Source organism: Erigeron canadensis, chromosome 1 (genome assembly GCF_010389155.1).
Source record: "Erigeron canadensis isolate Cc75 chromosome 1, C_canadensis_v1, whole genome shotgun sequence".
Lineage (NCBI taxonomy): Eukaryota > Viridiplantae > Streptophyta > Magnoliopsida > Asterales > Asteraceae > Erigeron > Erigeron canadensis.
The window spans coordinates 43,456,719-43,520,357 of record NC_057761.1 but is presented as its reverse complement, the minus strand read 5'-3'; the positions used below and the strand labels follow the sequence as shown (position 1 = coordinate 43,520,357).

Sequence of the window (63,639 nt, the reverse complement as noted above, 5' to 3'; positions counted from 1 at the left end):
AATAAAGAGTCCTTAAAATAACTCACCCCTTGTATGTTCATGTAAATTTGATCATGTTTTGTTCGTTGGTATTTTCTTACCTTTCTGATGGACAAACATGAAAACCTTTATTCTCATCAAACAAGAATCTATTCATTTAATGTTCGTGTTTATTTGGTTAAACTTTGACAAATTAACATGAAACAGGTTTCCTTTTGTCTTACGGTTTGTTTGCAAACCGAAACAATGTTATTAGGGGTAAGAGTGTAGTCGACAAATTAGATCGGTACAATTTGGTTCCCTAACTCTTTGGCAAAAATTGGAAAGGAACATCGGCATGCAAAATCGGCCTAATGGAGCCGATTGATTGAAACGTTGGGATGTGAGATCCATTGATTTATGACCTTGTGTTAATAAAGTTACTCCTATTAATTTTGGCTTTTTTTTGACACTTATTTGTATTATCCTCTATTTTATGGCGTTTTTTATACAACTTGACACGTTACAAGTTTTTATTGGCCAATTTGTCAAAATTTGACACTACACTCTTGTCTTCTAATTTTCTTGACCTGGATGCCTACATGACTACGTCCAACAATCATATTTATTTTGGAAAATGTATCTTATATAGAAAAACAGAAAGTCAATCCCTTCGCTGCTTGACGATTTAGTAAAAGTGTAAAACTTCTAATATAAAAGTGCATTGTTTGAAGGTGAATGGAAGACAAAGTAACTTCAGCCATTCAAGGCCAAGGGCTCGTCCCAAGTTGACATAGCTAGACGTACACAAGCAACGGTTCACGGCTCTTGCCATAGTTGAAGTGCAATAGTGCATCTAGCTTGTTAGTTGAAATATCGATTGATAATGTTGCCATTGCATGATGGTGCCCCGACTCCATGAAAACTCGTAGTCCTTGGGCAGAGATATTCACTCTACATCAACAACGCTTATGTTTAAAAAGTTATTGTATACATAAGATGCTTTATTTCGTATCAAAATGCATAAATATAATAAAGTAGTACTCGTAGTTATTTTTAAAGATTTACTGTGAACTTGTGATACGACATACTACTAGAGGAGTACAAAAGCAATAATATTTCGTTGGAAAAAACTCAAAAAGTACACACACTACATACATGATTATATATCACCTGAACATTTTCGTACATGTGTCACAGACATACATAACACATTTCAGAGATAATTATTATATTTATAGGGACTATCAATGCAAATTACACAAAAATAGACCCCTCTACAAAAATTCAGGAAAGAAAAACTAAAGAAATAAAATAACTCAAAAATAGCAAAAATAAAATTAATTTCCCTAAAAATCCGCATCACATGTTCAACCACTCCCCATTCTATCACGCGCTTTCACTCCCCATCATTCCTTTCTTACCCATCCACCGTGAAATACACGCGCGAATAGTCCTAACCCACACTTGAGCGAGCTGCACTTATTAATTTCATGTATTTAATTCCATTATTAATTAATTCAAAACAATATAAATATAAAAAAAATATCCCGTATATAAAATAGAAATCATATTAATCAGACAGCAAAATTTTCGCTGATATCTTTCTTATTTTTTAGTTTTCCCTCTCTTTATTCCTTGGAGGGAAAATTTCTAATTTTTCAGTAGTAATAATTAATTTCAAAATACATATATTTCAGCTAGACTGTATCTATATTTTGTATCTATAGTTTCTTTTTTGACCGTTGTTTTAAATTCCCCCTTTTCTTCTTCACACATTTACTGTGTGTGTGTGTCTGGAGTTTGTAACTGAGCTTCAAGATTCATCAAATTGAAATACAGGTAGCTTATTCTACATTATATATATATATACATATAACTCAAATTTATTATATTTGTATCTATATATGTTTTGCATTTTTGTTTGAGCTGATTTTTATTATTTATTGGAAATTAGGGTTTTTTAGGGTTTGCTTGTTGTTTGTAGTTTTTATGTTAAATATTTTGCAAATTTATCTGCTTCTAGGTTTATAAATATTCTTGATTTATTAATTTGAACATTTCTTTATTGATTGTAAATTTTAGGGTATCTGAAATTAATGGGCCTAAAATTTTAATTTTTAATTACATTTTTTTTTTCATAAATTGAGGCACTTTAGGCAAAGATTCTTGAACTGCAAGATCCCGCCTTTTTGCGGGATTGGGTAATGTTGTTATAGTATTCTTAAACTATAGAAAAAGAAGGTGATTGTATAACTTGTGTATGTATATATTTTGGATTTTTTATACATGGTTTGAAGCTAAGGACCAGCAGAAGCAAAAAAGGTTGGATTTTTTTTAGTTTTGCAAATAATGATTCAGGATTCGTCTAACGGGTTGAATATAGAACTAAGTTTAGTTGAATGTAGTGAATATAGGTTGCATAGAAATCGATTGAGTGGTTAAGTTTGAAGTTTCTTTTACTTGTTACCACGTGAGTGATTGAAACCAGAAATTGGGTAGACCAGTGAAACTTAAATATGTGAATAGAGGCTTCGACTTTTCGAGTATATTATGTACTTTGCTTCATGAAAAGCTCTTATTCTGGTGGTATATCTGCTTTCAGATATCAGGCATGAAAATATTTGAACATGCCCGATCCCATATTTAATTTGCTTCAACCATTTGTTAGTTTTGCGTCCATGCGGGTAGTTTGGAGTTTGTGATGGAACTATATATATATATTATTATGTGGAAAAAAGCGTCTACAACCATGTCATGTTTAGGTGGCCCAAGATTTACCATGCTTTTATCCAATCTGTATAAAGAGGCGTGCTTTAAGTAGATTTTAAGTATGGTGTTGCAAATGCCCTTAAATTAAAATGAATGATGACTGCAATTTATAATAGCGATATGAATGTGCGTATATATTTAGAGGTACTTTGTGTTCTTTGTAACTATCCATAGTGGTTCTGATGTATAACGCGAATGTTCAGCTTATTCATGGCAGCCAATCATGATTACTGATCATATTATTTACGTTTCATCTTTCCATAACGAGTTATGCTGTAGTTTTACTGAATAATAGGTTATAATATCCTCCCATTCTAGATCAGAATTTTAGAACACTCTTTTTTTGTGTTTTTACCTTCAATTTTACAAGATAATAGGTTATCAGTACATCATGTACAACTAATTAAATTTGAAACTTCATGTAGGCAACTTTCTGATGTTCAGATAGTCTGCAGAGATCACAACTTATAAACATATTTCCCAAACTCTTGAAGATAAGCATTTAGATCTGGATCCTATCTAAGTGTGAGATGCAAACAAAGAAAGTAGCTATGGGAAGAAATTCTTCTAAAGCTCCAGGGAATCCTAAAGTTTCAAAAACTAAGAAGCAGGTTCCTGAAGATGATAATAACCAAGAAATCAAAGCATCGCAGATGATTACGTCTTCCGCTAGAAAACAAAACCCTGGTAAGTTGGTTACTTTGGTTATATAAACAAATGGTCTTACATTATCATGCACAGACAACCGACTAACCTTGATTTTAAAGGTGGAAATTTCAGCCTGTTAACTTTTGTACGGGCTGATTTGGGTTATGGTTTATCTCTGACGGAACTGATCACATCAAAAAGTATAGTCAAATAGGGAACATATCAAATGGCTTGAAAGTCACCTAAAATATATTTTTATCTACAACTTCTCTGATTAATTGTTTGACAAAAGTTTTGTGATCATATATAACAATAATTATAATTATAGAAGTTCTGGATGTATGGAAACTCGGAAGGAATTTCAGTTCAACCCGGCCCTACTGAGTGGGCTTTTGCCACCTAAACTTGATTCTTACTCAATGTGTTTGTTCTCCCCTACTGGATTTGCTGTTCATTTCTGATTGTTACAAGCACTAAATTGTCAACAATGGTAATTGGGTATGTATGTGCTGTGGAGAAATATATGCTTACTTCAGATTCTGCCTTCAACAGTCTGAACATGTAGAACTGTTTCAAATAATGTCCGTTGATATAAGCTTGTACTTAATCCATAGGCTTGTTGGTGTCATATATTTAGAGTTTGATTTTTTTTGCATTATATTTATATCTGCATTATTACTTTTCTTTCACTTTGGTGATTGTAAGCTTGAATGTTATGTGTATGTCAATTGTAATCAGCAGCACGCCGTACAAGAAATAGCAAGGAGAATGTTGATGCAACAAATTTAAATGCTAGAAGTGAAATATCAGATGGTGATACCAATGGCACTATATGTTCCGAGGATGATCCTTATATTGCTATCAGCAACATGCCTGTGGAATCTGAGGTGATCATATATTTTTCTATCTTCTGATTAAATATGATATATATTATTGTCGTTATGTTAGAGGTAACAGTTTCAACCTGTTTACATGCAAATGCAGTGTATTTTGTCATATATTCAACTGGTCAAATAAGTTAACCTAAAATATTTAAGTAATAATGGAATGGGTTGGAACTCAAACTTCATCCGCAGTTTGTTCAAATGCATAAAACGTCTTATATTGCTTTATTAAAAGAACGTAAGTTGTTATGATTTTTTAACCCATTTTAACACATTCTAAATTTCTAAAACCATAAAGGACAAAAAGGTGTGGGGGTTGGTCTGACCTAGTATGACCTGTTACCAAACCTGTGAATCTATTTTGATAGTGCCATTGGTTACTTGTTGCTTCCATCTATTCTGACCTAATATCTCTTTAATTTTCATAGGATAATTGACAAACATATACTAGTTTTTAGTAACATATTTAAATGATAAAAAAGCGTTAGACATATAGCACAATAGCACAGCATCAAGTCATGCGTCAAATTATAAAGTTTTAAGTGTTTACCAAACATTACTCTGATAAAAAAAAAAATCTACCCTATGTCCTCTAGAGCTGTATAATACTGAAGCTCTTGTGGTTTGATAAGTGTATTGTTATATGTCGATATATTTGTAATTTTTAGTCTTTATGGAAAGAGTGATTATTATTAGACATTAATGTCAATGACTCAATATCATGGAATGGTGTTTCAATCATGGATTTTAACGAGTGCTTTCATATATGCAGCAGGGATGTAATGTAACTGAGCCATTCGTGAACGGAACCATTTTTTCTCCCACCTTTCATATTTCGAGATCTGCCGAAGGAGAAGTTGCAGATGGAGGTAAACAATTGGATCATTTATTTGATAATAATGATTTGGTTTTAGCTGGTTAATGTCTTAAATCGGTTTATAAAGGGTGGCCAAATGGGTGTGTCAGGTAACTGGTCAAGATGAGTCTAGGTAATACAGGTTGGGTCATGTTGAGCTGTGCAAATTTTGTCTAAGATTTTTAATAAGTTCTTTACATTTAGTTATTCTGTCATTTATAATTACAAATGGGGTTGGTGGCCCATTGGTAAGGTCTTTGACCTTGGGAGGATCCACCTGGGTTCGAGTCTCACTTCTCACATTTGTGAGGGTGGATTAATAAGGGTTTTTCGAGAGTCCTGGTTTCCAGGCATACGTGTAATTTAGGAGTAGAAGTAGAATAGAATGTCGTTCAAAAAAAAAAAAAAGATACTATATTATTATTATTATTATGTATGTATTTTTTTTTCTCAGTTTCCACGTAGCTATTTTGTTGGTTGGAAATAAATCTCATCTTGATTCCATCCATGTGTAAATGTGTCAGAATTTTGACCTCTATTCTATTTGGTCTTCTGGAAAGGTGTCATGCAAGATGATTATCTGTTCAGTGTTGTATGAAAGTGAAATCTGTTTAGTTTTAGCTTTTTGATATGAAATTTTATAATGGTTTTGAAGGTTTGCTCTTGATGAATAGAATTGCATTGACCCATTAAATTAAGTGTGGATTACTTCTTGTCTTGTGTACTATGTTGCTATCCTTAGCTGTGTTGTAGATGTAGGTTACAATCTTTCAAGTGAGGTTTCAGCCATATACCAATGCATGAAAGACTCAAAGTTGGAATGTGTCGACGAAGATGATCATGATCATACATCATCTGATGTTCAAATGGAGGATGATGAATGTGAAGAATATGATGAATTTGATCCTTACTTCTTTATAAAGAATTTGCCAGAGTTAGCGGCCGTGGTTCCAACATTTAGGCCTGTGCTACTACCCAAACAGACACGGAGTTGTCCTCCAACTACTCTAGTTTTAGACTTGGATGGTTAGTTATTTTCTTCACCTGTTTCTAGCTCTGCATTTTTTATTAAATGTTAACTGCAGACAGAGTTATTCAGTTTCATCTCTAATTGGTCAAAAGCGTAAAAGTTGAAAGAAATGGCTTAAAAGGAAATGGGTCACACGGCTTGAAAGTTACCCAAAGAGTATTATGAAAGCATCAAATATTATTACATTTTTAAGAAAATAGATTATTTTAAATAATAAAGGCAGTAAATTTCATAATTTTACAATAGTTTATTATCACACTGTATGGATAAAAAGTGTTTATGCCCGACCTGACCTGCACAAAGTCCTACCTTACACTCAAATCCATTTTTACCTGTTATCTGTCCCAGGTCCCACCCATTTTACCACTTCTAAAGAGTATTTATGTCTTCCGAATAACTACTCTCTGGTTAAGTGGGTCTGGTCTGTTAAGCAATCTATTGGCTTATTACTGGTATAGACAATTCATTTAAGTTGGCTTCTGTTATTTGGCAGAGACTTTGGTGCACTCCACACTCGAACATTGTAATGATGCTGATTTTACATTCACTGTCAACTTTAACCGCGAGGATCACAAGGTGTATGTTCGTTGTCGTCCTTATCTCAAAGAGTTTATGGACAGGGTGGCTGGTCTTTTTGAGATTATTATTTTTACTGCTAGTCAAAGCATATATGCTGAACAGCTTCTGAATGTGCTGGACCCAAAGAGAAAAGTATTTAGGCATCGTGTTTATCGTGAGTCGTGTGTTTTCTTAGAAGGGAATTACCTCAAAGATCTATCAGTTCTAGGCCGTGATTTGGCACGTGTTGTGATGATTGATAACTCTCCACAGGTATAATTTATGTCATCTTCTCTGAGTCCTGCTCTCTAGAGTATGATACCTTATGTTTACACCTTTTATTCCAATTGCACATATAGTTAAGTAAAATGTCTGACTGTAATGCTGAATTTATAAAATAGAGATGCACAAAATTGAGCCAAAAAACCTAGTCCTAACATGTACACAATAGCCTTGTCTTTAGCCCTTGAACACAATCACATAAATTACAAAACCAACTATAATAAAATCAGCTGAATACTTAGGACGGACTTTATGCCCAGGGTAGTTAGTTCAGGTCTAATCTACAGCACACCTCAATAAAAACAGACAAGATTCTTATGGTTAATCAAATGTCCAATGTCTTGTTAAATACCATCTTCTAACACTGTAATGCTTCAGGCATTTGGATTCCAAGTTGACAATGGCATACCAATCGAGAGTTGGTATGATGACCGATCCGATCAAGAACTGCTTTCCATATTGCCATTTTTAGAAAGCCTAATTGGAGTGGAAGATGTCCGTCCGATAATTGCAAAAAAATATAACCTCAAACAGAAAATAGCGGCAGCAGTTTGTCCTGTAGCAGAAATCCTTTGAAAGGTCAAGCAAGTACCGAGAAGAATCGATCTGCTTCAAACATTATGAAGACCTTGAACAAATGTAAGAACAACTAATAATGATGGAGGGTCGTTGTGTAGTTCAGTATTTAAAAGGGGTTATGCCTGTTTTTTTTTTTCTTTAATAACTTTTATTTGTTTTAGCTTTTGCATCTCATGTCAATGAATGACTTGTAGCTTTAGTCTTGTTTGGGATGTGTTGAGTTAATGGCTCAGAATACAATGTATTTAAGTGGATTTCTGAATTTGTTATACTTCTTTAAAAGTCAGCCATGACCCCATGAGAACCAAATAAGTGAATTTTTAATCTTGTCTTTAAAGAATGTATGCTTTAGTGAAATTCAATAATACTTTCTTTTAGGATCCATTGCAATTTGCAAATTGATGAGCTTTTAAACTTCGGAGTTGCAAAGTAGGTATTGTATATATCCTTGTTGAGTCCATTCGAAACTTCAAATGCAAACCGTTGTATGTGATTGTGGCCTCTTTGCGTATGTAAAAAGCTTAATAAATAATTTCGAACAATAATTTCGAACATAGTCTATACTCTCCATTGTGATATTCAATCCGCGGTTAAAAAAAAATAATTTCGAACAATTGGTATTTTTATTTTTTTATACAATATTTTATCTATATCTAAATATAAAGATTCTAACCTCATGTTAAATGTTAAGATTTTTAGGACATACGAAATAATCATTTTATTTTTAATGAATTAATTTACACAAGTTTTAAATGTTCTAAAATATTTCCAATATCCTTTACATCAACCTACACCATTCTTCGTTGCCACTAGCATCAATAATCGGCGACATCATTACCAATCGTCGCCGCCACCAAACCACCGTTACCGTCACTGTTTCCGTATTGCGCTGGTAACGTGCCAGTTCCTCTTAAACAAAATCCAGAAAATTGTTTTCAGCGAAAATCTATCTTTCTATTAGGGGTGAAATTGGGTCGGTTTTGACTCAAAACCGAAACCCAAACCGAATAATTCGGTTTTTCAGATTTTGAAACCAGTTGGTTCGGTTTTTCAATGGTTCGGTTTTTCGGTTTCTCGGTTTGGGTTGGGTCGGTTTCAGTTTTGGGTTGGTTTTTTTCATTTTGGGTTTGGGCTAAAAGTTTCAGGTATAAAACTAAAAAGGCCCATAGGCATAAATAACTCATTTAATATTTTAGCCTGTGGTTCTCTATAAACACATTCAACATTCAGCACAAGGAAACAAAAATAGATAACTAGTTAACCACCATTAATACTTAGGAGATTCAAACATCAACTACAAACATAGATAGTAACCACCATTAAAACTTAAAAGATACAAACATCAACTACATCAAGATTTTAAACTTTAAACATTTGTTCTTATCAAGATCAACCCAAAAGATATTAATATGAAAGGCATGCTTGTTTACACATCAAAAAAAATGCTTTCATATCAATTCAAAGCCAGCTTCTGCCTATGTACATCCAGATCCATCATCTTGATCCTACATGTCTACATGATGAAAAAACACAAATTAAAGATACATTGTAAACAACAAAGTCAGGAAAAAGATTTTTTAAAGAAAGAGAAGAGAAACGGACAGAATGGTAACAAGCTACCAAAATTTCCAAATGCATTTAAAAGAATAAAATTGATATATAAACATGCACCATCTTTCATTTGCCACACAAAGTAAGTTTTTGACCAGGAACCTACAAATTCTAATGATTTATACCCTTTAGATTGGAAGAATAATGAGAAACTTCTCAAACTCGTAAATGAAAGTATTCCTAACTATAGTATCGAGAAGCTGGTTTAACCATTGGCAACTAATGCATGTTATCAAAACATATACTATGTAACAAGATACATGGAACTCCATCAACAAACTAGTGTCATGAGAGATTCAACTAAACTACATAAATAGATAAGTTATCGAGGCTTACCTTACTCCTATTCTTCATCCATGAATAAGTCATTGATGTGTTTTTCTGTTGTAGGAAACTCTTCTACAAAAACGAAAATATAGTACATAATAAACACGAAAAGATAGCAATATAAAGTGAGCGTCATTTTAATATTAATAGATTATTATACTTAAAATGATAAAATTATAGAAGTTCTTACGAAGTTCCAGATTCTCCAAGTTCTCCACCAAATCTTGTAGTTCTTCAGCATTTAGAGGTACATCTTGTAAATCGCCCCTGATGATCTTATTCAGTCTTGTGCACAAATTAAGGCTTGAGCAGTCTTCGGAGTAAGAGAACTCCTGTATTTATCAATGACCCTACCACCAGTGCTAAATGCGGACTCTGATGCAACTGTCGAGATTGGCATTGCCAGTACATGCTTGGCCACTCATGAAAGTATTGGAAACTTGACCGAATTCACTTTCCACCAATTCAAGACATCAAGTTTATCATCCCTTTTTTCTGTTGCATCTTCTAAATAAATCTCCACTTCGGTTTTACCAACCCCTTGTCCATTTTCTTCCAAATACCGTGCATAATCAGCCTCTTCATCTTCATAGCCACTTTCAGACACATTAATGGTAGAAGATGAAGATGCATTGATGTTTTTACCAATCATTCCATCCTCCCTCGCCTTATATTCAGCAAACAAAGCATTTAAAGTATCAGTTGTCTGTTTCATAATCTCCGCAACTTTGGGAGAATCCTTGCCGTGTATCTTTTCCAAAGAATACCCAAGATATAGTTTCTTATTTCGTGGATCTAAAACCAATGAAACATGCAGCAGAAAGTTGATATTATCAATATCATCCCAATACTTCTCAAACTTTTTCTTCATAGACAACGCCATATTTTTCTTTTTCCCATCCTCACTTAAACACATTCTTGCAATGGCCTTATGCATTGTGAAAAGCTCAGTGAAAAACAAATTTGATGTCACATATTTCGACCCTGAAACCCTCTTTGTAACATTATAAATTTTTTTTAAATACTCGATAAAACACCGAGCATTTTCCCAATCCTCTTTCAGAGGAGCTCCAACAACTCTCACTTTTTTTTCTTTTCTTACTTCTGGTAGTATCCTCACTAACATCCTCTTCAATACCACGAAAGTGAGATCTGTAATTGTAATCTACCGAATGAATCCTATTATAAGATATATACAACATATTAGTACTAGATAAATATGATAAAGTACGTAAGTGAAAAATAACATATATTTAATAAGGTACCTGTCAAACGCAGCCTCAAATTTTTCAGCAGTTTCCAACATCAAATATGTGGAATTCCATCTTGTTTCGACATCAAGACATGTTTTATTTCCACAGTCAATTGCTACTTTATCGACACTTTCCTTGAAGCTATCGTACCTTGAACCAGAAGACCTCACATACCTTACGACATTTCGAATCTTGGATATGGATGTGAATTGTTCTTGTAGACCATCTCGCACAACAAGATTGATTACGTGTGCACAACATCTTAGATGCAAGTACTTACAGTCTAAGATAGCATGAGGTCCAGTAAGCATGGTGGCTAAATACCTAATCGCCCCATCATTTGACGAAGCATTATCCACTGTTACCGTAAGAACCGGTTTGATACCCTATTTTTGTAAGCACTTATAAACCACCTTTCCTATAGTCTCACCCTTATGATTTGGTATTTGGCAAAAGTTAAGAATTCTCTTTCTTAAAACCCAACTATCATCTACCCAGTGCACAGTAATACAAGCATAATTTATATTTTGCACCGAAGTCCATGTGTCAGTCGTAAGAGATACTGTTTTATCTTTTAAAACTTCCTTGAGCTTTTGCATCTCTTCTTTGTATATCGACAAACAATCTTTAGCAACTGTCCACCTTGATGGAATTTTGAACTCAGGGCAACATTCCGAAAGTAGATCCCTAAACCCCTCATCATCAACAATACTAAATGGTCGATTATCTTTAATGCACATACGAGCTACACATATTCTGCATTTTTCTTGGCTAAATGAATGATTAAGCAAAGAGGTACCCTTAGCTGTAGATCTTAAGTTCAATTTAGATTGTTTCTTCAAATCTGTTTTTTTGTAAACGGGTGACCTTGTGCATACGTTTTTCAAATGATTCGCCAATGAACCTGTTCCATTTACTTTTGTATCACCCGCCATTATGATATTACAGTAAGGACATTTTGTTTTAGTCTCCCCCTTTACCGGACTAGGAAAATGATTCCACACCCATGATTTCTTACGACCAGGTTTCTCTTCATTTTCATTATTTTCCCCAACATCTTGGCTTTCATTTGCATTTTTATCTTCACTATCAACATCAATCACTAGTTTCTCTTTGTTAATATTTTGGTTACTTGTTGCTTCCATCTATAAAATATAAGAATAAAAAAAAGTTAAAAAATAAATGATATTTATTCCATGACAAAATGGTCCCCTGTTTATAAACAAATAAAAAAAACGAATATAGAAAAAAACAATAAACTATTATCTTAGCTCCTTGATTTACTAGAAGGAAAGGTATCTATTTACTTGATTTACTAGAAAACCAAACCAATAAAGAACAAGAATTTAATAAACAAACAAATAAAAAAAATCTATAAAGCAACAAGTCAACAACACATAACCCCACAAGAACTAAAAAAGATCATATTTTATATTCACAAGATATTAAAAAAATGAAAGCCTAAATTACGAAAATAAATTAAAAGAAAAAACTCATCAATATTCACATGAGATCTAACAAGATAAACTAGAATTGTTAAGATACTACAAGTAGAAACTACAATAAAAAATTGTTAAGATACCATCGTATGGATTAAAGAATTGAAAGCAATCAAAACACTAACCTTTTGGAGTTCTTGATTTAGGGTTAGAAAAGTAGTAGGTGGATGAGATCATGTATCATGTATTTTGAGATGTGTGTGGAAGTGTGAATTGTGAAGTAGAATCAGATATTTACATCTTATAATAAAATATATGTTTATTTTTATAAGATTACTTAAATAGAACTAAAGAAAGATAAATATAAGTATAAATATAATTTTAGTTGTTAAATATCATGATTTGGTTCGGTTTATACATAGTTCGGGTCGGTTCGGTTTTTTCACCGGTTTTTGAAAGTAAAACCGAGCCGAACCGAAAAAAAATCGGTTTTTGCAAAAATCAAAACCAAAACCCACGGTTTCTTCTTTGGTTCGGTTTTTTGGAGTCGGTTTTGTCGGTTTTTTTCGGTTTTCAGTTTGACGGTTCGGTTTTTGCTCACCCTGCTTTCTATATACAAACTTTTTATCTTTGACACTATTCTCCAATTACTTATTAATTATCAAAATTACTTTTAACGAAAAGAAAAAAAAACAAATCATATTTCAGATTTACATAACGTTTTCAAGTTTCAATAACCACATCTCCCGCATGGATTTCATTAACCCCAACTAAACCTTCATTTAACCACGGTTAAGTCTATTCCATCACACTATAAATACCCCAACGTCGTCTTCACCCCGCCATTTCATTCATTTTTCTCTCTCTCTCACTCACCAAAATTTTCAAATTCCCTCTACTCAAATTCTAAAAAAAATGGTAAATCCGTACTTATAATTTCACACACACACAAATATATATATATGTATATATTATATATAACTCAATTATCTACAATTTGATAGTTTTTTAATCTCTATTTTCAGGTGGTCGCTCAGAAATTGAAGGAAACGGAGGTCACCGAACAGGATTCACTTCTTCTGGTAATAATATGCTTCCTATTATGCGTATATATTTACTCGATGTGATTTTGTTTCTATAGATACAATTTTTTTGATATAATTTTTTGATTTATGTTACGGAATTCATGTTTATAATTATTTCTAGCATCTCATAGTTATCGCTACTGAAATTAAGCTTAAACGCATGATTTTGATTTACTTTTTTTTGATATGAAACAGGATGTGATAATTATATTGAATATATGTTTTGTTTATCCAATTTAGTCTATTAATCAAACCGTATGTTCATCCTTATGCTATGAGAAATAATTTTCGTTAAATTATTATCAGATCTGATACCGAATCATGAAATAGGTTTAAAATAAGCTATTATTGGATTTTCGATCAGTTATTGATGATTTAGAGCCATTATTTAGCTTAACTTGTGCTAAAATGAGATTTGATATTACATGGTGAATATATGAGTATATAAATTCTATATTGAATTTTGTTCTATAAATTTAGATTTGCTTGCTCTTCCTTATGATGTTGAAATGAATTCTAGCCGACGAAGTTCTGATTCTCGTTGTACTTGTATGTTTGTTAAATTGGATGCTGATTATGGAATAGATTCAAAGTAAGCTTCTAGTGGATTTAGGATTAGTTACGGCTGATTTTGTGCCAGTTTATTGCTCAACTTGTACTTACTGACATCAGATTTAATATTACATGGGAGATATATCTATCATATATTAATTTTTTTTAGGTTTCTTAAATCTGCATGCTCTGCCTTATGATATGAAAATAAATCGTAGTCACAGAAGTTAGTTATAGTTATTAAATCGGTAACTAAAGAGTGAAACAACATGTTAATTACAGCTGAAGTATTGTGGTTGAGTTAAACAACATGTTAATTACACCATCAAAGAAGTCATTAATGATGTTAGAGCATATGTGTAATAATTTGAATGCACATTATTGCTGAAGCCTTGAAGACTCGATGTGGAATTCTTAATTTACCGCTGATATATTTGGTGTATGAGTTCTGGTAGCTCACAATATTTTATCGTAAAAATAGACAAGGAACCTGCTAGGATGTTTTATCTTAAAAATTAGATTTACTTGTTCTTCCTTATGATGTAAATGAATTCTAGTTGATGAAGTTCTGATACTCGTAACTCGTTGCACTTATAAATTTGAAACTCGTGTCATCATTTGTAATCAATACATTAATAGTTAAAATGACTAGAATATTTATAACCATCGGACGTTCAAAATGATAATTAGTATTTCATTTCAAAATGAATTTGGAGTGGATGAACTCGTATACTAGATGTATCAAACATGTACCATCAAAGACGGTATTTCATATGTAACTCAAATATCTACTATCAAAGACGGTACTCCATAACTCGTAAAAAACGGTATCAAGTATCACTATATAGATCTACTTATAAAATCGTAAATCTCTTACAATCACGGACATAAATAGGTAACAATAAAAAAATTATATTTTTCATTATGTATAAGAAATGTATAATTTATACAAATAATATAGGATTGGGATGCACTAATGGTAATGTATATTGTATGGAAATAGAATAGAATTGGTTTGAGAAAGATGTACTATTGTAGTTCTATTCATTAAACTAACATATGATATGATAAAGGACGGTGACATCCATTTTAATGATGAATTAATTAAGAATTAGTTTAATCCCAACAAAAGGTTGATTAACCAATAAAATGTATACTTATGTGTCTTAGTTAATGAGATTAATTTGATAACCCCTTGTTTTAGGTTGGAGTTTTGAAACCCAAAAAAAACAGACAAGCACGTGCTGCTCACATGAAGGGTGTGTCCATATCCAAAATCCATAGCCCCGACTTGTCCTCTACCCAATAAGACGTTGTCACGTGTGCTAATGTGCATAAACCCACGTACCAAACATGTGTTACGAACAACGATACGGATTTATGTGCATATTATATTAGGGTGAGCAAAAACCGATCCGGAAAATTAAAAACCGACAAAACCCAGTGGCAAAGCTAGAAATTTTTGAGTGGGGGGTTGGGATTTAATTTTTTTTTCTTAACACTATTTTTCGGGTAACATGTTCGAGTCGGTAATTCGTCGGGTCAAAAATTAAATACTATTATTATAAAAAAAAATGTTTCAATCACTAAAAAATTAAACACTTGTCTAAGACAAAGTATACATTAAAAGGAGACAAACGGTTGGTACTTGGTTCAGTGAAGTAAGAAAAATATTAAACACTTGTCTTTTTTTTTTAATTAATGGGTTATGGGCTAAGTAAGTTTTTAGGTTATGGGTTTTAGTTTTTGGCTAAATAATTTTGAATGAGCTTACGTAAAATGTAATGGATCAATTTTATTGTTTGGTATATAAAAAAAATTTCACAATTGAAATGGAGGGCCGAAATCGAATATATCAAAAAAATTTCTACACGAAACATATATACCTCCTACATTGTAAAAAAATTTTCGGGGGGTCGGGCGCCCCTCCCCGCCCTATGGTAGCTACGCCATTGACAAAACCAAACCGAAAAAACCAAAAACCGAACGAAATCCATTGGTTTGGTTTTCAATTTCTAAAAACCGAACGGATCGGTTCGGTTTTCGGTTTCATATGCCAAAAAACCGAGCAAAACCGAACCGAACTAAATATATTTTAATTTATTTTATTTTTATATCATATTACAATTATATTTATTACTTATAATTTATAAATATGTTAATATATTTAATCTTTTTATTGTACAAATCTATACAAATTGTATATTTTTAATAAAAACGTGCAGTAAAAACAATTATTTTATAAAAGTTATACAACTTTTAACACTTAAAAATATAACTAGTTAATAAAAAGCTTATCTGTATTTGAGTTTTTATATCATATTTTTTTCTTAACAATTGAAAGTTAAATTTATAACATTGTATATAAGAAAACTTTAGAAAAACAAATTTATTAAAAAACCGAAAAAAACCCAGAAACCGATCCAAACCGAATCGGAAAACCGAGAAACCGAACCGAACAAAAATCGAATCCAATGGTTTTGTTTTTCTAAAAACCGAATGGATCGGTTTTGGTTTTGGTTTTAGGCAAAAACCGACCCAAACCGATCCATACTCACCCCTATATTATATTACAAGCAATTCTAGATTTATTTTGATATATACAATTTGTTTCCTAGAGAGATTGTGTGATTAGTGAAACTAAGCCATGCTGATACAATTGGTGATGTTTACAACGAATTTTGTTAACCACAGAGTTATAATTAATAAACCAAAAATACTCCTTTATTTTATTTATTAACTAGATTATTACCCGCGTAATACGCGGGAAACATATATAATTAATGACATATTATATTTTTATAATATCATAAGTTTGAAAAATATTTAACCAGGTAAGAATTAAACTACATAAAAATATGAAATTACATTAATGATCGTTTAGATTATGGTTAACAGTGATTCAGACAGTTGAAAAATGGATACATTATCTATTAGAGGTCTCGCTAAGTAAAGTTTTCGTTTCTTTAGATGTCTTTCATTCATCCGGATATGTCTGCATTGTGATTATACTTGTGATTTAACGTTTTGCTCGAATAATTTAGTTATACAATAAAATTCTAAGCAATTTAATTATCAATCTATATATCACGGATTGAGATTCTTAAAAGTTGATCCAACTTTATAGGTAAAGTTGAATCAACTTTAACCATTGGATTAAATCAAATGGTAAAGATTTAAATATCATATTTTAATCTTAACCATTGGATTTAATTCAATGGCTAAAGTTGATCCAACTTTACCTATAAAGTTGAGATAACTTTAGGGAATCTTAATCCATATATCACATGTTGTGTTAATTTAACTTAAATTATGCATAATATTATTGCAATTTTCATACAATTATTTTTCTAGAATTGTGATAGCTTATTATATACTCCATATTTGTTTTTTAATTCTTTAATAAGAAGGCCGGTTTGACATCCTGTCCGGTTTTCAAAACAATGATTTAATAAAAACGTTATATGATAAAAATCGTAAACAAAAATCGTTATAACCAAGTTTTATTCATTTTATGATAAAAAAAACTTACACAAAATGAAATTTAGTAAAGGTGTGTTGCATTTAAAAAGAAAATTTTATTGTAAAAACATTAAAATTTAATTTTAAAGATAAAAAATGATGTAAAATATAAAAATATTAGTTTCCATAATTATATTATTAAAAACATTAATTTTTAATGTCTACAAACTTAAATAAAGAAATAATAATAGTAATTTAAATTTATTAAATAAAATTAAATTTAAAAAAGTTAAATATGGTATATGACATCATCATTTGATCTGATGATTTTAATTAAAAGTTGAACTTCATCTAAGGGTTCATACTTCTCTAATTATGAATTAAGATTTTTCTTTTATATATATTTAGAGATATTTTTAATATATAAAAATAATATATTTTTAAAAAACTATTAATCATCATATTAAGTGCTTTATAACATGTTAATCATAACATGATTGATAAAAATAGAAAATTATATAGAGATTGTTACGATATACAAAGAAAGGTAATTTAAAACATCAAATTTTTATATGAGAGTTACTATTTTGCAAAAAATAGTTCAATTTTAATATCAATATCAATAATATATATGATAAAAAAAGCAAAGTGTAAACTATTTTTAAAGTATAAAATTGTTTGATGTATCCGTCTTATATCACGTGTAAAACTGTAAACTTTAATGATTATGTAAGGATCTTATCATTATGTGAGTTGTTGGTGGGAAATTAAGTTTAAAAATAAAGAAACCTGGAATTACGGATCTTAAGGCAAGTGATTTACTTGCTTCTGAAACAGAGTAATAAGAACTTAAGAAGTTAAGAACCATGACCGCGTTGACCACTTGTGACTTAGATTAAGTTTAATTCAATTAATAAAAGAAGGGTTTTGATAAATATAAGCATGTAATTTAGGTGCATTAAAGGGGATAAACTTTTAAAATGAAATATACAAAAATTTTTTATACATGTTAAATATACTTCTAAGATTTGCGTTTACCATTTTTCATAAAATAATTAGTAAGGGGGTGATTGGTGGGGTGAATTTAGGGGTGGGGAATGGGTAAGGTAATCAATAATAGTGCTTGGTTAGATAAAAAGTGGTTAATCAATCCTAAAAGTGGGTAATAATTCATTATAGAGTAATTTGGGGGTAATGGTAATTAATACCCTTTTTTTTTTCTTGCAGTCGTTCTCTTTTACCTATTTTCTCTCACTCCTCTTTCTTTTTCTAGAACGACATTAAATAAAGGACCAACTAGCAAGGTACTAAAGGTCAAAATACAAGTATACAAATCTAGTAAACAACAAATTACATAACTAGATTCATCTCGGAGCTTTGACTGCAAAGATCACAAAAAGGTTGAAAAAATTTGTGACAATTACAGTGACCACTTCGCGATGTTTTTGATGTGATCTCAAACAAGCCCCAAGGAAATTACAACTTAATAACAACCTACACAAAATAATTAGACTAGACAAAGAGTAAGTTAGAAAGCTAATAAAGGATTTTTAATCCACTCGTCCCAACCAATGCTAGTCTTTATGCTTCTGTTCCGGAACCAAAAGAAAGAAGAATTGATAATGGCGTCCACAAGAATAACGTCTCTTTTCTTAGATGGGTTGAAAACAATATCATTTCTAAACTTCCATAGCTCCCACCAAACATTAAAAATAATGATGATCACAAATTCCTTAATAGCCTTAGCCTTATCCATATTTTCCACATAAGAAAGCAAGTTGACAGGATCATAATGTAAAGGAATGTCTAAACTAAGCCACTTTCGAATAGAATACCAAACTCTTTTAGCCATGTAGCATTCTGAGAAAACATGAAATATTGTTTCAATGCCATTTCCACATGTAGGACAAATCAGCGAATTGTGATGTACTCCTCTGAACCACAAATTAAATCGAGTAGGAATGCGATCTTTAACAACCCTCCAAGCATGAATATTAACTTTCCTAGGCATGATCTTGTTCCAACTAGTCGCCAAATAATGGGATGACAAGAATAAACAATCGATATGAGACCTTAAACCCTTGACCGAGAACTCATCCATATCTTGAAGATACCATCTCCATCGATTTGGGGCAGAAGTTATTGTAACCTGTTTGATAAGATCATGGAGTTGATTCAGCTGTGAATCTTGGACGCCATCTCCAATGGGCGATTTGGCCATCCCAGATATCTCCTACTTTGATATTCTTTTGAGTCTCTAAAGCATATAAGTGCGGAAATTGACTAGCAAGGACTTCCGGCCTATTATTTCAATAGATAATTTTAGAACCCTCATTTATCCAAATGTCGTGCCAAAACGACACATGATGTGCGAAATCTAGCTTTAAATTTATAACACGATTTACCAAAAAATACTGATAACTACACACTCACAGGCAGTTTACCTGATCGCATGCAGTATAGTGAAAAATGGTAAGCCGAGATCGTTCGCAAGGACTTAAACAAGCATTTGAAAAACGTTAAATGATTCAAGTAAAAATGGGGGGTTTTGTGGCCGAGTTGCCACGATGCAAGTAGTTAGTTGAAAATTAGTAATCCCAAAGGATTAATAGGAAAGGAGATTGTAGTTTAAAACAAGAATTTAAAGGTCACCCATCTTGACTTCGCTCGACACATGCTAGGATTGCACTTTTGATGAAGCCCAAATTCAACTAAAAATTTAACAACCGAGACTCAAATTAATTGCCAACCCCGTACCCGTCAAGTTAACAATTTATTCGTCTCTCTTGAATTAACTACTTTCATTATTAAGACCGGTACCCCGAGACATCTATTTATAACTTCTCTAGTTAAACAATGGTTTTGGTCATTTCAGATAACAATTGTGCCTATTGATTGTACCCAACCATTAACCCGTTAATTCTTATTAATTAATGATTACTTTCTACCGTACCCGTCATAGAACTAATTACTTCATGAAAAGCAATTAAAATAACCTATACCCAAACCCTAGTCGTCACCAAGAAAATTATCCGCAATCAACAATTAAATAATAAAGAAATAATAGATTAAGATCACGACACAACGTTAAATCAAATCATTTGAATTAATGAAATTGTGCAATCCTTACATAATGTCTCACTCCATCAAGATGGATGAAAAGGCGATTAGCCGCTCATATTAAATATGAAAGAACAAATCAAAACGAAAGAATTCATTGTTACCGAATACAAGGAAATAAAATCGAATAACGAAATGATTCCGTATGAGCCTTAGATCCTCCAAAATGGTGAAAGATGATAAAAACCCTAGAAAATGCTCTTAAAATCGTCTGGGAAGTGAAAAATCACTTTTTGGAAAATGTTTGCAAGTTATTTATATGAGTACAAAAGTGTGCAGAAACGGTGCCCAGGTGCGACGCACTACATTTTGGTTGACTTTCTTGACTTTGACTTCTGTTGACTGGCCTTGTCGTCTATTGCAAATATGCGTCGCACATTTTCTGAGGTGCGAAGCACTTATTTCCTCGACACAAATAACGGCGACGCACTATTGAAAGTGCGTCGCACCTTTAGGTTGACCAGCATTGACTATTTGACTTTCTTCATTTCTTCACTTGCGAGCCACGTGAAACATCCGTAAATACCTATTTTGCTCCAGGAACTTCATTTTCTGCAAAATATCGCTTAGGTACCTGTTTTCCACCTGAAACACTAACAAATACCATAAACGCACCAAATGTATACGAAAACGACTCGTAAAACTTACTAAACGACACTTTAAGCTATGGGAAATGGGCATAAAATACGACATATCAACACATCCCTCCCGTTTCCAATTCTCCTCTTGATAACAGTAACAGGAACCGTACCTACAATGTGTAAATCATGAACAAGTTTCAAAATGGAATGCCATATACCTGAAGCGCGACATGTTACATCTGTTCCAGTTAAACATATAGAAGACGATTTTGGGTAAAGGTTCTTTATCACTTTCACCCATAAAGCCTCATGGCATGAAAGAAATCTCCATTTCCATTTGTACAGTAGTGCCATATTAAAAGATCTTATACTCCCAAAACCAAGGCCACCCTTCTCTTTACTAGTAAGGACCAAATCCCATTTAACCCAGTGTATGTTAGAGACCTCCGAGTCTGCGCCCCAAAAGAATTTAGCATGCAATCCTTCCAACATATTACAAACGGCAGTAGGCATACGAAAGAGGGACATATAATAAGTAGGAAGTGATCCAAGCACAGACGAAATCAAAATTGATCTACCTCCAATAGAGAGCATTTTAACTCTCCATTTCGATAATCTTTTGGTGAACTTCTCTATCACCAGCTGCCAGGAATTAATCCTCATCATATTCGCTCCAATAGGAACACCTAAATAGATAAAAGGGAAACGATCACCCTTGCATCCAGCCAAGCTCGCAATACTATCTATTTCTGAGTCCAAAACTCCAACAACGTACAACTTAGATTTCATGACATTGATTTGAAGGCCTGAAGTCAGATAAAAACATTTAAAGATATCGATAGCTTTTAAAAAGTTATCTCTGGACCACTCTCCCATAACAATGACGTCGTCAGCATAACTCAAATGAGATATAGCCATATCACCAATAGTAATACCATTAAAGAGATTGGCTTCAATTGCATCTTCCATTGCAACATGAAAGCCTTCCATGGCAATAATGAAAAGAAAAGGAGCAAGAGGATCCCCTTGACGAAGGCCACGTTCCAAAACAAATTCTTTTGTGGGGCTGCCGTTGATAATAACCGAAGAACGAGTAGACTGCAAGCAGGACTTTATCCATTGAATACATTTATCACCAAATCCCATGAATTGTAAAATATTCAACAAGTAATCCCAGCTCAATGAGTCATAGGCTTTAGCAATGTCAACTTTGAAAAACATAGCTTTCTTTTTTTTTTTTCTCTTAAACGAATGAAATAGCTCATTGAGAATCACAGGATCATCAAAAATTTGCCTATTTTTAATAAAAGCTGATTGAACTGGGTCAATAATGACATCAATGAATTGAGCAATCCTATTGGCCAAGATTTTTGAAATTATCTTGTAAATGACGCCAATGAGACTAATAGGCCGGAAGTCATTAACCAAAAGAGGCGACTCAACCTTGGGGATTAATGAAATAAAAGAAGCGTTACAGCCAATAGGAAGATTGGCAGTTTCAAAGAATTCATAAACAGCCAAAAAAAATGTCCCTCTGCATAATGTCCCAGTACCTTTTTACAAAGCCAAATGTGAATCCATCCTCTTTTCTTCATCCCCATCAATAAATTATCCAAACTACAATGATATATATCGAAGCAAATTACAAAACATCAATCAAGGTATGTCTTATCTATAAGTGATCTCTACTATTCCCCATTAATCCCATGCCCTCGGCAGCCCAGGAGGAAGCAGTAATCAAGAAAAAGTATGGAGGGTTACTACCATGAAAAGCCCATTAATTTCAAAGGACCATGATCGTGCCTTCTTGATTCAACAAACTAGGCACTTGGAAAGGGGTAACAAAAGAATAATGATAATAATAAAAAATAATAATGATGATAATAAGTAAAAATATGTATACTATTCTTATGAATGTTATAAATTTCTGTTTTGCTACGGTATAAAGAAAAATAAGCTTATCTTTATCAATATCAAGGATAATGATAATGATTCCTTTGTATTAACCAAACAACACTAATGCAATGTTAGTATTCCTTGTTATTTCATTGTATTCCCTTTCCCATTCCCTTCCCTTTCTATACTTTGAACCAAGCACACCCTAAATTTAATTAGGAAAACAATAAGTGAGTAACAACTTATTACATGTTTTAAAAAATGTACGTTATACATCAAAAATCACACCATGAATTTCTTTTAACAACAAAGTAAAAATCTTAATGCATCAAATTAGTTTTTTACTAACAATTTTAAGGGTTGTCATTATCAAATCTTTTTTATTTATTAAGTGATTATTATTAGTTCTTATATCCTCCTAAAAATTTAATCTTTCACGTCTTTTAGACAGCTATCCTACTCATTCACTCATATTTTTACTTTTAACTTATACAGAAATGTGTTTTCAATAAAATGGAAACATTTACCCCCGTTTAAAAATAGTGTCCATTTTTTATGTTTGTTTCAAAAATAAAATTTTCACTTCGAAAACTAATACATCAACTCTATCATTTTATCTCTAACATGGTTGTTCCGATAACTGATTATGGAAGGTTGTACAAAACAAGACGGTAATATTGTTAACTCACTACTATCTATATTGTCTCTTATATAAATAAAAAAGAATTGTTTCCAGAAGATTTTTTAATCAAAAATCTTATGTGTCGAGCTCATACTTTTCCTACAAGTACTTTTAAAAATCATGACACCATAAATCATTTTGATTTTATTTTTCTTTTGACTTTTATATAATTTGATCTAATTAGGAAACCAATTACTTTTTAACTTAATATATCATACCATCGCCCCACAAATTTTATACTATTATTATGTTAATATTATTATTATTATTATTATTATTAATAGTGATATGAGTTATAACTTATTTTAATTTGTAACTTAGTTATTAGTTTCTTTTAATTTGTAGCTTAACTAAAAAAATATAATAATTCGTTCATGTACATTTTTATAAGATTTTTAACCTTAATAATGATTTTTATTTTTAAACAATATCACTAAATAGTTGATTTTAGGTAATTAATTTCATTCTTTTGAAGTTGAAGGTGTGGAACAAGCAAAAGTTAATTGTTAAGTTTGATATCCATTTAGAACTTTATATACATTATTATGGTTATAACATTATTTCCCCTTCTCGTGTATATCTTATCAGTTTCGTTCATATATTTGATATATACTCAATGTTAAAATACCTTATTACATCGTGTTTAATTATTATTGCATTATTTGACTCGGTATTTTTCATATCAATTTTTCATATATAAGAATTAAACAAACTTGCAATTATTCCCTTAGTGACATTATTGATTATTAACTGGCGAAATTTGTATTATAATGCCTGGGTTGAACCGAGTTATTTAGTTAGTCTTATATTAATTATCACTTTCTCTCTTAAGAAAGTGTTAGATGCAAAATTATCATTTTATCCTTAATAAATTAGTTTACATCATCAATCTCTTATATCTAAAATATTTTCATTACTCTTTTACATTAATTACATTAAATCAATTATTTATACCCACCACCAACAAAAGTTCGTCACCACCACGACCGCCGCACCTCCACCAGTCGTTGTCACGACCAAACAGTCGTTGCATCGCGCGAGTATAATGCTAGTAGAATGTAATAATTACACATTTCCTAAAACTTCATATCTTTTTCCCTAAGTAAACAATTAATATGGTATGCAGGGAGTGTAACATAAGTGAAAATATAAGAGTAATATCATAACCATTTCTGGCAATGTCCAACCATTTCTGGCAATGTCCAACTTCATATCTTTTTAGCTTATTTCATTGGGCGGAAGCCCGATTACAATGATGTTGACATACACATATATTTATTTGTAACAAATTTGAACTACTAATGACAAATTAGTAGATTAAATATTATGTGAGGCCCCGGTGGATTTTCTCCCAAGGTTGTGGGTTCGAGCCTCGGCTGATATAATCCTTGAGTTTCCCATCTAGGAATTTTCCACAAGGAGGGGGTTGAGAGACTGCAGCGTATGCTCAGCATGTCGTGAGGTCCAACGATTGTTGGTTAAAATTGCCTCCAACCACGTCTAAGTCGAAATACACCTTTTCAAAAAAAAAAAAAATTTTAAAAAAAATATTATATTATAGTTTATATCAAGTCAATGATAATTGTCTTTGGATATTCTATTTCCCGGAAATAGTTTTTATTCTTTAATGCTGCCATGTTATCTAGATTTATACAACACTTTCATTGTATACAATAGACACTCAGAGTCACAGAGTATTTAATACCAGTAAAAGATAAAGAGCTCGTTTGGCTATGACAAGCATTTTTTATTTTTCATTTTTTTCCAAGAGATAACATAAAATGCAAAAAATACGTTTTAATCGTAGTTTTTAAGAAAACTTGTCAAGAAAACAAAAAAAAATATTTTTCCATTTTTCAATGAAAATCTCAAAAATATTTTTTAATTGCCTCTCCTCCCATCAAATCTCTAACATATTTTTAGTTTTTAAAAATAAAAAATTAAAATAGCATTTTTTTAATTAAAACGTGTTTCATTTGTTTTCCAAAAATGAAAAACCACTTCATTTTCAAAAAACTGAAAATGAAAAAAGATCGATCTTTGTCGTTTGATTTCAATGAAAATTTTATGTCATTTTAAGATCCGAATGTGACTTCCCAAACCATGTTGGTATGCAACTAGTTTACGAATGCAAGGCAGAAAGGAAAATTTTGGAAGTTTCTGATCGCAAAAATAAAAATAGCTAAAAGAAATGTCTAATTTTCATAGCAATCCCACAAAATGACACTTCCTATTAAAAATATCCCAAACAGAATAAACGTATATGTTAACTTCATGTATTTGATTTGTATAAATAATATATACATATATATGACAGTGAAAGGTTTGATTCACTTGTCTCTAATTTCAAACTTTTCTAAACTTGTAAGTAAATATATGTATAATATCAAAAAGATTGTTTAGTGATTGCATGCTAAATTTTCACCTTTACGTAACTATGATTATCTAGTAATATTCACGTGTTTTTCATGTACATTAATATATCTTAGGGGAAACATAAAAGTAAAAGTACTACTGTATTTACATAGTACTCCAAATAGTTTCCACACTGAAAATTTACGTATATTTATCCACAAACTTCCAAAGACAATTGTTCACAAGGAGAAGTGTTGCTTTCTACATCCAAGTTTTTTATATAATTATTATCATTTTATGGCGATTAAAATAAATATATAAGTTTTCAAAAACGGAAAATTTAAGTAATGAACTTGTTCTTCACCATAAATAATGTATAAAACCTTAAACTAGTTAGTTACACACGAAGAATGAAGCAATTAACTCTACTACGAGAAAGAGAATCGCAAATTTATAAGTATCTTGACAATTAGATATTTGGTAACAAATCTATTAGAAATAAACAGATTAATGAATAGAAGGTGCAGTGTACAAATAATATAGGAGTAATCTTGTTGGGAAGAAATGGAGGAGCTTAGAAAAAAGATATAGAGGGGTAGTTTGGGAAATGCAGGGGAGTGTAATGAAAGACTGATAGATCTGTTAACCGACAAACTTGGGAGGTCGGCAACTGTCCCCGCCTGTGACCGAGGTGAGACAAAAAGCGGAAAAATTCCCATCACTTTATATTCCCTTAAAAATTTAGTTTCACTACTTCACTCATATTAGTTTCTAAAAAAATTAGTTTTCTATTGAGAATTTTACTATATCTTCCTACAAATTAACTACATATCTTCCTTACATACATGTCATGTACTCATCTAGGATGAACGTATGACCTAAAAATCCGCGATTCGTCGCGAACTAGACCCCAAATGACCCATCCAATAAGATAACGGGTTGGACCACGTGTTTGACTTTGTTGTTTTGGTGGGTTTCGGGCTGCGTTGAGGTGGTTTTGACAAGTGAAAAACAAATACCCCTTAAACTTGAGAACCGAGTCAAACCCGTGCAAACTCGACCTGCTCGAGATAGATAACGGACTGAGTTACTGGTTCGATTTTGTTGCTGTGTCGAGTCATAGGTATGAGGTGGTCGATCCTGGTCATGCTGGGTTTTGACCCGTGCTCATGCCTAAACTGATCTACCTGACTGAAAAATAATGCTATTATTATTTGAAAATGGTTTTTATTAAACATGGTTTGGAAGATATGTTTTTTATATCTATACTATGTTATATTTTAAAGCAAATAATCTCTGTCTAAATTTTAAGTTTTAACATTTATTTTCTCAAAATGTTCCTTCTATCTATTACGGAGTATATATTTACAAAAAATAACTATAATATCTTTTCTCTCTCCTCAAATCTCAATCACTCATTTTTTCGTTCTCATCCACAAATCATTTTATTCCTCTAATTCATTCGAATTCTTTTATCTCAAAAACCCTACATCGATAAATTATAAAAATTATATGGGTTTCTTAAAATTTCATGCTCTTTCATTAGATATGTTATTATATATATTTTCAATGAATTTTTAAATCCGAAGGGTGGGACCCGTACGGTTAAGGGTGGAGCTCGTCATGTAGAACACCCCATCTCCGCCACTGCCATTACATCACCACCCCGCCATCACCTCCATCACCGTCGCAACGTGCGGGTACCTTTCTCTTTTCTTTGTATAACTACGATTTAAAATCATTATAAATAGTAATTCAATTATCCACACTTTTAGTTAGCGTAAACAAACTATAAAAGTTTGCCACGTTTTTATGTATGCAAAAGTGTGAAAAAAATAGTGTGAAAAATCAAATATGAAAAGTCCACACATGATATTATGAATTTTAAAACTTTACATTTTTTAATGCGGATAATTTCTTCATATTTTTAGTTCTTTATAATTTTACACGAATAACACACATAAAAGCGTGACAAACTTATATAATATGTTCACGACGTTTACTAAAAGAGTGAATAATTACAATATTATTTGTAGTGTTATAAATATACATAACATGTTTAATAGATTATTTTAATAGATAATTTTAGAACCCTCTTGTTATATATCTTATCAAATATCTCTTCTATATATATATATATATATATATATATAAAGTGAAAGTCCAATGCTAAATTTTAGTTTAAAAAAACTTACTTGACACATTTAAAACCCTTTCTTTTTCTAACTTAATTTAAAAATTATTAATTATGATCTCATAAACAAATATTTAGATATGAAAAACAAGCTACATGGTCGTTTGTTAGTTACTTAGTTTACGCTTAATTGTAGTGGTTTCTCCACTAATTCAAATCATCATATTAATTTCATTGTTTACATAAACAAATACATTTGAAGGTGACTACCGTAACAAATATGTTATTTTTTCACATTTGTTTTTCCATACTTTAAAAGGTGTGAAATTTTTTGTTAATTTAATCACATATAAAAGCGTGTAGAAATAATTTACATTTCAAAGTGTGAACAAATTTAAAAAATTACAATATTTACACACTTATAGATGTAGGAAAAAAAAGTACATACTTTCAAGTGTGTAAAAATATATCAGTTGTTTACACTTAAGAGTGTGAAAGTAAATTAGTAACACTTATTTTCTCACACATGGAGTAGAGTGTGAAGAAATTATGTGTTACAAATTGGTTTTCACACTTTTAAGTGTGAAAATATTTGACAATTGTTCACACTTTAAAGTGTTAACATTTTGTTTAAACACTTATAAGTGTGATTTGAAATTTATTCACATTTAAAATGTAACTTTTTTCTACACATTTTTATATGTGCTTAAGTTCATAATTTTTTTTACATTTTTTATAACCAAGTGTGAATAAATAAACTTTTTTTCTAATAAAAATTACAGATTACATATTAAAAATTATAGATATCCATAGAACTAGAGGTGCAACTTTCGGTTAACCGGTTAGGTTATTTATATATAATAACCGAAATCGGTTTTTTTTTTAAAAAAAATAACCGATTTCGGTTAACCTATACCGGTTAATAACCGGTTTGTGTTTGGAAAAACCTTAACCGGTGTAATCGGTTCCGGTTAATAATAACCGGTTAACCGATACCGGTTAACCTATTTCCAGTTTTTTTTAACCGGACACATCATACAAATGATTCAAAAAAGTTAAGTTATTAAAGTCTTACCTTGGAACCCATCTCTACCGACTTCCAATCCATCCCTATTAAAAAAAAACACTCCTGCGAGTTTTGTCACATGGATTCAACAAATCAAATCAAATCCCATCAATTTCTGGTTCTATTATCTGAATCTTCATCGGGGGTTCTTGGTCCTCGTCGTCAACAAATCAAATCAAATCAAACAAGATCACACACCAAGAAAAAACCCAAACGAAGTTGAATGGGTTTTTTGTGGGGTTTTTTTGTGTCATCGATTGAATGGGGAAGAAAAGGTTTAGAAAAGGAGTTTAAGGAATTAAGGCAGCGGTGGGTGTAAAGAAAAAGGTATGAGATTGGCTAGTGTTAATCAGTATATATATATATATTTTTTGTGTATGTATGGTAGGTTAACCGATTAACCGGTTTTTTTTAAAAAAAATTAACCGATTACCGGTTAATCGGTTATGATCGGTTTCTGTTTTCAAAATGTCAAATCGATTCCTAATTGTCGGTTCCTAACCTATAATCGATTATTACTGTATCGGTTACTAACCGGTTACGGTTATAGGTTAACTTTCGAATCGGTTCGGTTAATCGGTTTTTTTGTACACCTTTACATAGAACTACATTCTAAACTTATTACTAGAACTAAAAAAGAGTAATTTAAGAAAATCACAATTTACTAACTTGATGTCATGCGTTAAGTTCAAGACATATTTCTAGAAAAATAATTTAAGAAAACCACAATTTACTAAATTTCGTTTTTTAATAAAATCAGTCTTCCTAAATACAATCATTATTCTGTTGTCAACATAATAAAATAGTTACTTAGCAAATGAATTAAATATACATAGTTACGCCAAAAAAAAAATATACATCGGTTGATATTTATTTAAAGGTAAAAACTTCGTTAATTATAACGTAAAAAAAACAAAACAAAACATATAATAACACGTCATGATATATATTTTTTTTTTCTGTTGATCGCATTTTGAATTTATTATTAACATTGTTTATATTTTGAACTTTTTTATGTTTTATGTATTGTAATAACTTAAGTATTATGCCATTCTAAATGTATGTGTATTTACACCGTTAGATTTGTTGACAAGTTTTTATATGTAACATTGACATCACAATTTTTAACCTATAATAAGTTATCTTAATACTATCCGGGTATTACCCGGGTGCTTAAGCTAGTAAATACAAATATTTGATAAGTACACATCACACGCGTCTAATGTAAAATTCACTTGTAAAAAAAAAAAAACCTATATAAGTACAAATAAAGGTTATATATACATACATATATTGTAGATATAGAAGATAGGGATTATGTGGCAATTTAATACTTAAGCTTGGGTATGGGACCTATCGTATTTTAATATTTAATCCATAAAAAACACAGAGACTATTTATCCTTTTTACAATAAATATTAAAAACTTATAACCAAACTTAATTTTTTTTTTTTTTGTGCTAACAATATACAGAGAGTGTTTATTTACATATTTTATTTTGTCTACGTCATGTTTCTTGTACATGCGCTCCTGCTACCGACATCGGTATTCCTGACGACAATGGTGGATGATGGGGTGACAAGCTTGTTGGCGTGTACATTGTGTATGTTCCGTTCGGGGCGGTTACTGATGCTTGTGTATGGTATGGTGTCCAAACTTGTTGTAGTTGCTCGGTGTTGCCGTATATGTGTATGCGATTGTTGGTATAACAACGGTTGTGGTATTAGCGTCTGGAGAAATTGAGGTTGGGCATGCTGCTATAGCCATGATATATCGGATTATATGACTCTCCTTTCTGTTGGATGTGCCTGAACGAGGGGGGAAGACCGTCGCTCCAGCTAGGATTCAGAGGGGGTACTAACAATTCTGCCCCGAAGGATACTGTTGCCGCGCGGGTTGGAGTTGTTCTAGTATTCTACGCTTTGGTTGGCTCATTGATGGGGCTTTAGCTTGTATCTCCTGGTTTACCTCCTAACTTCCATCATCATAGTTGAGTTGTGTTCTTACCTCCCTAAGATAGGAGCTCCCGCATCATGGGGTTTAATGGCCACTCATCGCTTTTCAGTCGGTACGTACAACTATTATTGAGTTTCTGAGACTGGGTTCGAATCCAGGAGATGTCGGCGGCGTCTTCTCTTCCATCATCGTAATCCGTTACAAGATCAGTTAGAGAGTGCGGATGACGCCATTTGTTTAAGCAAGAGATCCCACTTACGTACTTAGGGTTAATCTTGCCGAGGAAAAGCGAATTCTCTTCGGGGACTTGCTGGTTGTTCCCTTAAAGTGATAGACTCGTCATCCACGCCACCAAGTATTTGTTCCCTTAAGTTAATATAGGAAGTCGAAATCCATAATTTGTGCTTTCCTTTTCCAATTTTTTAACCTTGTCTTGATGTTGAGTCACCCTATCCGATATTTTGAAAATTCTACCCCCATTCGAGTGTAGAACCATAACTATTGTGTGATGCAAGTGTTTAGTGAAATTCTGTTTCATTTTAAGTGGAAAAGTATTTAACATGTTAAAGTTATCAAAAAAAAAAAAAAATGATCATCTATTTATAGACACTTTGTCCAGGTGAATATGCTAGTAATTCTCCATTTTAGATAAAAAGGTAAGATTCTCCATGTAAAATAAAACAGAACATGTATTTCAACAAGTATTCTAGTTTACTTTTACATAAATTTATATAAATTAATGTGTTTTGACAACAAAACACATTACATAATTTTAAAAGGACATTACATAGCTAAAAATATATCAAAATGATTATAAAGAATTAGTTTCATTTACATCCAAAAAAACCTTTCATACCAAAAATCCAAAATACACCATGAACTACACGCACAAACACATGTAACTATATATTTGATTGCGATAAAAGATACACCCCGTTTTATGCAAAACTCCCCGTTTATACCCCGTTTTACATAAAACGGGGAGTTTTGCATTAAACGGGGTGTTCAACTAATACTTAGCGTTTTATGTAAAATGGGACCCAAAACGGGAGAATGACGCCTGTCATTCCCCTGACATGAGTGTCAAACCATGTGTAATTCTCAAACAGTGTTTTGTTGTCTACACACCGGGCATACGCCAAGTTTTATGTGAAACGGAGTACAAAACAGAGAGTTTTACATAAAATGAAACGTTTTAGTAGTGTTTATATGAATAGTGCGGTGTGTATTTATAGTATAACCCAACAAGAAATATCATTTCTCATAATAAAATGGGAATTCAAAACATTAGATACGCAATAGTAATATTTAATCAATATAATTATTCGATCTCAATAATCAACATCACATCAAGATTTTCAAAAAGAAACTATCACCTTAAAAACCTTGCACCTAAAGCCATCCCATCCCCAACCCCCTTCTTTCTTTCACAGTCTTAATCAACACCTCAACTCTGCTTCTCTAACAGATTTTTTTTTAGCAACAATGGTTATAAAATATCCAATATTTATTTAGTTTTTCGTAGTTTTATGTTCAAATGTTCTTTTGATGAAGCTTCCTGTTTATCTTGGTATGTTTTAAATCCTCATCTTTCTATCTATTGATTTTAAAGTTTTTTGTTTTCAATAATTTGTGTGCAAATGGGTTACTTATATTGGATTATCATAACCCGCAGCAAAAATGATTTATACAGTTAAAAGTTATTGTTAGGGACTGTTATTTTTATGAAGAATATAGTTAGCAAAATCCATTTATATTGTTCTTAGAAATTTTTGTATAAAGTATATATATAATATATATATATATATTTCTTGTAACTTGATTAGGTTGATGTCAAGTTCATATTTTTCCCACTCTTTATTCATTTTTAGACTTTTTGCAAATGGGCTATTTGTATTTTTCATTGGATTTTATTTTTGTTTATTTGTTGTTATAACTTGATCAAGATTTTGCAACTGGGTTGATGTCAAGTTCATATTTTTCATACTCTTTATTGATTTTTAAGACTTTTTTGCAAATGGGTTATTTATAAGTCTGTTTTTTCTATGATTTTTAAATTTGACTTAATCTCGGTTCGAACTCAGTTAACTCGAGTTTGACTCAATCTGACCTCAAGTAGCTCAGACTTGTTTTATTTGATTGGTTATAACTTATAAGTTCTGTAAATGAGGGATATATGGATTGGTGTAAATTATTTTGTTTTGTTATTGTTGTCATTTACTGGTCAAATCTTCAAATCTGGTGTATATGACTATATCTTATTTAAAAACAGTAAAAAAAGGTGTTTTGTCAAGATTTTTCTAAATATAAGTATATTAAATGCTACTCATGAGGTTGAATGATTTGATGAGATTTAAATGTGGTTTCAGAAATGTAACTGCTGTAAAATGTTGACTATTTCAGGTTATTTATATTTGAAGAGAAGTCATATTTAGGTGAATGTAAATCATGGAAAATTCCGAAATCGAAGAGACTTTGTTTGCTCTTGGTAAACCAAAGGTATATTTAGGGTTATTTCTTCTAATGTAATTTGATTAGATTAAGTATGGAGTTCCTATTCGGATGTTAAGTATTGATACATATATGTACATTGAAGTGTATGTGCACATCTTTTTCGTTTCTTCTTCTTAGTATATTATGAATCCTATATATGAGTTGACATTTCATTGATATTCAGTATAATCATTCATAATGATAAAAAGAGATTAATGTCATCAATATTCAGAAGTTTTAAACCGTAGGCCTCAAACAATCATTGGTTATCAATGCATCTAGATAATAGATTCAACCAACTTGAACTAATTGTGTTTTGATGATTTCTGATTGTTATCTTCTTTCTCAATATTTATTTCTTGAGCTCCTAAGTTTTGCATTATCCTGATCAACCTGGGAAATTTGCCGCGCGGTTTTAGTTTATTAGGATCAGTGGCCCTCTCTTGAATGTCATGTGCCCAAATGATATTTACTCATTTGCCACTAACTGTGATGGATCCCTTTTAGATGAACTGCTTTGTATGTGTTACGAATGTGTTGGATTGTTTGTTTGTAGACTGATAGCGGTTTTATACTTTTATTGTAGCTACATGGAGAAATGTGCAAGATACTCTCTTTGATGTATGTCAAAGTGTTGAGTGTTTTTCCTGAGCTAGAAGCTGCTCGTCCGCAAAGTACTTCAGGGATTCAAGCATTATGTTCTTTGCACATAGCATTAGAGAAAACCAAGACAGTTCTTCAACATTGTGCCGAATGTAGCAAAATTTACTTGGTAATGTCTCTATCTTTTTCATGATTGTTACTTTGTACTCAGTTGTCCATAAAAAGGGCAATACTCACTGTTTCCGGTTATCGTGAAGTAAATGCACCTTTTTTTCAGTTAGAATAAAATCCAGATTTACCTATACTCCCATTTACAATCATCACAAGATGGCATTGTTGCAAGATTTTTCAAGTTTAGATTAATCTTGCCTCGAACAACTTTAATTGTGCCATCCGGTCTTGTAACTTTCTTCTAATGGACTTATGCACATGTTTTAATTCCTTGATGGACGAGTAACGTTTTTTATTCCTTGATGACTTATGCACATGTTTTAATTGTTTTGTGCAGGCAATAATAGGAGACTCTGTTGTTTTGAAATTTGAGAAGGCGAGATCAGCTCTTGAAGATAGCCTTAGGAAAGTTGAAGATATAGTTCCACAAACTATAGGTTGTCAGGTATTAAATGCAAACCTTTTGCCATACCTTTTTATTAGTGGTAAGAAGATGGATGGGTCAGGCATGCTGATTAGTGGGTCAAAAATGAGTTTGGTTGAAATTGTTAATTTTTGTATGGGCAAAAAGGTCGATTTGGGTTGGTTGAAGCACTTTTTGTTAGATTTTGTTACTTTCTATTAATAATCATTGGGTCGAATATTAATTACAAAATTAAATAGTATTTCAATGATAAGCTGGTATTGTGAATAAATGATTTAGGAGGTTCTATGCTATAAAAGTATACTTTGGGTGATTATTTGCCCACTGCCTTCATAGCTATTTTTATTTGTTAGAGATATGCATAACCTGATAGACCCATTCAAAATAAATGGGTTGCAATTCCTTAGCTAAAGCATGAAGTATATTTATCTAACGGTGAATTTTCATGTCCCAGATTTCTGATATATTAGTTGAGCTTGTAGGGATAGAGTTTTCACTTGATCCATCAGAGAAGCAAATAGGTGATGAGCTAATCGGGCTGCTTCAACAAGGTAGAAATTTTAGTAACACTAGTGACAATAATGAATTAGAAACTTTTCATCAAGCTGCGTCTAAGCTCGGGATTACATCTTCACGGGCCGCTCTTCGAGAGAGGCGGGCTCTCAAGAAACTCGTGGAGAAAGCCCGAATAGAAGAAGATAAAAGAAAAGAATCAATCGTAGCCTATCTTTTACATCTCATGAGAAAATACACAAAACTATTTAGAAGTGATTTCTCAGATGATAATGATTCACAGGGCTCGACACCATGTTCACCTACAGTACATGGATCTTTCGAGGGTTACAGTGGGTCTGGGACCCACACTTTTGAAAGGCAACTATCGAAACTTAGCTCTTTTAACTTCAAACCGAACTTCCGTCGGTCTGGGCAAGTCCCTATGCCACCTGAAGAGCTAAGATGCCCGATTTCGTTACAGCTTATGTATGATCCAGTCATAATTGCATCTGGGCAGACGTATGAGAGAATCTGCATTGAGAAATGGTTTAGTGATGGGCACAACACATGTCCAAAGAGTCAACAGCAGTTGAGTCATTTAGGTTTGACTCCTAATTATTGTGTCAAGGGTTTGGTTGCGAGTTGGTGTGAACATAACGGGGTTATGGTTCCTGAAGGACCACCTGACTCCCTTGATTTAAATTACTGGCGACTTTCATTGTCGGAAAGCGAATCTGTAAATTCAAAACCCATGGAAAGTATCGGGTCGTTCAAATATAAGGGTATGAAGGTGGCACCTTTACCTTTGGATGAAAGTTATGTTATTGAAGGTGATGAGTCAGAGATTGCGGTTGACCATGAGGGTAATGTACTTGAGGGTTATGATAAGTTATTGAAAGTTCTACAGACCGAGGAGAATTTGAGGAAAAAGTGTAGAGTTGTAGAGAAAATTCGGCGTTTGCTAAAAGATGATGAAGAGGCTCGGATTTATATGGGTGCTAATGGGTTTGCTGACGCGCTGTTGCAGTTTTTGGAGGCCAGTTTGCATGAACAAGATGAGTTTTCTCAAGAAAATGGAGCTATGGCTCTCTTCAACCTTGCTGTAAATAACAATAGGTATGTTCTATGATTTTTTGTATCAACATACAGAAACTCCATGTTTTAGCCTGTTAAAAGTTTTCTTAGTCTTCTTTTTTTGAACAGCGATATTATATTAATATAAACTCTTTCGGCATGAAGCCGAAAGAAAAATCAAAGTTCAGAGTTTTCTTAGTCTTATTTGTCATAGTTTGACTTTTTAAGTCTCTTTCTTTCAACTTTGACCGTTAATATTTTTGTTTGTGTTATATAGATCTTGATATAAAATATGCCGATGGATTGAGTTTTAAATGTACTTTTCATTGATATATAATATAAACAAAAATATCTGCGGTCAAAGTTAAAAGAAAAAGACTTACAAAGTCAAACTAGGACTTTTTAAATGTGATGGTGGCCCGGTGGGAGTATAAGTCAAGTAAATATGTTCGCGACCACCCAATACGTTATGTTCAACATAAAGAACTATATGTTTCGGCCCGTTACCCAACTGCTCGACAACCCACTTCGTCAATTCAATCTAACATATACATTCTAAGATCTTGTGGTTTGTGTTCGTTTATCGTATATTTTTGCAAGAAACATGATTAAATGCTAACAAACCCTATTATGGTCTCGTGTTTTTTTTTTCAGAAACAAAGAAATGTTGTTATCAGCTGGAATCCTTTCTCTGATGCTGCAGATGATTGAAGGGACAAAATCAGTAAATGCAGCCATAGCCCTGTACCTAAACCTATCGTGTCTACATCAAGCCAAACCCATCATAGGTTCGAGCGAGGCGGTCCCATTCCTCATTGAGGTTCTTCAAGGCACTAACGATTCACAATGCAAAAGCGACTCCCTTCATGCTCTCTACCACCTCTCATCACTCCATTCCAACATCCCGAGACTCATATCATCTGGCATCATAACCGCCCTTCAACCCTTTCTTGTCAATCTAGATTCCAACTCATGGACTGAGAAAGCCATAGCCGTGTTAATAAACTTGGCAGTAACTAATTCAGGCAGAGCCGAGATCATAGCTGGTCCAGGTCTTGTTAGTGGGCTGTCGATGTTACTTGACATGGGTGAACCGGATATTCAAGAGCAGGCTGCAGCGTGTTTACTGATTTTGTGCACTGGAAGCGTTAAGTGTAGTGAAATGGTGCTACAAGAAGGGGTGATACCTTCTCTTGTAGCGATTTCAGTTAACGGGACAATGAGAGGGAAACAAAAAGCACAAAAGCTGTTGCTGGTTTTCCGAGAGCAGAGGCAGAGAGATCCACCGGTGGTGGTTCAGGGCAGTGTAGTAGGACAGTGTGAGGGTGGCGATGAGCGGAAGATGTTAAGTAAGTCCACATCTAGGAGGAAGATGGGAAGAGCTTGGAGTTTTTGGAAAAAGAACAAGAGTTTTTCTGTCTACCAATGTTGAACTCTTGATTCTTATGGATAGAAAGTGTAAATCGGATAACTTACAGTTTTTTTTTTTTTCTTTTACCGTTGGTATTTAGGATGCAGTTTTCCCCCCTTCTTCCACGAAAGGAGATGTATAGTCTTTTATCTAAAAGAATTTTGTCCTTTTCTTTTATATACATATGGCATCACATTTCTTTTATCTAGTTTTATACATAAATCATAAATATGGTAAGATATAATTACATGAAACGCCTGCAACTCTGCAGAGTAATTTTGTCTTCTAAATTGACAACTTGAATAAAACAGAAGTAAAATCTAAAAATATTTAAAGTATTAAATGAAATTAGTGATTAATGAAAACTTATTAAAGAAAATTAATCGGAAATAAACTTCAACTGTTTAAGCAAAGCTACAATTACATAATAACAAGGGGGCTTCTTCTCATCAGGACGACGATGTGCTTGACAATGCCCTTGGTGACATATGCCAACCCGCTTCGAATAGCTCGAATATTTGATCATCCGACTGAACAATTTCGTTGCTACTAGCTCGTGCCGAGTAAAGAAACTCACCGTTAGCGTCTTCCATGTTATCATTCTCTTTCTCAAATTCGTCGTTAATCTCTTGTATTGCCTTCTCAAACTATTTTTCGTGACTAAAATCACTTTCGGTCTTTGAGGTATTCATGACCTCTTCTTTGTCACAAATCCCGGGTTTTACATTGTCTGGTTTGGACACATTTTCGTGTTGGAATGAGTTCTCAGGTTCAACTCTATATCCATGACATGTGATATCAATTACTATTTCCTTTTCGTCTTTCTTGAAAACACGGGCAAGAAAAGGTATCCGTTGCATAAACATTGGCACGTCGTGGTCAATGAAATCTTCGATTTGTTGGGGTAAAGACTCGGAGGATTTTAGCAAGTTATCGATTTTGTCAAACACACGGGTTGATGATGGGATAAGGGTCTCGATTATCTTTTCTATTATCAAAATATGATCATCAAAAAATAATAGGATTGCTAGCCCATGATGTCGCATTCCATACAATATTTTCGCCTTTTTTCCTTTTGGGGTTGTGAAAATGCGTATTCGTTTCAAGACATATTGGAGAATGGATATGAATAATGTCGCAAGAGTGAACAATATGCGACGCCTACGAGGTGTCATTTTGGTGTCGGGAGTTGGATCTTGGATGATGGCCGAGGGGAAGCCTTGAAATGGTAAGAAATGTGTTCGTATAGAAATTGAAACGAGTCCCATAAACTTGTTATTTGATTAAATGAAGCCATTGGCGAATGAGATATTTTGTTGTCGATAAAGACACCAACCCATGGGTTGTTACATAAATTTGATTTGAAAAAGTCATGAAAATGTCCGAAAATTTGGTACCAATTCACAAGGGAAAACCTGAAGTTTGTTGCTTATGATTATTGTAACCGATAGATTAGGACAATGCTACAAGGCCAAAAATCAATAAGGGTGTTCTTTCACACTATAATTATCTAAAATTAGAAAGAGAGAAAATAACATGAGTACCCAAATTTTTATAAAAATATAACAATTTAACCAACTTTTTTCAGATTTTCACAAAATACCCAACAAAATCGTAATAACAAGTGAAAATCATAATGAGATTTTGAAAATCGCTATAAGATTTAGAAAATCGTTATGAGATTTGGCAAAATCTCATAGAGATTTTGTAAAATCGCATAAAGATTTTGAAAATCGCATAGAGATTTTCAAAATCTTTATGACATTTTGATTTTTTTTTTATTTTGACTTTTTTTGAAATTTTGACTTTCGCGTTACGTTTTGTGACTTTATTTTTTGAGATTTCGACTTTTTTTTTTATTGAAAATACACTATTCAAAAATTAAAATCTTAATAAAAAAAAATTAAAAAAAAAGAAGTCAAAATCTATAATCTCTATGCGATTTTCAAGATCTCTATAAGAATTTAAAATCTCTATGCGATTTTTCAAAATCTCATAGCGATTTTCAAAATCTTATTGCGATTTTTTACTTTTTATTGCGATTTTATTGGGTATTTTGTGATAATTCAAAAAAAAAAATGGTTAAATTGGTATATTTTTTCTAAAAATTGGGTACTCATGTTATTTTCTCTTAGAAATATTGTAACTTTGTTTAACAAATTATTCTTAACACTTGCATCCCAATTATTTTACAATACATACTTTTCCGTTGATTATCCTGGAAGCAGTCTCTCTACTCTACTCTTGGGAAGAGGCATGACCGTCTACATTTCATCTCCGGTATGAATTTTTTTCATTTACTCACGAGGTTAAATGAATAAGGAATTGGTATGCACACAACATTAGTTAGTCAGTATACGATAGTTGCACGCTTTATGTTTTTACACATTATGCTTGTAACTGTCGTGTATGACTAACTTTTGTTACTGACATACCATCTCCCAAAACGAATATGAACCATACGAAATAAAGGTTCACTGGGCAGAAAAGCTGATCCCTTTGGAATTTGATTCTCCGATCACTCTACTTTTCAACATTCCAAACACATATTCTTTGTCTCTTGAGGTGTCCAAATCTATATGAATGTATATATTTTGTCAGTCTTAGCAATTAAGCGAGACTGAAAATTTGTTTTATTCATGTCAAAAACTAGAAAATTATCATTGGGTAGCGATTTTCGTGTAATTAGTATGTCCTGTTCGTTTTTCATTGGAAAGTTATATATATTCAAGTGGAAATAGAAGAAATGTTTATTGGTTGGAAACTGTTTATATGAACTGCAGGCATACGTGGAGATGGAAGATGCTTGTTTCGATCGGTTGTGCATGGAGCTTGTTTGAGATCAGGAAGGCCAGTTCCAAAGGAGAATGTTATTCAGGAACTTGCTGATGATCTCAGAACCAAGGTATCAGATTTATTGCTAATGAGTTTCAAACTTTTTCCTTTACAAATTTGCATAAAAAGTTCACATAATGTGAATATCCAATTGTAGATGAGTAGATTAAAAATCCATACAGTTTTAGAAATGTATAGTTAATGCCAAAACGTGATGAAGTCTTAGTTAATGCCAAAAATGGTGAAAGTGGATCATAAGGGGTGCCTTATGACATAGGAATTAGGAAGTATAGAATATTGGAGCCCTATGACAAAGCTTCATCCATTTATCACAGAATTTGTATTTTAAGGTTGTTGAAGTCTTGTAAAAGATCTTGTCTTGTTAGCGATTTATTACTAATGCTGTTGCTTTTCATGATATGTATCAATTTATCTGATAGGTCGTGAACGAGTTGATCAAGCGTCGGGCTGAAACTGAATGGTAAGATTAAATCTTTGGGTAGTGGCTAATGGGCCAGTCAGTGCTTTCTTTCTTTGAACCGGTTAGGAAAAAAACATTTTAATTTGTTGTACAACAAATCTAACTTGTAATTCAATACTTGGTTCAACATAACTGATTAAGTACTACTTATCTATATAGAACATCTCTCTATAGTCTGTAATATAACAAGATAGGTCAGTCATGTGGATTAAATTATTGAAACCAGCTTTATGATATTATGATTATTCACTGACCAATTGACCAGATATTTCAGGTTTCTTGAAGGCGATTTTGAGGCATATGTCTCACATATGCAGCGGTCTCATGTTTGGGGTGGTGAACCAGAACTGCTTATGGCCTCACATGTCCTCATGTTTGGGGTGGTGAACCAGAACTGCTTATGGCCTCACATGTCCTCAAGTATGTATATCAAAGTTTTAATGCGTAAAATTTTCATGAACTCTTTGATGTTTCTACGTGTTTTCTGAACCTTTTCAAACTTCAATCGTGATATTTATCTTCTTTGGCAGGCTGCCTATAACGGTTTATATGGGGGACAAGAAGTCCAGTTCTGTTAAAGTTGTAGCACAATATGGACGAGAATATGGGAAGGAAAACCCAGTCAGTGTTCTTTATCATGCTTATGGACATTATGATCTCTTGAAGGGTCCTCTAACTGAAGTGTAAATCGGGCACATGACAGTCTGACAAATGCTTATGTTTTTAGGAATTCAAACTACTTTATAAACGAATGCACCTGTAAACAACAGTTATATCTATAAATTTGAATTCCATAGTTCAGGGGAATTGTTACAACAAAACATGCAATCGTGCAAATATGTGTATATTCATGACATTGTACAGCAATGAGACAAATATAAACAAGGAATTATATAATCCAGGCAACATGACATTTATGTTGACATGTTTAGGTAACAAGCAATAAGATTACTATGGTCCATTATTCAATCTTGTACCTGTAACCAGGTGTTGCCCCCTCAAAGGAACTCAAAGCCATGATGATGGATTCATACACTTTAATTCCCTCCAAGAAAACTGAGTCCTTCAAAAACTCGTTATGATCGTGGAGTAAGATTGGGGTGTTCCTCATAGGAGAAAAACCAAACGCAGGAATACCAAGATATCGCACATATCTAGCATCTGTCGTTGAAGCCAATATCTCTGGTTTTGAGAGTTCCCTGCCACAACCTTCCATAGCATCTTTAAAAATGGTCCACCATGGATTTGAATCATTTGGAGATGTCATTAGAGGTCGCCCCATATAATCTCTAAGTGGTCCCTTCTCAATAATATGATAGCTCATGTTCCGTACTGCAGGTGCCCATTCATCAGCTATGCGTTTCTTTAGTAGATCCGGATCAGCAGTTGGTGGTAACCGAATGTCATAACCTGCTTCTGCCTCAGAAGGTTGCATGTTCATTGCAAAGTTCCCGTCACCGGAAGGAATTCCTGCTTTCATATAAACCAGGTTTGCCGAACAAACCTCAGAGTTTGCCAACACACCGGCCTTAACCAAGTCAAACTGGGTTTCTCTAAACTTGGACACAACCTCGGCACTCTTCATCAGATTCTCCATGGCACTATTATCAAACATCCTTGAACCGTGTCCTGGCATACCAACAGCTTTGATAATAAGATTCAAAGGAGATCTATCTGCATAAAAAACCCGATATTGATCATTAGTCGAAGCCTGCCCCTCATCTAGAAAAAACCCAACGTTGAGTTCTTCAAACTCCTTTGCTTTCACAAACTTAGCCATCCCATCGAACCCACCAATTTCCTCCTCGGGGACATAACAAATATGGATTGTTCGCATTGGTTTGAAGTCGGGGTCTCTTAAAATGATGTTTCTGATGGCTTCTAGGTACTGGATAGCAATGCATTTGTCATCCTGGGCACCACGGGCAAAGATCTTCCCATCGTCAGTTTTGACAGCAGAAAAGGGAGGATGGAACCACTTTGAGGGTTCAGCAGGGACGGAATCAAGGTGGGAGTTAAAGAGTATAGATGGAAGTGATGGATTTAAGCCAGGGAAAGTGACGAGAAGAAGAGGTTTCTGTGGTGTAGTTAGGTAAATGGTTTGGGTTTGGAGGTTAGGAATGGATTTGGCCAAGTCATTGAGAAAGGAAACCGCAGTAGAGTAGTCTGGATTTGGATGGGCTGTGTTTATTCTCAGGTATTGTTGAAAACGAGTGACTGCATCTTCAGGTATTTGTTGTGTTGTTTGTGAGAAGAGGGCTAGAAATACGAGTGTGAGGGTCGACTGGATTAAGAAACTTTGGTTGTAATAGATTGTTTGGGTCATGGTGGTTAAAAATAAGATTTCTGGTTTAGAAACCAGAATAATGTAAGATACTAATCCTGCATTTGACAGTAGAAAATGATTAGCATTCAACTTAATAACAGTCATATTACGGTAACTTAATAAGTCAAATCATCAAATAAGTCAGCATTATGGATAGAATAAATATGTTCAAAATCAAACAAAAATCCTGACTTCCTTAGTATGATAAAATTAACATGTCTTCTGTTTTTAATTGACAAAAAACTAGAAGATTATAGCACAAAACTAAATTTTAGTATCAATCAACTAGTAAAATGTTAATCAAGATAATCAGTAAATTTCCTATACCTACATTTAAGACTGCTATCATGTCGTTTTGATGGCTCAACTTGCCGTTTCATACTGTTCATTGGCGGTGTTTTTGTAATTCACCGCCTCCATAAATAAAATAAAAAAAAGAAAAAACCAAATGTGCCAACAAAACCCATAAGTATACAGCCATATAGGGTTGAGCATTGTTATATCATACAATCTATGTGCACAGTCTACTTCATCCTCCTACACATATAATCCTCTGAGATTTTGACATGGGTCGACACTCATTTTTCTTAATCTCATGTTTTTTTTTATTTTGCCACGTGTCCTAAGCGGATTTGTAGGCCTAAAACGTAGAACGAATTATCATCTTTGTAAGGCTTCAATGTTATTTTTGTTAACCGTTTTTTGACCTTTAATACACTTTGATAAGTTATAAAACACATGAAGATAAGCCAGTAAACAAAAATACAAAAGTATATTTCTGAAGATAAGCCCAGCCAAAAATAATAAGCATATAGCTTCGAAATAATAAGTAGAAATAATAACGGACCAGTAGTGGATTTGCTGTTGACGATGGTGGCTAGTCGCCGGAGACAGATAGGAGCGTGGAATTGTTGTTATTGGAGTTTGGATGGATTACTTCATTTTTACAGTATGATGTAGCGCGTCAGATACTTCCAAATTTTGTTTATGGAAAAATACTTTTGATTTATTTTTTAGGGAAAAAGAGTAAATTAAAATATAATTTTATCATTGTGTTCCTGAGAGCATCTCTAAATGAGATTGCTGAAAAACTAATTTTTAAAGTCTTTTAATATATTTGATATCATTGGGTTTAAAATGTTTTTTTTTATAAAAAGGTTGATAACTTTTCAGCAAAAGTTTTTTTTTTTTTTTAAACTAAAGTTTTGGTAGAGATAAGATGTAAGGTCTACCTACATCTTATCTTCCTCATATACCGTCGAAACATTGAGGTTCAAAATCGTTGGAAGACGACAAGAAGAAGTTTCTTTTGATTTATATTAATAAGCATAAATATGTATAAAAAAATATTAAAGTATTAAATTAAATAAAAATATATAACAACATTGAACTATTCAAAAATATAAATTAGCATAATAAACAACAACGGTGATAATGATGGCAACGACGACGGTGAGTGTTATTAATAGCGGCGAATGTTGCTAATGGTGGTAGCGTCAAGCGATATGGATAATTAATAAAAAAAATGTTAGTAAAAATATAAAAAATTGATGGTATAATTTAATTATTAAAGATATATTAGTAACTCCTTTATTCAAAAATGTAATAATTCAACAATGAGTATAATCTTTATAAAAAAAAAGTATAAATATGTGTTTAGAAAATATTAAAATTAAAACATATGTCAAAATTGAAGTATACAAAAAGAAAGATAGTTAAAAACCTCATTAAACTTTCTTTTATCTTTTATTTTTTTCTATTTCTTTATTGATTGGTCCATGACATATACCAAATAGTGTTTATAAATTTTAACTTGTAGTAATTTATTTGTAAGTGTATCATTGCTCTTCATAACACCTTTATAGCAGTATGCTTGTATATCTATATCTATTTTAATTTACTTATTTTTTATTCCCTCATCAAACTGGAAAACATACGTGGAATCATCTCACGTGCTATTAGTAGAAGAAGCTCACGTGCTGTATCAAACGCTCTACAAACTCCCGATCACTCTCCTGCACCGGCACTCTGCCTCCGGCGACTAACCGGCAGTCTCAGTCCAACTCCAGCTTCCGAACATCCACTTCCAGCCTGGGTTAGTCTTTTTCATATACTTAATACAATATATTTTTTAAGTTTCTTTTGAAAATACATCATGATTCTTGATTTAACCCCTTGTCCAATTAAGTGCTTAAGGCTTAAAAGCTCAGTCCAATTAAGTGCTTATGGCTTAATAATAACTTCTCTTATATAATATAAGCTAAAAAGTTATAGCCAAACACTCTGGTGTTCTGGTGATCTATGTGCAAAGGTGTTTGATACTAACTTTTAGTGGTTTAAGCTTAGATTCTCAGACGGTTATAAATACTATTAACACGTAGAATCATACAGTAATTTGTAGAAACCAGGGGCCAATATCAAAAGGCTTGCGTATGATATAAACTAATCGTGTTGGGTTGAACTGAAAGCGATTTGGGTCAAGATTGGCTTCTCTGTTTTCTTTTTCTTGTATCAGCTACTGACACATGTATTATGCTATTATGAGACCGTTACTACGACTAGAGACTTGAAGCTTTAAAATGCAACACTCATGGCATAGGAAATAGGAACCTTAGACATTTGCTAAGACTTCATTTGCTTTCTATACATAGCCGATATCTGATGTAGAGATGTCAATGTTTTGGTTTGACTATCTAATGCTTATAAGTCTGGCCAGTCAAGTTATTCGTTTGGCCAGATTGGCTAAACAAACCGACATTGGTTTCGTTTGCCCTTTAAATAAAGCAATGTACTCAATAGTCCATCATACTAGTTAAAAATTTTAAGGTGACAACCGTGAAATATTTATTTATTTTTGTCTAATTATTCCTCAGATTCATATACTAAAGAACTTCACGACTAGTAGTGACCGAAGCCAATGTGGAACAACCAGAATTTGGAACGCCTGATAAACCTCACTCTCGTCTTCCTATGTCTTTTCTCAGAAACAACACAGCAAGCACCTGAAGATGCCGTCACCCACTTTCAACAATATCTTCGTATAAAGACCGCCCACCCTGATCCAGACTACTCTACTGCCGTTTCCTTTCTCAATACCTTAGCCAAATCCATTCCCAACCTCCAAACGCAAACCCTCTATTTAACTACACAACAGAAACCTCTTCTTCTCGTCACTTTCCCTGGCTCAAAGCCATCGTTCCCATCCATCCTCCTTAACTCCCACCTTGATTCCGTCCCTGCTGAACCCTCAAAGTGGTTCCATCCTCCCTTCTCAGCAGTCAAAACCGATGGTGGGAAGATCTTTGCTCGAGGTGCCCAGGATGACAAATGCATTGCTATCCAGTACTTAGAAGCCATTAGAAACATCCTTCTAAGAGACCCAGAGTTCAAACCAGTACGAACAGTTCATATATGTTATGTGCCTGATGAGGAAATCGGTGGGTTTGATGGGATGGCCAAGTTTGTAGAATCAGAGGAGTTCAAAAAAATGAATGTTGGGTTTTTTCTTGATGAGGGACAAGCTTCGACTAATGATCAGTATCGGGTTTTTTACGCTGACAGATCTCCTTGGAATCTTGTAATCAAGGCTATTGGGATGCCAGGACATGGTTCAAGGATGTTTGATAACAGTGCCATGGAAAACTTGATGAAGAGTGCCGAGGTCGTGTCCAAGTTTAGGGAAAACCAGTTTGACTTGGTTAAGGCTGGGGTGTTAGCAAACTCCGAGGTTATATCAGCAAACCCTGTCTATTTGAAAGCAGGAATACCTGCTGGGGATGGTAACTTTGCCATGAACATGCAACCGTCTGAAGCGGAAGCTGGTTATGACGTTCGTTTACCACCAACTGTTGATCCAGATTTATTGAGGAAACGAATTGCTGATGAATGGGCACCTGCAACAAGGAACATGACTTATCATATTCTCGAGAAAGGACCGCTGAGAGATTATTTGGGGCGGCCTCTAATGACTACCACAAACGAGTCAAATCCATGGTGGGCTGTTTTCAAACGGGCTATTGAAGTGTCTGGTGGGATACTCTCAAAACCAGAGATATTGGCTTCAACTACAGATGCTAAATATTTAAGACAACTGGGGATCCCGACACTTGGTTTTTCACCTATGAAGAACACCCCAATTTTACTCCATGATCATAATGAATTTTTGAAGGATACCGTTTTTTTGGAGGGAATTAAGGTCTATGAATCCATCATCAAGGCTTTGAGTTCCTTTGAAGGAGAAACACCTGATTACAAATACAAGATTAAATAATGGACGCCCATTTTTATCTTTTTGATTGCTTGTTGTATCTATACATGTCAGCATAAGTGTCATTTGTCCCTGCTGAATTCTATCTCAATCCTATTTTAGATTGCAGAACCCATTGTTGTATAATATAATATCATGTATTAGACAGTTTGTTTTGAATAAGAAAGGTGAAATATTGCTTTGATAATTCGTTGTTAAACTTTGAGCTTTTTGTTAATGGCTTGACCTCTAAACCTGTAAAAGCAAATAAATATACATATGGGGTTCTTTTCACCATCTTCATCAAGGGTCCTGGGAAATTTTGAAAACTCAACTTTTTTATACTATTGGAATCCTGATGTGTATATCCTAAATTGGGCGTATGTAGTGGCTGGTGAACCGCTTCTTCTTCCACAAGGATTCACAGAAACCGAGTTTGGATGCAAGTGAACAAAGATTTAGCAAACAAATAAGAATGCCCAAATTTTGTTGATAAAGTAAAAGGAGGCACACGAGCTACTAAAATTAAAATGACAAAAGTGAACCAGAACATATGTAAAATATGAAGAACAGATCATAAAAGGAAAAACCTTTATACCTATTGTGTTCCGCGAACCCTGATCATATCCTAAACGATTGACCATGTTCATCTTTATCAACTGGTTTGTTCCTACTACCCGAAACCTTTGTCAAGATCTTGTCCAAATCACATGTCTATCTCTAGGACCATCCTTTTCATTTGCAACTGTGAACCACTTATCGGGTTTAAACTGGCATATCTTCCTAATCTTCTTCTGGTCGACGCCACCATAGAATTCCTCAACAGCGTCCTTCCTTGACTTGTATAAGGTGGAAAGAGTAGGTTGAGCAGTAGATAGGCCTTTGTCATACACATTGTACTGATCGTCCATTGCAAAAACTGAATCCGTCCCCATTTAGTCTCTGATCATACATCCTCACCCTGTAATGCTGCACCAACAGATGCCATACCAAGACTCAAAGAGCCACCTTTTCACTGATGTCACGGTCTTTGTCACTAGTAAACTTGCTCCATTTTGCATCTAATCTTCTTTCCCTTTCTCTCTGCGTCTGTCCTTGAGAATCCTGTCCCTTTGCAACCTTCCATGATCTATCATGGGCTCATCGATATCCATCTTAGAATGTACAACATCAGCAGGTGTCACACCACCAGTGTCAACTTCTTAAATCTCGCCTTGTGAGCTAAAGCACTGAGTTCCTGAATTTTATGTTCTATTTTTTTTTTTTAATCAACATTTCCTTTGGAACCTTTGCCCTCATGTCAAGACCTTCTGTAGCTTAATTAGAAAATTTCTTATTAATTTGAACCTCTTGAAGCCCTCTACAATCAGCTGCTAAATGTTTATCAAGCGGAATAGTATGACCTTTAGGATTATTTGAACATGAAAACAAGTGTAATCTCAGTGTTACTACATACAGTGCTCTATGATTTGTTCCTTATTTTGCTTATTGTAATACTAGATATACAAATTTATGCTTAGTATTTAGACTTCTCTCCTATCAGCAACTCGAGAGTTTATTTCTTTGCAACATTGGTACCAACTTAGTACCTTGAATCCCTGCAAACCAACAAGGTCGAATCTCAGACTAAAATAGTGAATATTGTAAAACCACACACCACACACTCTGTGTCGACAATGGATTCCACAGACACCAACTTGCCAATTCCCAAATTCCGGTGGTTATTTCTGAACTATGTTCCTAAATGAATTTATGATAACATTCAGCCAGTTTTAAAGATTCAAGATTACACTTATTGTTTAAAGGTTGGTTGCACACTAGCTAATACAAGTAGAAAATTTTGAAATATCAGGTAATTTATCAATGGACACGCTCACACGAATCACACACAGCAAATAATGAGACCTGCTATAGAGAAAACACTATGGACACTCCCTCATGTTGTGACACACAGGCACACGTCGACGGTCCATCTGGAAGGGGATTGATGAAAATCCCGTATGAAATTCAGCAGATAGACTCTAAATAAGGAAAAACTTATAACAGATAGAGTCTCACTGTATTACCAACATTTAAGATACCAAAAACAACCATTCCATCCAATTACAGTTATCAAACAATCATAACACTGTTTCTTAACAAGAAACAAATCTTCACAAACATCCTGTCTTTAGCCAAGACACTTGGTTGTATAGACAGACCTTTCCTCAAGCATAGTTCAGGTGGAAAACATCATCATAGACATAAAAGCATACAAATCATAACACTATTTCTTAGCAAGAAAAAAATCTTCACAAACATCCTGTCTTTAGCCAAGACAATTGGTTGTATAGACACACCTTTTCTCAAGCATAGTTCAGGTGGAAAACATCATCATACACATAAAAGCATACAAATAACACTATTTCTTAGCAAGAAACAAATCTTCACAAACATCCTGTCTTTAGACAAGACACTGGTTGTATAGACACACCTTTCCTCTAGCATAGTTCAGGTGGAAAACATCATCATACACATAAAAGCATCCTTGTGGTGTGAGCATCGAATGAAAGATCTGCACACAAAAATGAAAAGAAAATAAAAGTTAGTGTTTGCAACCATGTTAGTGCACACGAAAACTTCTCCAACCATGTTAGTGTTTTCATTTGACGATGGCTTCAATGCTTCATTTATTCTCATAAAAGTGTGAACATGAAAAGAAAATAAACATGCCGTTATAGTATAGGTAAAGCTTCCGCTAAGAATCTTTAAGAAGAGATCAATTTTTTAACGGAGACCATTTAATACAAGAACTACTAGAGGAAACCGTTTTCATGTACACTTCAACAGCAACACACACAATCTCATTACTAAAGTTCTGAATCTGCTTTAACTTCCGTAACATCTGAGACAGCTTCCTCCTTGCAAAACAGCTCCAACTCTCCAACATATTCATTCTGTTTCTCAGGGAGACGGGGTGTCTTTTTGAACATGGAATCGGATATGAGTTGACAAATATCAGATCCACCCTCAACGTCTAGAAAGCGGCCGTTGTCATTGCAATTGGATAGGTTAAAAAACAAACAAAGCTCATTCCTCCCTTGTCGGTAATAACTGTCATAAATCTCATCCTCATCATCCTTGTCTTCGGGGGTGTCACCTAGATAGAAGAGGACAATATCAACAGCTATACCTGTCTCTCTATACTTCTTTCCAATTTCTTTAGCATGTTCACTAGCCAGATCTGTAAGACTGGCAACAAAGAAACAGACATGATTAATTAGCAAACATGTTTATCTAAACATATACATCTAATATAAACTAGAAAGGGGTGATTTTTTTTTTCCCTTTAGTTTATAGTGGATAAACAATAGTTCAAAATCAGTGGTGATGGAAAGCTCCTATTTGATAAGGGAGTGGGGAGTGTATCTCTTCCCTTCCCCTCTCTCATGCAAGGAATGTCCCTCCCTTCCCATCTCCTCTCTCATACAAGGAATACCCTTCCCCTCCCTTCACCACCATTTCATCATGTCATTCAATCCTTACAAAGTCGTGAGAGATGGACTGCCATCACCTCTTTTCTCCCCTCATCACAGTATCCATTGTAAGAGGATTGGTGCTCACCTCCCCTCATCACCCACTCCCCACTCCCTAATAGCTGCCATCTACTCAAGTAGAGATTCAAATTTTTGAATCAGGATGATTTTTTTCTTTTCTAAAAAATCGATTACAAAAATTTTTTACGCTGATTTCAAACTTTTCTAGAGAGTGACGCTGGTTATTTTTTCATCAAAGTAACGAACAAAGTTTTTTCCACTAAACGACTACTATTATACTAGGAATTTCTAAGTGTGGGTAGAAAAGCAACTAAAATTGTGTGCACTCAAAACTAGTAAATACAACAAAGAGCGAAAGACATTGTTAAAACAACATCAAAAGAAGTTTAGGCTTTTTATCATTAAATCTGGCCATAATAATAAGATTAAAAGAAATACGAGTAGATAATTATGTAGGGACACACGATAAACAAATAATAAGAATTACATACCCTCCAATGATAAGAAGAATTCTTGCTTTTCTATCAGGGCGATCCAATGCCGGTAGAAGAGGAAAGCAGGCATGTGATAACGCATGTGCAAGTTCCAACTCAGAGTCCTCCTCGCAGGGATATATTTCTGAGAAAGAGTCACGGTTAACAAAAGAAAAAAAATCCTACATTACATATGTGTGTGTGTGTGCGTAACTAATTAACTAAAAAGAAGCCTACCTTGGAGGGAATCATGGATTTGTGCAAGAGATCTAGTAGGATCAAGCAATTTAGGATAACGGGATGAACCCATTGTGTATAAGCCCACAACAGTATCTTGATGCTCCTGTAACAATTAACAAAACATATAAAATTAATTCCTACTCCTATCATCAGTAATTAATAAATAAAATACATAAAACAAATCAACACAATCATCAGTTTTAATATATAATGTAAAAAACTTGTCAACATTGGGCATAAAAATTACGTACAGCAAATTTAGCTTGGCAATAATGCATAATAGCATCACACTGAGTCTGAAATTTCTTCTGAGACAACATCCAACGAGAATTGTCAACACAGATGACTATAATCTGAAATATATGTTTTTGATTTGAAACTGATTAATTATACAGAAAAAAAAAGAGATGAACGGAAATAGATAAACAAAAAAATAGATACCTCGGCAACTGCACCCGCCATGACTATGATGATTCTTCAAAGTGCCTGAAGATTATATATAGGAAAACAGTTATACCAAACAGCTGATTTAAAAAACATTCAAAAAAAAATCACCAAACAATCATCATCTAAAACAGATCAATCAAACAAAAACTAACAGGATGGTGAGAATTAATGCCAGAAAAAATTAAATAGATAATTTACCAAAAAACGAATTATTAGGAAGAAATCAACGAATTGTTATATATATATATATACATATATATATATATAGAGAGAGAGAGAGAGGGACTTTTTATGAAACCCTAACCAACGAATTAAAAGGTTCACAGAGCGAAAAGGGGAATATACAGAATCAAAGTACCTTTTTGGATCGATAATCAAAGTAAAAACAATTCCTAATTTATGAAACCCAATTTATGACGTTTTTAGGGTTTGTAACCAGAACCCCCCGCACACACCAGCAAAAAAACTAACACAATGCAGTTAATCAAACCTATATATACATATCAAGGCATCAACAACAATAATAATACAAATATTTGAACAACTGAAATTATAATTGATCTAAACACCAATAAATAAATTAAAAACAGATATAATTCAATGAAATTCAAAAACTATATATTTAAAAAGGATCAGAGCTTTTACCGAAAATCGTCGAGAATAAACTTGAAAGTATACGTATACGAACGTATATATGTGTCGAGAAAATAAACTTGAGGTTTAGGGGGGCATTATATAGGGAAAAGGGGTGAGAGGTTTTCTGGTCGACTCGCGGTTATTTTTTTGATGGTGGATTGGTGGGAGACTAGGAGGGGGTGGGTCGGTGTGTGTTATATGGAATGAATTTTTTTTTTTTTTCTCCTTTTATCTATTTTTGTGTGTAAATTGTGAGGAGTGAAATCAAAATGATGGATGGAAAAAATTAAAAGTGATATTATATTCTACATAATTAAAGTTAAAGTATTCCTACGACAAAATAATATGATCGAGATTTTTGATATGTTAGGTTAGGTATATGATTTTTTAAGTATTATATTAGTGGGGAATTATAAATAACGAGAGTAAGTACTCTCGCGTTGCGGCGTTAAGATGGTGGGGGTGATACGTCATTAAGTGTGATAGGTCATAGGATACTATAGCCAAATGCCTTAACCGTACAGGTTCCGTCATCGGATTTAAAAATTCGTCGAAAGTATATCGAATGACATCTCTAATAAAAGAGCATGAAATTTTAAGAACACCCATACAACTTTTATAATATATCGATGTACGGTTTTTGAGATAAAAGATTTTGAATGAATTGGAGGAATAAATGATTTATGGATGAGAGAAAAAAAATGATTGGTTGAGATTTGAGGAGAGAGAAAGGGTATTATAGTTATTTTAGGTAAATATAGAATAGATAGGAGAGACATTTTGGGAAAATATTTAAAATCAATATTAAAAATTTCAACTTCAATGTTGAAAATCTATGGGAAATCTGCTTTATAATATAGTATAGATAATATATTATAAACTTTCGAAGTGGCAAAAACGGTATATAAGTATTCAAATATCTTTAGAAAAAAAACAGGCATATTCACTCAAATTTCAGACATATGAACCATCTTTTAACATTCAAAAATGGTAAACAAACGAGGATAGTATTTTCTGGAGTTTTACCACAAGGTTTTATGGGGAAGATTGGAGGCCGACTCGGCTAATGTTGTGGAATGATTAATGATTGATCGAGTGGAAGATTGAAACATGGAATTAATGAGTTTTTTTATGAAAGAAAATGGAAAAAGAGAAGAAAGATAAATGGAAGAGTAGGAGTAGATTTTCTTTCCTTTCAAATCATCACAAAATTGGAAATAAAATATTTTTAACAAAATCTATTGAATTCTCCTTCTATATCTTTTCCTTTATTTTCTCTTCTTCTTTTAAATAAAACTCAAAAACACAAAAAAATTTAAAATCCTTCATAATCCTTTCCTTTACTTAAAGAAAAAAACTCAAGAACATATCCTAACTATTTATTTTAATTTAGTTTGTTGTCCATTATAGGTTCGTTATGGCTTTTTCTTCAACAACAAAATATATGAACACATTAGTTCATCTTGAAGATCTTAAGCCAACACATGTTAACCATCATTTATGACTCTGTGTTGTGAATGTATGGACTATTTCGGAGTGGTCTTTATTGATGAATTGATATGTATTTTTAAAATTATATAGTTAACACTTTTAAAATATAAAAAACTGTAAATTTTTTATTTAACTAAGGGAAGGGAGGAAGTGAAGCCGTGAAGGGCGACCTTATATTTTTAGTAAGGTATATATTTGTATTTAGGTTCATCAAATGGTTAATTTGTTTCTAGGTTTTGGTTTATTTTTAATTTTTAATAATTTTAAGCTTTCAAGGTTTTATTAGAGTATAAGTTTATAACTAAAACATTTCATTATTATTTGATTATATTCTCATGTAATACGTGAGAGAAATATATTAAATTTTTGAAAAGACATGTTAAAAATACGATGTAATAATATTTAAAAAATTCTTGTACCAAAGATGGTTAGTAGGATATGACGGTGTAAAGTTAATTAAAGATACTATTTATTGAAAAATAATGATATTATTATTTAACAATGATTTTTAGTCTATATATTTCCTACTTCCTCGGATACATGTGTTATATATTTATATAGACATAAAATTAAATAGAGATAAAACCTTTCTATTAAGTGTGATAATAAAGTTCTTAAAAAACATTTTATCTTGTAAATATATGTAAAATCAAATATCAAACTACTAACTTGCTAATGAAGATCAGCCCAACTCATCAGAGGCACTCCCGGTTTTACCTTATATCTTGAGTTCGATCCTTATAAATGACAAACCTTGGATTTTTTCCCTCTGAATAATTGTAACTGTTCATGGTCAATATCTCATTGTTTAGGGTACGTGCAAAGTTTCACCATTATACGGTGAGGTATCCCTAATGTCGTATACCGACCGAATGTTCCGAAAAAATCAAACTACTAACTTTAAACTACCATATGTTTTTTTATTTTTATTTTGAAATGTATAAATTATTAGCAAATTTTGGGTGTAAACTACAATATTTATCTATTTAATAAAGCAATAATTATGCAACAATGGTAAAGATCAATATAAACTACTTCATATCTCCCAAAATAATTGTCTACACTATTAAAAATGACAGACGTTTATAGATATACTAGTCAAACATCTGCGCGCACAAATCATAAAATCATATCAATTTGGAAAATTTACGAAAAGGAAACAAACAACAAAATCCAATTACACCGAGTGCATCAATCTGCCAGAAACTAATAACTAAACAATTTTAAGGAAATATCAGCACATATATATCAATGTTTATAAAAATATCTAAAACTTCAAACCATATGTTCTATCAGGATACGCAATAAGATTTAGTGCAAACAGAGCTTATTTTCACAACAAATACAGACTAACATTTGACCCACAAAAGTATAGTTGCTTCTATCCGAATGGGTATCCACCTGCTGAAGCCACGGGACCCTAAGCTTGAATGTTCCTACAAAATGACAAATAAAATTTACTGCAATGGTTGGTGCTTGTGCTGCCATATATACCAAGGTATCTGCAGGAACCATATGAATTAAGAATAGATTCAGATAAAACAGCATAAGCTTATTAGTCTGTTGAGATGTTCCATTGTGATTTACCAGAAGTATATGGCATTGCTGCATTTTCTGCAAACCACGGTGTCGACAGATTATGATTTGGTAGAGCATAATGATACAATTTATGTTATGATTCTGCATGTCTCCCAAGGGTACCTTCTGTAAAGGTTGTGAATTTTATATCGCCTTTTGTTGTGCATAATGATACAGATTATGATTAGTAACGCTACTAATGAGTAAAAGTGAATAATGGTCTCTATTAAACTTATTACATGCTCTCAACCATTTAAGTTGCAGACTTGCAACAACCAAAGAACTACGCATGTTAATGGGAAAGATGCCAACCCGCAATTAAAGAAAAGTGTAGGGTACAGCAGCGAAGGGGAGAGCAGAACCAGAACCAGAACCAGAATCAGGCACAATAGTGACAACAACCGCGATATAAGAAAAGGCGGGAACAGCAGGGGCAACATCACCTGCATTGGAGTTCAAGGTAGAGTCATAGTGAGACATAGTTTATCACTCATATTGTACAAAACTTATTGAACTGTATTAACAACAGAATCTACATGGTTGTCTGCAAATAAGCGTGTTGTGGTAGTTGGTATAGCAGTAGAGGAAATGTGTAAACAGCTCAAGATATGATTTCGAAGGAAAAAAAGCTCTCAAAAAACGTAATCAAAGTATCAAACATATTTGACTTATACGAGTATGCCCTCTAAAGATGTATATAATTCTGAGTAGACATGTAGCCATGTATCCTTTAGTCAATCTTTGATGTTAAAGCCTCTACCTTCAGTCAACTTTAATATAAAACAGATTATACCTTTTGGTAGTCAAGGAGTTTTAATGTTACTGGAAGTCTTTCATTATGTAAACTTCTAAACATCGAAAAATAACATTTAGTGACTGAATATTCGTTCTAATTCCTTTCTACAACATATATTACAGATAGCTTCCTCTAGGGGCAAGAAGAGACCAACACAACATACAGTTTACAAATTTAAAGTTTACCAAATATATAGTTACCAAAGGTCCAAAACATATAATTGTATCCTTTATATGTTGTTTAAATCCATTTAGTTCAGTTTTTGAGGTCTATTTGTTTTCATTGCTATATATTACGGGTATATATTTTACAATGTAGATCATAATCAGTGTCATATATACTACACGGCTATACATATATGACCACAAAACATGAGTTCATGTAGAAAATCGACCATATTAAAATAAGGAACCACTCTTACATCAATTCAAAATTTCAATTCAACTGAAAATCGTAAATCGAATTATTATATTGCAACGAAAACAAATAGACAGCAAAAATTGAAGTATTTACCGATGCGAAATGGTTAACAACACGACGATTAGGCTAGTTTGCGTAATTGCGCTAACAGGCCTAAGGAAAATCTGAGAAAAAGAGATAATTAAAACATAGAATTAGGGAAATGAACCATAAAAAAAATAATAAAAAAAAAGAAAACTGATAATATAAAATATTACCATATTGAGCGGGTCGTGATTGGCGGTGGTGATGGATGACCGTCGTGATTGGTGGTGGTGATGGTTGGCCTTCGTGATTGGTGGTCGTCATTGATGGCCGTTGTGATTGCAGGTAGTAATGTCGACCGGAGGAGAGGATAGTGACTTGGTTATTGAGAATGCCTGTCGTGATCGGAGTGGTGGCCGGAGGAAAGATGGCTGTTGAGGATCGTCGACAGAGAGCAGAGGGGAGGGGATCTAAGGGTGTATTCTAGTATAAGAAAAGAAAAGATAAGAAAAGGAAAAATTTTATATTTACGAAAGGCATTCTTGAGTTAAAATATATAGATAAGAAAAGAAAGGATAAACAATACTAAAATTACAATTATATCCTCACTTTTTTATATATTAACTAAAAACCATACCTATAAAAAAAATCAAAAAAAGAATTAAAAAAAAACAAAAAAAAAAACAATACATATCCTTACTCGAATAGTGGCTGCAAAAGTGCAAAGCATAATCCAATTACTATTAATTTAAAACTCCATATCAATTTACTCGTATAGATCTTTTTTTTTTCTTTTTTGGTAAACGAAAAAATCATCTTTTCTGGCACTTCTGCTTTACCCACTTTCTTTACCTTATGGATATACAGTATAACATTAAAACCCACCATATATACTGCATTTTCTTCATCATCATAACCTATCGGAAACCAGAAAATTAAATCATCTTTTCATTATTTTTTCCCGCTAAAATATAGATCGAGTTACACAGGAGGGGCGAGTAGCGGCCATGGTGATGGATTGTGAAGGGTTTTGCAGAGGGTTTTAAGCTCAGTGATGACAAATTCGAGGGGTATATTGGTACTTTTCACTTGGATGTAAAGTTTTCCTTTCAAATCCGGCCATATTTGGCCGGAAAACTTTGGGACAAAAAACTCATTACTTTTCTTATCATTTCTTTTCTATTCTTCTTAAAATAAAAAAAACTCAAGAATGAAAAAGTTGGAATTTTCCTATCCTTTCTTTTTTTATCCCTCTCAAAAAAAAAAACTCAAGAATGCAGTGTAAGTGATTAAGGTCAAATAGATAGATCAGGTTAATAAGGGTATTTTAGAGTTTTTAACCACTTAAAATTAAAGTTAGAGACAGATATGTTTTATGATGTAACAGAGATTTCAAACCGTTAAAACCGAACCAAATCGTGATATTTGGATTGGTTTGATTAGATTGAGTTGTTAAAAATTAGTCTGATGGTTTAAGCTTTAAAAATTCGGGTCTCTTGGTCCAGTAATAGTTTAAACAAAAAAAAAACGTTAAAACTGGACAGCACCGAAATCTATATATTTATATCTAATATACTTAATTCACATATATTAAAGATAAAGATGCTGAATATATAATATGGGTATTTTATTTACTGTTTACGAACTATAATAGCATGTACAATATATTATTAACATTTTTTGGACTTTTGGTAGTCTAAGTATAAAACTCAGTAAATATATAAATATATCACTTTGGACTTTTGGTATCCTAAGTATGGTTTTATTTGGACTTTTGGTATTCTAAGTATGGTTTTAAAACACAGTAGCTATGTAAGAATATCCCATACATATTATATAAATGCATACCTTTTTGAAGTCACTTTATAAGCTTTGGAGAAAAAAGAAAAGGAACTTGAAACCATTAAACTGGTCCGGCTTACATGGTTTGATTTGGTCCGGTTTGATTATACAACTAATCTGGTTTGGTTTGATATATATAAAAACCGGAAATGTTGGTTTGGTTTGAGATTTAATCAAAACTAAACCTAGCCAGATTACGATCATCCCTAGTAGAGATAAAGATAGAGATATCAGATATGAAAATTAAAAAATAAAAGTAAAGATAGAGATCCAATCATGACATACATATTTATTCGATGAAAACTTTACCATTACTTATTGCAAAATCCTTTAAAAGTCTTTGCATGAAAAAATAGTAAGTTTTTATAGTTAAAAAAGAAAAGGAAAATGCACATATATATAATTTAACATACTATTCTCAAAAAGTCAAAAGAAAAACATTCATTAGAACAAACTAAAATTAAAATTTAACACTTATCTTGAGATGAATAGGGTGATATCTCTATATTTCTATATCTAATAAAAAAGAATTGTCTTCTAAAATTATTTTTAGAAAAAATATTATATGGTATATCCATAGTTTTTTACAAAAGACTTTAATTTATTTATGATGTCATATTTACTATTGAACATGTTTAAAGATAAATAGTCCATTAAATACTTATTTTAAATTTCTATTTAATTGAAAATGTTTTTTTATGTTTTATTAATGCAATAAGTATTTATATATAGGCTAAGTTACACTTTTCGTCCCTGAAGTTGGCAGTTTTTGCACTTTTCGTCCCTAACATTTTTTTATTACAATTTTAACCATAAAGTTGGCAGAAATTTTCAATTGACGTCCTTTGGCCAAACGGTGTTAAGTTTCAGCCGTTAAGTCCCACACGTGCAAAACACGTGAGGGACTGAAAATGAAAAAGTGAAAAGTTCAGGGACGAAAACTGAAATTTACTTTATCAATTATCATTATCTTCATCTTCTCCGGCTGAGTGGCCGGAAAATTCGCCGAAAAACTTAAAATGTCGATATCTCACTCGTTTATTCGAATTAGACCACGAAACCACCACCAAACTTCTCAAAATTAATTTCCGCGCGAATCCTAACCAAAAGATTTTAGATTCAACACTTGCCGGAAAACTCAAAATATGAACAGTATTCGGCTTGTCATTAGCCCATGTTGAAAAAGCTAAATATGTAACTTACTAGTGTGGCAATGGACAACCCCATACAAGTAGTCATGTGATAAGCATGTACATAATGAAATACATTATTTTATAAAATTATCTGTATTGTTGCAATATTTTCTTTTTCTACAGAAATCCTTATGTTTACATGTTTTCATCTTTTTGCAATTAAATATTTGAGGTCCTAGTAAGTTTCTTGTATTTCTCAGATGCATCTTTGCCTCTTTTGTGACTGGTGAAGTGGGGGGAGTTTTCTTTATCAAATTCTGAAATCTTAATAAAATTTTAGAATTTCCGGCAAGTGTTGAATCTGAAATCTTTTGGTTAGGCTTGATGCGAAAATTAATTTTGAGAAGTTTGGTGGTGGTTTCATAGTCTAATTCGAAAAAACAAGTGAGATATCGACATTTTAAGTTTTCCGGCGATTTTTTCCGGCCACTCAGCCAGAAAAGATGAAGATGATGACAATTAATAAAGTAAATTTCAGTTTTCGTCCCTGAACTTTTCACGTTTTGCACTTTCAGTCCCTCACGTGTTTTGCACGTGTGAGACTTAACGGCTAAAACTTAACACCGTCTGGCCAAATGACGTCAATTGAAAAAATCTGCCAACTTTAAGGTTAAAATTGTAATAAAAAAACGTTAGGGACGAAAAGTGCAAAAGCTGTCAACTTCAAGGACGAAAAAAGTAATTTACCCTTATATATATATATATAAATTATGTTAATTAATTTAGTATATTCAAACCAAATTATAACATATCAATAACAAAAAATACATATATTTATCTTTATATCTTTATAATATTTAGTCATAATCAATTCGGGTTTATTAGCTAGTATGTTATAAATTTTGATTAATAAATCATTATTACAAAAACCTAAACATGTCAAATAAGGTGTTTTTCAAAAATAATGATGTAATCAAAATTTTGTTTTATTTATATAATAGATTATTTTTTAAATGGTCTAGCTACTATTTCAATTTTATTTATTATTATGATTAGTTATTATTAAAAGTTTATATGTAAATAAGATATTTTGATTGATTATCTAAAGTGTAAATATTAAATAATATGAAAACAATCTTAAATCTAGCTATCGTAGGAAAAGTGATTAGAAATAAACTTATTCGTGTTATGGGCCTGCATCATGATCAAAGACATATACTTGAATGTCAAGTACATGATTATACGTATATTATATCTTAATTCTTAACTATTTTTGTAACACACTAACAAGGCGGAATAATGGGATATCACAAGAAAAGCACAGCATGACATGGAAATTAAGTAGAGACAAATCTAGATGCATTAAAAGGATTGGTAATCCATACAATTTAATCAAATACAAGTCCATGACCATTCAAAAATGCATAAGGAGCACGACCATCAAACGTTTACAAAAGAGGGTACAAAAGATGGTATATGATCCTAAGCGTAACCCATAAGCGAAAACAATGAATCACGGATTCACAGTAAAGTCCAAGTCCAATCCTAGCATGCAAATAATCAATTATCATCCAACATGTCTTTGATTCACCTGTTCACCTGAAAAGTGTACTAAAACGGGTCAACATAAAGTTGGTGAGTTCGTAGGTTTAGGTAAAGAGATCAAATGTGTCGGGATAGCAACTGTTAATGTTACACGAGGATTAGTATACCTAATCATGTCCACACAAATCAACACAAGTCAACGTTTAACAATATTGATAACCGGCACGACTTACATGATGAACAATGCATAAAATACGTTTCCTGACACGACTTACATAATGAATAATGCGTAGTAACCGGCACGACTTACATGATAAACAATGCGTAAAAATACGTTCCTAGCACGACTTACATAATAAATAATGCGTAATAAACCGGCACGACTTACATGATGAACAATGCGTAATCATAACACATGCAATCACGGGAACAAGCAAAACAAGTAAGTAATCATCATCTCGTTCAATGTCATAATCAATCATATAAACTAACAAGCATTTAACAAACGAGTACACTTTCCACCCCAAATAACGTAAACGTAGGGGCTACGAAACTCACCTTGGCCTTGAACGTTGGTAGAAGGTGACTAAGCGGGTAAGCGGGGAGCACAACGGTCATAAACCTATTATAACAACATTTCATCATCACATTATAGCTTACGTTACAATATACGTCACCCTAGGCCATTCCAAGACACCCCAAGGTCGGACGATGAATAAACGATTGGAAAAAACGAGGGACTCAGGAAGAATGGTGTTAGATTCTCATAAAAAGGATGATACTAAAAGAAACTAGACTCTCACACGATTCTAACGATAGGTCGTACGCCTAAAACGGACTTACGGTTCAAAATTTATAAGCGTTTGAAGTTGGCAAAAGAAATAGTTCGGGCAGCAAGTTCTCACTGCGCCGTAGTCAGGACCAGGGAGTCCCACTGCGCCGCAGTGAGACCAAAAACTCCAAAAATGATCAGGGGGAAGCTACTGCGCCGCAGTGGTGGCTATCCCACTCCACTGCGTCGCAGTGACCAATATCTGAAGCCAAACATCAGCAGAACAGCAACAAGAACGAACCCAAACCCAATTCTTGACATCCAAATCGACTTGTGGTGTTTCAAGACTCGTTTTTAGGCTCAAACAAACATCATTAAGTATAACTAAACATGTTTCATCAACCAAATCCAAACCCATAACACAATTACATGTCTAAATCGTTCTTGACCCAAATCAACCCTAATGAAACCCTAATTTGACTCAATTTAAGTTTTAACCCGATTTCGACCAAGGGTTTCTTAGACATGACTAGTAATGAAGTTTTAAACATAAAAAGGGAGATTTAAGATGAGTTTAACTTACCAAAATGGTTCAAGACTTCAAATTTCGGGTTTAGAGCAAAAACTTTGGATGAATACCTTTAGAACCTAAATTCATGTAGGATTATTATTATTATTATTATTATTATTATTATTATTATTATTATTATTTATTATTATTATTATTACTATTATTATTATTATTATTATTATTATTATTATTATTATTATTAGGGTTACTTAATTTAGTTAGATTGGATGATAAAACACAAATTTTTGGTGTATTAATGGGGGATATAAGATGACATTAAATTACACGTTCATTCTCGATTACATTAAATTACACGTCAACTAAGTCAAAAATCACAAATGTTACAATTTTCCTAATAATATTACATTATTAGTACAATTGGTTTCAAAGAATTCAATTATAAAGAAATTATTGTAGCATGTGTCTTGTGGAATGACTACGACAAAGAATTCCATCAGTATGTCTTAGCTATTAATGACAGTGACGAACA

General features: G+C 32.8%; 8 protein-coding genes, 2 long non-coding RNA genes and 1 pseudogene across 21 annotated transcripts; 5 read left to right on the top strand and 6 right to left on the bottom strand.

The window, feature by feature from the left end:
• Positions 1-1,620: 1,620 nt before the first annotated feature.
• Positions 1,621-7,853, top strand: LOC122607289 (CTD small phosphatase-like protein 2). 4 transcript variants are annotated; one of them, XM_043780248.1, is made up of 7 exons: positions 1,621-1,800; positions 3,156-3,417; positions 4,117-4,265; positions 5,038-5,131; positions 5,872-6,144; positions 6,642-6,979; positions 7,367-7,853. In XM_043780248.1, exons 2-7 carry the CDS (start codon positions 3,261-3,263, stop codon positions 7,562-7,564), a joined length of 1,209 nt encoding a protein of 402 aa, XP_043636183.1. In that variant the 5' UTR covers positions 1,621-1,800; positions 3,156-3,260; the 3' UTR covers positions 7,565-7,853. The 4 variants fall into 4 exon arrangements, with proteins under 4 accessions (XP_043636183.1, XP_043636192.1, XP_043636167.1 ...); XM_043780257.1 differs by having other exon boundaries at positions 5,035-5,131; positions 5,878-6,144; XM_043780232.1 differs by having other exon boundaries at positions 5,035-5,131.
• A 5,242-nt stretch (positions 7,854-13,095) lies between these two features.
• On the top strand, positions 13,096-14,316 carry LOC122597556. Its single transcript, XR_006323441.1, has 3 exons — positions 13,096-13,115; positions 13,223-13,279; positions 14,117-14,316. It is a non-coding gene; the product is annotated as an uncharacterized LOC122597556 (long non-coding RNA).
• A 4,508-nt stretch (positions 14,317-18,824) lies between these two features.
• Positions 18,825-19,517, bottom strand: LOC122592993. Its single transcript, XM_043765326.1, has one exon. The coding sequence runs from the start codon at positions 19,515-19,517 to the stop codon at positions 18,825-18,827; it is 693 nt and encodes a 230-aa protein (XP_043621261.1).
• Positions 19,518-32,553: 13,036 nt separating this feature from the next.
• Positions 32,554-37,961, top strand: LOC122605418 (U-box domain-containing protein 45-like). 2 transcript variants are annotated; one of them, XM_043778370.1, is made up of 6 exons: positions 32,554-32,656; positions 33,490-33,585; positions 34,166-34,351; positions 34,691-34,798; positions 35,232-36,388; positions 37,001-37,961. In XM_043778370.1, the coding sequence occupies exons 2-6, from the start codon at positions 33,535-33,537 to the stop codon at positions 37,776-37,778; spliced, it is 2,280 nt and encodes a 759-aa protein (XP_043634305.1). In that variant the 5' UTR covers positions 32,554-32,656; positions 33,490-33,534; the 3' UTR covers positions 37,779-37,961. The 2 variants fall into 2 exon arrangements, with proteins under 2 accessions (XP_043634305.1, XP_043634313.1); XM_043778378.1 differs by lacking the exon at positions 32,554-32,656 and having other exon boundaries at positions 33,456-33,585.
• Positions 37,962-38,197: 236 nt separating this feature from the next.
• Positions 38,198-39,033, bottom strand: LOC122584867. The gene has a single exon (XM_043756972.1). The coding sequence runs from the start codon at positions 39,023-39,025 to the stop codon at positions 38,405-38,407; it is 621 nt and encodes a 206-aa protein (XP_043612907.1). The 5' UTR covers positions 39,026-39,033; the 3' UTR covers positions 38,198-38,404.
• A 1,295-nt stretch (positions 39,034-40,328) lies between these two features.
• Positions 40,329-41,894, top strand: LOC122584841 (OVARIAN TUMOR DOMAIN-containing deubiquitinating enzyme 4-like). 2 transcript variants are annotated; one of them, XM_043756905.1, is made up of 5 exons: positions 40,329-40,445; positions 40,541-40,662; positions 41,033-41,073; positions 41,348-41,493; positions 41,604-41,894. In XM_043756905.1, the coding sequence occupies exons 1-5, from the start codon at positions 40,397-40,399 to the stop codon at positions 41,612-41,614; spliced, it is 369 nt and encodes a 122-aa protein (XP_043612840.1). In that variant the 5' UTR covers positions 40,329-40,396; the 3' UTR covers positions 41,615-41,894. The 2 variants fall into 2 exon arrangements, with proteins under 2 accessions (XP_043612840.1, XP_043612841.1); XM_043756906.1 differs by having other exon boundaries at positions 40,368-40,424.
• LOC122584840 (aminoacylase-1-like) lies at positions 41,847-44,357 on the bottom strand. Its single transcript, XM_043756903.1, has 2 exons — positions 44,247-44,357; positions 41,847-43,455 (listed from the first exon to the last, which is right to left on the bottom strand). Exon 2 carries the CDS (start codon positions 43,397-43,399, stop codon positions 42,035-42,037), a length of 1,365 nt encoding a protein of 454 aa, XP_043612838.1. The 5' UTR covers positions 43,400-43,455; positions 44,247-44,357; the 3' UTR covers positions 41,847-42,034.
• Positions 44,358-45,299: 942 nt separating this feature from the next.
• LOC122579155 (aminoacylase-1-like) lies at positions 45,300-47,853 on the top strand. Its single transcript, XM_043751270.1, has 2 exons — positions 45,300-45,494; positions 46,273-47,853. The coding sequence occupies exon 2, from the start codon at positions 46,317-46,319 to the stop codon at positions 47,667-47,669; it is 1,353 nt and encodes a 450-aa protein (XP_043607205.1). The 5' UTR covers positions 45,300-45,494; positions 46,273-46,316; the 3' UTR covers positions 47,670-47,853.
• Positions 47,854-48,128: 275 nt separating this feature from the next.
• LOC122592981 lies at positions 48,129-48,799 on the bottom strand (annotated as a pseudogene).
• A 998-nt stretch (positions 48,800-49,797) lies between these two features.
• Positions 49,798-53,161, bottom strand: LOC122601791 (26S proteasome non-ATPase regulatory subunit 4 homolog). Of its 7 annotated transcripts, none has more exons than XR_006324124.1 (7): positions 52,987-53,161; positions 52,336-52,380; positions 52,146-52,247; positions 51,892-51,997; positions 51,673-51,799; positions 50,423-50,876; positions 49,798-50,199 (listed from the first exon to the last, which is right to left on the bottom strand). XR_006324124.1 is itself a non-coding variant. In XM_043774538.1 (7 exons), the coding sequence occupies exons 2-6, from the start codon at positions 52,354-52,356 to the stop codon at positions 50,495-50,497; spliced, it is 738 nt and encodes a 245-aa protein (XP_043630473.1). In that variant the 5' UTR covers positions 52,357-52,380; positions 52,987-53,161; the 3' UTR covers positions 49,798-50,199; positions 50,465-50,494. The 7 variants fall into 7 exon arrangements, 6 of the variants coding, with proteins under 6 accessions (XP_043630473.1, XP_043630479.1, XP_043630487.1 ...); XM_043774538.1 differs by having other exon boundaries at positions 50,465-50,876; XM_043774544.1 differs by having other exon boundaries at positions 50,485-50,876.
• A 2,434-nt stretch (positions 53,162-55,595) lies between these two features.
• LOC122585339 lies at positions 55,596-56,350 on the bottom strand. Its single transcript, XR_006321692.1, has 2 exons — positions 56,056-56,350; positions 55,596-55,970 (listed from the first exon to the last, which is right to left on the bottom strand). It is a non-coding gene; the product is annotated as an uncharacterized LOC122585339 (long non-coding RNA).
• Positions 56,351-63,639: the final 7,289 nt, after the last annotated feature.

Bases quoted from the DNA above. Each gene is read 5' to 3' on its own strand.
- LOC122607289 (XM_043780232.1), top strand. From the start codon at position 3,261: ATGCAAACAAAGAAAGTAGCTATGGGAAGAAATTCTTCTAAAGCTCCA. The intron at 6,145-6,641 runs GTTAGTTATTTT...GTTATTTGGCAG, and splicing joins TCTAGTTTTAGACTTGGATG to AGACTTTGGTGCACTCCACA. The intron at 6,980-7,366 runs GTATAATTTATG...GTAATGCTTCAG, and splicing joins TGATTGATAACTCTCCACAG to GCATTTGGATTCCAAGTTGA.
- LOC122592993 (XM_043765326.1), bottom strand. From the start codon at position 19,517: ATGGCCAAATCGCCCATTGGAGATGGCGTCCAAGATTCACAGCTGAAT.
- LOC122605418 (XM_043778370.1), top strand. From the start codon at position 33,535: ATGGAAAATTCCGAAATCGAAGAGACTTTGTTTGCTCTTGGTAAACCA. The intron at 33,586-34,165 runs GTATATTTAGGG...CTTTTATTGTAG, and splicing joins TTGCTCTTGGTAAACCAAAG to CTACATGGAGAAATGTGCAA. The intron at 36,389-37,000 runs GTATGTTCTATG...TTTTTTTTTCAG, and splicing joins CTTGCTGTAAATAACAATAG to AAACAAAGAAATGTTGTTAT.
- LOC122584867 (XM_043756972.1), bottom strand. From the start codon at position 39,025: ATGGGACTCGTTTCAATTTCTATACGAACACATTTCTTACCATTTCAA.
- LOC122584841 (XM_043756905.1), top strand. From the start codon at position 40,397: ATGTCAAAAACTAGAAAATTATCATTGGGTAGCGATTTTCGTGTAATT. The intron at 40,446-40,540 runs GTATGTCCTGTT...TATGAACTGCAG, and splicing joins TAGCGATTTTCGTGTAATTA to GCATACGTGGAGATGGAAGA. The intron at 40,663-41,032 runs GTATCAGATTTA...TTTATCTGATAG, and splicing joins CTGATGATCTCAGAACCAAG to GTCGTGAACGAGTTGATCAA.
- LOC122584840 (XM_043756903.1), bottom strand. From the start codon at position 43,399: ATGACCCAAACAATCTATTACAACCAAAGTTTCTTAATCCAGTCGACC.
- LOC122579155 (XM_043751270.1), top strand. From the start codon at position 46,317: ATGTGGAACAACCAGAATTTGGAACGCCTGATAAACCTCACTCTCGTC.
- LOC122601791 (XM_043774530.1), bottom strand. From the start codon at position 52,356: ATGGCGGGTGCAGTTGCCGAG. The intron at 52,248-52,335 runs GTATCTATTTTT...CATATATTTCAG, and splicing joins TGGCGGGTGCAGTTGCCGAG to ATTATAGTCATCTGTGTTGA. The intron at 51,998-52,145 runs GTACGTAATTTT...TAATTGTTACAG, and splicing joins ATTGCCAAGCTAAATTTGCT to GAGCATCAAGATACTGTTGT.